The sequence below is a fragment of the Psittacula echo genome (genome assembly GCF_963264785.1).
Source record: "Psittacula echo genome assembly, chromosome: 1".
Classification (NCBI taxonomy): domain Eukaryota; kingdom Metazoa; phylum Chordata; class Aves; order Psittaciformes; family Psittacidae; genus Psittacula; species Psittacula echo.
Genome location: NC_137735.1, coordinates 35,522,478 through 35,575,131, shown reverse-complemented (window position 1 = coordinate 35,575,131; position 52,654 = coordinate 35,522,478). Strand labels below are relative to the sequence as shown.

General features: G+C 41.2%; 1 protein-coding gene across 2 annotated transcripts; it reads right to left on the bottom strand.

Annotated features, from left to right (window-relative positions):
* Positions 1-2,842: 2,842 nt before the first annotated feature.
* On the bottom strand, positions 2,843-30,351 carry ACSL1 (acyl-CoA synthetase long chain family member 1; the record flags this gene model as incomplete). Of its 2 annotated transcripts, XM_080633948.1 has the most annotated exons (20): positions 2,843-2,983; positions 3,173-3,244; positions 3,321-3,422; positions 4,019-4,162; positions 4,518-4,634; positions 7,895-7,983; positions 8,666-8,738; positions 9,732-9,827; positions 10,560-10,694; positions 12,311-12,445; positions 14,700-14,777; positions 15,783-15,856; positions 16,641-16,692; positions 16,845-16,877; positions 19,608-19,786; positions 19,948-20,047; positions 23,083-23,184; positions 24,456-24,520; positions 24,954-25,068; positions 30,157-30,351. In XM_080633948.1, the coding sequence occupies 20 exons, from the start codon at positions 30,349-30,351 to the stop codon at positions 2,843-2,845; spliced, it is 2,097 nt and encodes a 698-aa protein (XP_080490074.1). The 2 variants fall into 2 exon arrangements, with proteins under 2 accessions (XP_080490074.1, XP_080490075.1); XM_080633949.1 differs by lacking the exon at positions 23,083-23,184.
* Positions 30,352-52,654: the final 22,303 nt, after the last annotated feature.

The following is a 52,654-nucleotide window of genomic DNA, read 5'->3' as shown; positions in this document are numbered from 1 at the left end:
CATTCCAGACACCAAGGTTTTATTTTCAAATCACCTAGCAGAACAGTGGGGAGTCAGTGTTCACATGAATTCACCTAACCCACCCTGTAACATGACTGAAACCCCCCACCCAAACCCTGCTTTTTAGGTGACATTACGCAGCCAGGCCAACGCACTGGCCCTCTCCAGCTTCATACCTACCTACAGAAAACAAGGTCAAAACCTTGCAGCAGTTAAGAAACTGATCCAACCCAAAAGACAGTACTTGTTACAATAATGTGCCAAACTCCCTGTCTCGGGCATTTAATTACTCAGCAATTAAATTCTTGCCGACCATTCACCAATTTGACAAGTCTCAGTTTCAAGGGCCCTTTTCATGCCCCAAGCTCTTCATCCACCAAAAATGGTGTTCTAGGATCATCACACCACCAAATAAGCTAAAACACTGTGAAACAGCAGTTGAGGATGGACAGGTTGCACATCCTCTTTAAGCTTTTTAATTTGATGACTACAGCACCCAGCAGCATTTAGTGGCCTGTGTACTTAAGGTAACAAGCCCTAAGTACAGCCAAGCCTCGGCTGTGTGGTAAATGGCTTCTTCAGAAAACAGTCTGTGGTAGGATGTGTCAAGAATAAAACTTGATCCAGCTCCCACGTCCCTGAGGAGAGGTGTGGGAACACATCACGATCTTGGCAAGTGACAAAAATCGGGTTTATATTCCCTTCAGTAGGGAAGAAATATATAAAGGAACATATGAAATTACTCAAAAGGAGAAAGTCTACCATGGCTAGGAACAGAAGTGTGCTTATTATTTCACAATAACACCTGTGTTCACATTGTGCTCTACCCCTTGCTTTAGTGGTGATGCTTCATGTACCCTGGTCTGATAAATCTGCCCATGAAGTCTTTCATAGCATACTCTTGATTAAAGCTAGACACACAATAGAAGGGGGAAGGGGAAGAATGATGACAACACCGGAAGGACAACCACTACCTCCCAAACATAGCCTTAGAGTTTCAGAAAACTCCAGATTTCACTCATGAGTTGTTTTTGATAATAAGAACACTACTTAACCATCAGAAACCATACTGAAGACAAAGGGCTTTTGGTGCTTAGGAATCCTGATGGAGCAAGTTGCATACAACAGAATCCCTTGCTTATAGACACTGGCCAAAAGCCTACACAAATATCAGACCAAAGCAGAAAGTTACTTTCCAGAAGTGTCAACCACCAGTATTTGTCCTCCATTTAGTATGTTTGTAGCAGTGGAGTCCTACAGCTTGTCAGTTATCCAGTGAACCCAGGCTTGCTAGTCAGCAGCATCGTGCCTTGGTAAACAAACACTTCACCAAGTTGAAATGCAGAAATATTTATTTTGGTTTCCTTCATTGGTTTTGAAAATTGTTTTGGTTTTATAAAACATAGAAATAGCCAACACTAAGCAAACATTTGAATTCCAATGTAACAAACTACTGCTCTAACAGTTGACTTTGATTTGTGTACTATAATTGCACACATGTATGAAATTATGCTACAGAGTAGTGCATTACAATCACACACAAATCTTAGTGCAAACCTTGTTGTGCTTGTATTTTAAGTATATCCATGTTTTTTTTGAAAACAGCAATGAATGCTAATGCAGAACCAACTGTTAAGGATAGTAAAAGACTTCTGCTTTAATAAGGCTTATTTCTGCTGATTTCTCAAGCAAAAACTAGTTATTTTGTAGTTTATCTGGGAATTAGGTTTTTATCCCTGAACAAATACCTATCCTGTGCCAACACACAGTTCTGTTGGCATACATAAATACTTCCAATTGCTGCAAAGCATCAGGCAAAAACATTCTACCTGATCTATTTTGCTATTCAGTGAAGAATACTCAGTGGCTCATACATAAAGCACAGAAAACAGAGGTTATGTCAGAAGCTCTTCTGCTTACAGAGGACCTGGCACATTTTTGAAATGCATTTTAAATACACGCTCATTACAGGGAAATGAGTGGCTAGTACAGGTGCAGTTTACCTGACTGTTAGCATAGCCAGCCTCCCGAATGGTTTTGTTTTTAAGCCTCTCGTGTTCTTGCCAGAGTTAGGATCTGCTCATTTACCAGGCTGGCACCATTCTGGAATTTGTGTTCATACAGCAAAGACCACACTTGCTGAATTAACTGCATCCACACTTTCAGTGCAGAGCCATCATACGCAGACGTACTCCGAGGAACTTGCATTTATCAATCTCCTTTGTGTGAAGTTCTGACTTTTACCTTATGAAAATAGACCTCAGAACTGGCTGCAGATGTAGAAGGGAGGGAAAAACCCACTCAGATGTTTTGCCCCAGTTAACATTAGGACTAATGCAAGATGTGATACCAGCTATACAACTGTAAAGGTTTGGGAGTTTGGTGGTTGAGGGTTTTGTCTTTTTCTTTTTGAACAGATTAAGTAATCCTTTTGAGGATGCAAGATACTTAGAGGCATTTTCAAACCTGCCAAATCCTTTGTGGAATTGATAACTGCAAAAAACACTGCAGACAGCAAACATGCTGGCAATAAGAAAACCTTAGCTCCTTGGTGAAGAAGAGTCCCATTTTTGGCCAAGGAAGTCTTAAATAACTTAGATATAGTTACCATTTATAGTTAAGGCTCTTTTGGGAAATTGTACATCACCATAAAAACAGTATGCAACACAACTTGACAGTAAGGCAGTGTTCCATTTCTTCAGTGTTCCTATGGCAAGTACCCATTTTTGTACAAGTTAATGATTGCACAGTTTCCTTCCCTATGTTTGCTGTAGTCAAATTACAGATACAAAGGCCAACAGTAGACATCAGACATGTGCCACTTCCCTCATTCCATTGTCAGTTACATTTTGGCATTTGCATAGAGTTCATTTATCTGTGACTGGAAATATTTTCGCAGTTCTGATCTCTTCGCCTTCAGTGTTGGTGTCAGCAGGCCGTTTTCAATAGAAAACATTTCATTGTGCATGACAATGTCTTTGACCTGGAAAATAAACAGTTACTGGCCAAGCTGCATTCCTTGGAATAGACAAGGCTATTAAAGAATTATCCAGACATCATAAAGCCCAGATGCAAATTAAAAGCAGTTTCTGGGAAGCCAGATTATATTGGTGTTGACAAGTTTAAAGAATTTGGTGTTTGATTGACAGAACCACGCTCACAAGCACCTTACCTGTTCGAATGACTTCAAACCAGATTCTTTCCCAATCCTCACCATGTCTTCCAAAAGATAGTTTTTAAGCTCCTGTGGATACAGGAATACATTGTATAGCTTAAAAAAGTTGGTGCAGAACAGTTAACGGTAGTTAGATATGACTCACCTTGTTTTTGCATAGCTCTTCATATGAGCCTTCAAATCCCTTTTTCTTGGCCCAGTTGCGCAAAGTCTCAGGATCAGGTACTACAATGGCTACTAAGAAGGCCTAAAAAAAAAAAAATTTTTGTCAAGCTTTTCTTCTTTTAAAGTCAACACTTTAGTTCCTAGTCCTTTCATACTAGTCAGCATTAGGTTTGGACAGCATTTCTCATCCTGCTATAAAGTCCGCAGCTTACGGCTATTTGAACATGGGAGTGCAGTTCAGAATTTGTATTGAAGAGAACTACTCTCATTAAGAGCTACAGTTCAGTTTACACTTGTAAAAATGTGGACAACTTGGATTTAGGTGAGTTTTTTGGTGGTGGGGTTCCCCCCCCCGTCATGTTTTTGTGTTGTGGGGTTTTGTTGTTTTTTGTTTGGTTTTTTTTTTTTTTTCCTCCTTCCCCTGCACACTGTTATCAACTTACATACAGTCTTTAATACCCAAATTAATCCAGCTTCACTACTATCTGAATCTGAATCCAGAAACATGCTATATAACTGCTGGAGCCAAAAGTGCAAAAATGTGTCAAAAGAACCAAAATGTGTAATGTCAAAAATTTACGGTTTCAGTCCTGAAGTTTGGGGTGGAGGAGTGAGGAAAAGACGACTCTTCTGCAATTTCTTCTTGCATTTATTTTTAGTTACCTAAATAATACTTACCTGCAAGCTCTCTCCATGGACAAACACCTGAGCAAGTGCTTCACATCTCAGGTACACATTTTCTATTTTCTCTGGTGCTATGTACTCTCCCTGGGCTAGTTTAAATATGTGTTTTTTCCGGTCAATGATCTTCAATGTACCATTCTGTTGACAGAAATAACTTCCACTCAGAAGAGGCACTTCAAGTGAAAACACCAATCTGCACAGCTTAAGCATGCCACACTAGTACAGTAAAAAGAGTGCTAGAGCCAGAGCACTGTCAGACTGATGTTAGAAGTAAACAGGCTCTGCATCAGCTAACCTAAACTAGGGAAAGCCTCAGGATTGGCACTGCTAACATTTTAACCCTCAGGCACACAAATTTATCTAGAACAGTAATTGTCCTCCTCCTAACATTACCTGTCTTTCACCTAATTTACTGTGCCCAATACCAGATATTTTCAGTCAAATTACTGCTCATAACTGCAGAAGTACATTTTAGCTATAGAAGTTAACTTACTGGTAGCCATTTCCCGATATCTCCTGTATGAAGCCAGCCATCTTTGTCCAGAGCTTCTGCTGTTTTTTCTGGATCTTTCAAATAGCCGCTAAATACATTTGGCCCTTTTACACACACCTGAAAACAACCATTTATTAGTGTACATACTATGAAGGGAGATTAGCAAACACTACTTGCAATGAATGCTTTCTCCAGTGGTTCTAAATAACCCCTGCTAAAAAACACAAAGTGAAGTTTATGCATTAGTACAGAAATTTCTGCTCATGGCTTTTGGAGACCTAACATTTTCCATTGGCATAAAGTATAATAAGAAATTGGAAACATCTGTTCTCTTCCAGTCTAGCAGCAGTGTTCCTAGCTGCTGTCTGAATAATCTGAATTTATCAAATGAAATTTTTATTTATCTGAAGAAATTCTGCTGAATCCAGAAATATTACCCCCCAGCCTGGCAGCATGCGTGTTTCAGCTTTGGTAAGCAGCAGTGGTAGTGTGCTAAAACTAGTGATAAAAAAAACTGCATATCAAGCAAATTACATGCTTGCTGTCCCAAAGTAAAGCAGTTAATACTTCAGGGCTTAGAGCACTCAAGACTTGTCTATAATGGGAACCTGCAGTTTCTGTGGCTTGAAGGTTGCCTGGGTTTGCATACCAAATAGAAAACCAAGAGCAACTTCTCTGGAGGCATAGGCATTATTAGGATGAGAAAGTATGCTTACAAGGTATGACAGAGACCAACAAGGTTAAAGGTTTGTAAGTGAAGAGGTTGTCAAGGAATCAAGTTAGACCTTACAAGCTAAATTAAAACAATTAGTAGAGCATTTGTAAGTAAGAACATACAAGTAGAACAACTAATCAGGAACATTGAATAGAGCCTGAAGTATCCAGAGATGATGCCAGATTTAAGTATTTTCTGACTGTAACAGCCAAGGTTGTGTAAGCTTTTTTTTGGTGGAGAGTAGGACACAGGACGGAACCCTTGTTATTTAAGGATCTACAGGATTATAAGAATACCTCCTTAGAAAGGAGGACAGAGATATATGCAAGATTAAGTTTTGCTTCAGTCTTGTTTAAGATGCCCACTGCGCACAACTGTATGGGAATCAAGAGTCCAAAATCCCCAAAAGCTTTACAGAGCAGTCCTTGGAACCAACAAAGGATTCAAACCATCACATCAGCTTGGTATGTGTGGATGCTGGAAGACAGTGAGAAGGGTCTGATCTGAGCAATAATATCAGGGCTCTAGAACAAATCTAAAAGAATGGGTCAGAAAATCCAGTGTTAACTGTATAATAAATATCAATGGGGTGGATAAAATGTAGGCCAACTATTAGTCTAGGGGATTAGTAAAATTATAAAACAGGCAAGGAAGGCTAAAGAATCTTCAGACACTAACATAAATTCTCAGACCAGAAGAAAAAATTACACAGTTCATAGAAGAAATAGACCAATTCTTAATAAAACTCATCCCAACTATTTTCAGTGCTTACCCTCAACATAAAACATAGGCACACTTGTGAGCTACAATACAACAAACAGGTGTTGTCAGTAAGAGGGCAGTCTGAGTGTTAGTGAGGTTCTGATGACCTTGTCAAAACAGCACCAAGCTTGTGACCAAACCAAGGTCATGTTTTACGAACCAAGTCATTTCTACTACAAAACAGAGCTTATCTGGAATGATATGAGTAGAGGAGGTCTTTGTGTCTCAGGCAAGCCAAAGGCTAACTGATCAAATGTTTCCATTTCCATGGCTCCTACAATCACAGGATGGCAGTAGATGACAGCTTTTCCCAGTAGAGACAGCAAATCATTTACCTGTCTGCTGCTAACTGGCACTAAGACCTCATCTGCATGTGAGTATATACAATTCTGTTCACAAATTTATCCTTCCTGAGCATGGATAACTGGTAAAAGTGAAAAGCAAGGCTGACAGAATGGAGAACATTGAAGGCTTACTCTCAGAGAGGAGGACTAGGAGTGCTTAATCCAGCTCAAGAACAGACAAGACAGACAGTGAGGAGAAAGATGTACTTTGGCCAAAGATAATGGGAGCCAATTCTATAGCTACGGGCTTCAGTTCTGTGAAATAAGTTACACTTAATTTGTTAAATACAGAATAGTTCACACTGAGGAAGTTAGGACTGAAAGACTAAGATGGTAGCTGATATATTAAGGTGCTACCATATTTATTCAAGACCAAAGTAACTCCTAACAGCCAACTTGCAAGGTAAGTGCAAAACAAAACATTTTTAGAAGGTTTTGGGTCTTTTTTAAAAAACACGTAACTGTTTCTCATAATAAGAATTTATACTCAGTTCCTCTAGCAGATCAAGTTTTAGAAGCATATTTAAAGTGAAGCAGAAGATGACTAAACATAGGATCATAGAATAGTAAACATGGGGTCATATGAAATACAGGAAAGAATCCTGACATTGCTCTCCACTTGCCAACATTTTCCCACCACCAAGCCCAACTAAATCCTTAAGTATTTCTGGGAATTAAAGCCTAATGACTTGCCTCTAGTCTCATACAAACCACAACCAGAACAAATTAAGATTATAGATTGTTTGTGGTCACAAATTAGTTACTTGCTTAAGCTACTTTTTATTTATTCTTTTCTCACTCCTCAGCGGCCCCCAAGACCTCTCAAAAGCATATAAAAGACACCACAGTTAATATGCTTTCAGGGCTTGGGGAAAATGAATTGCTGCATGGACATCTGTTCAAAGCATACACACAAAGTTCAAGCTGTATGTATTTTACTTGGGGAAAAAATACTGAAAGAGACAGCATATAGAATTACACACAGAAGCTGAGTCCTCAAAGTGCAATTTGAAGACATACATGTTCAATTTGTGCAGGCTGCAGAAAAAAAGTTAAGAATGTGCAGGCAGCTGTCACAAATCATTAGCAGCCTTCATGACATTTTAGCTCCATTTCTCCTAATGGTGTTCAGCCACTTTAGATTTCCTCATCTCACACATCACAAGCTGGGTAACAAGCTACATACATCAGCATGTTCACTTGGCTGGGGGGGGAAGAGGAGGAGGATCCCTAGCATTTTACTGGAGGATAAATGTAGTATGAGATAGGTAGCTTCGCAGCTATCCCACAGCTGGCAGATGGCATGTTAGCCATACAGTCATAAATACATAGTAATCTGTTATCCCACAGTAAGCAGCTTTTTCTTGCAATACATGATTTCCTGTTTTGCTTCTGTGAATTGTTAGCTGACATTGTGTGCAAGCATTTTTGATTTTAGGTAGCAGGCCTTGTTTAGCACTTGTACTAAACTCAGACAGTGAGCTGTTATTTCATGAAGAAAAAACATTTTCCAAGGTTTCGTAAGAGGCTCATATTGACCTTCTGAAATGGCTTACCTCACCCTCTCCTTTGGCAGCCAAGTAGTTCATTTCTTGTACATCAACAAGCTTGATGATGCTGCATGGCATGGGCGCTCCAACATGACCTGTTAGACAAAGTAACATTTCAACTGCTTTTCAAGTCAGGTTCTTAAAACAATAAGCTGGTTACATGCTGAAGTAAAAAAGATGGAAAATTGAATTCTGATAATATACTACACCAATACCAGTACAGTAATAGCTTACTTTTGCTGGAACTGAAAAATTAGACTCTTAGATATCCCTAGAATGTTACAAGTTGCACCATGTACTCAGGATTTCTTTTTCTTATAATCAGGATCCTCACTCTATGAACACACTTAAGTAGCATAAGGCCCACTATAGTTTCAGTTATCAGTCTAATTTCAGTTAGGGAGCTAGAAATGTAGCAGCTGACAAACACAGACTGTTTGTTCCAACACTAAAAATGCCATTTAAATTTCCAGCAGTGTGTTTATATACAGCAGATTCCTGTTCTGTAAAAATGACAAGGGTTGATACTATGACATCCCATCTCCTAAATCCACTTCAACTTAAAAGGACAAAGCCTACTAAAAGTTTGGATTATTGAACCTTCCTAGCCATTTAGGGGTAGAAACTTCAAGGGATCCCATCAAAACTATTTTACTTCACTTTAAGAAAACCAGAATCTTACATTTTATGAGAGCTTTATGCTGAAGACTAATACCATCAGGGACCTTTAATAGCATCCTGAAATTTAAGAGACAGGCAGACTGTTGAAGACCATACCTGCTGTCCAGTCACCCGGCATTGACAGTGAGCATCCAGCTGTGCATTCAGTCTGGCCATAACCTTCATAGAACTAGGACATGAAACCAAAAACATTAAGATTTACTTTTCAACATGCAGTTTATTAAAGTGAAATTAACATTTTGCTTTTCCCTGGATTTAAATTTGAGTTCAGCAAAACCCCCAGCATTTTCTAGAAAGAAATAGCTATTAGAGTTTTATCACAATGCACAATTTTAAGTGCTAGTATTCCACATTCAGTTCCAATAGTTACTCAAAGTTTCACATGCTGTATGACACCTGTAGAGATGAAAACAGAAAACAGAGGGAGCAAGAGGAAAAAACAAAGACTAACAGTACTAGCAATGACTTCATTCACATCATTTAACAACCAGTTTGTCCAAACCAGCCAAAACCAGAATCCCTGTGCCCATCACAGCTCTGCAATTAAACAGAACACAGGCTTCCCTTTTCTGTGCAGAATGTACTGCTACACCTGCACACTACTGATTAACTTCAAGCCACAGAAGCCTCACATTTTAGAGCACTATCAATTCTTTAAATTTGTTTCAACACATTTGTTCCATCCTGTGCCACTGTTACACAGATTTTATCTCAAAAAGCATATACTTTGAAGAGGCTCTGAAGATAAATGCAATGCATGCAGTCTGATTCTCCCCAGTCTCACCTTCAAAGCAAGAAGACTACAATATCATCACATTGATTTGATTCTCTACAGTAGTTACAAATACTTCTGTGAGGCAAGCCCCAGGAATTCAATCCAAGAAAATTAATTATTGCTTACAGCAGCCCTCCCCTCCCCCCCAGTCTTCCCCTTAATACAGTTTAGTTGGTTACTTCAGCTAAACTGTAATAAGCACTTCGGGAAGAAAGCATAAATCTCGGGGGACAGAGAAGCTCTGGAAAGGAGTACACACTGGCACAGCCTCCAACAAGAATGCCAGAAAGTTATCCATATGTTCAGACTACTTGAAATGTTCTATCATCATAGCAGGAATTGGCTATTAAAATACTTAAGATTTAAGATTATGGCCAGGAAACTCACCTGACAGCCAAGAGCTGTTCTCAGGAAGGTCAATACACTTGCAGATACAGGTGCTGCTCCTGTAATCATCAGCTTTACTCTTCCTCCCAAACTTGCCTACAACAGATACAAGATACTGTGGACACCAAAAGCATTTTAGAGTTTTCCAGAGTCTTTTTCCTTCCCACCCTCAGCCACTATTCACCTACAGTGCTACCCACAAGCGTTAAGAGATTAAAGTTTAGTCCCCTATTGCAAGCTGTCTTTCTTGCAGTGTTTTTGACTGCATAAATGGCATCTCAAACATACAGTACCTACAAAGACTATGCTTATGGTGTCACTGCAGTGCAGGCTGTCAAAAGCCTGAAGAGCTTAAGCTGTGGCCTTACATCAACAGCTTTATTTTTAACTACCTTGTATCAGCTTTTACACATCCTGAATGCTATAAAAAGCAGCCACAGGGCATGTAGTACAACCTGAGTTAGGGCCATAGCAAGTGAGTGCCAGATATAATAGCAGGTGTAACTTACTAGTGACCAACAATGAGGAGGCAGTAGGGGCTACAGGTGGCCCTGTCACATTTAGCATTCCTCCTTCAGAAGGACAGCAATTGCTTTCAAAGTGGTAAGAGAGAAGCACCAGACTGTTTTAGAGTATCTCACCTAATACAGTTAGCTGACACTATTAGAACTAAGGGGGTTGAAAAAGTAAAGTTGGAAATAAAACAAACAAACCAGCTTTGCTTATTATTTGGAATAGCCAGTTAGTGATGAAAGTCACACCCAGATTGTAACTATTCATATGAAACTCAACAGCTACAAACTTAAATTCAGAGGCTTTCAAGCATACCTGTATTTTGCGGAAGATGATTTTGTCCCAGAAACTGTTATTTCTAACTATACCACTTTTGAGTTCTGCTTCTTTCCTCTTGGAAGCAAAATCCAGCATCCACCTCTTTATTGTAGTATCTGCCTGTCCAAAAATCTATAAAGAAAGATGATCCGTGGTTAGAAGCCTCACAAACTAGCATTCTCTTCTTCTTACAGAAGCATGCTTAGAGACTCTTAACAATGAAAACCAAGTCAATTAAACAACCTTTATTGAGAGGTATCTTAATTCCAGTAAGAAATACTTGTGGATCTTTATCTTGGCCTCTATCTCAGTTCAGAGATGCTCACCAGTTATTACTTAACCAGTTCTTGTGTCCCAGCAAACTGTGATGCTGTTTCAATATATAGTTTCTTCATTTAAATGAATGACAAAGATGTTTGCCTTTTCTATTCCACAATGATTAAAATTCAAATTGATTATAATCCTCAGCATATTCTAAAAAGCACACCACCACAATGCTTAAAGTAACAAGGGTTTCTGAGGAAATACAGGTCCCATCAGAGATACCAGAGAGGTCTGTCTCACACATACAAACTCACTTTCTAGATCACTTTTCAAAGGCTCCTTCTAGTTGTTCTCAGGAAGCCAAAAAGATTCAACAGGCCACAGATTAGTATATTTACTTGGAAAGAGAAAGACCCAGCAGCTCTTCAGCATTATGGCACCCCCCCACCATGCCAATTTCCCACTTTCTGACTTCACCTGCTATGTTACTGCAAGGCTCGGTGAAGTTGAAACAGTGCCATAGAAGTGTGAAAGCCTCAGGGCACCAGAGCAAGGGGACATCATGAAAGAAGAGTGTCCCAAGCTTTGGCTCTGCTTCTAAAATTCCAGTACAAGAATGCGTGAGCAGAATGAGTGGCTATATTTTAAGCACTACAGGCTGGTCTCAGGATTTCCTCCCCTCCAAATGGATCAAAGTTGCACTATTTATTCCTGTGGCCAAACATAACCTTGTATTACTTGCTGTTCCTCCAGTCTCAGGATTAGAACACTTTCCTGGCTAAGACAGCATAGACAAGCTCTGCAATTTCTTTAGCAGTCACTGGGCTTCTTGTTATATCCTTCAACTGCTCTGACTGTATCCTAAGAACAGTCAGTCACCTATATACAAAAGGATGACTTTAAAATCTGAAGTCCAGGAAAAAACTTGCTTCTGAATTCCCACCTCAGGTGACCCTGAGCAGCCAAACAGCAACCACCAGAGAGCAGAGCTGCTGACACACCCTGTCCCCAGCACCGCTGACTGGCGGCTTTATAGCTCTCCCTGCTAGAGCACAGTGGTTGCTGTGTAGGAAACTTGTATGCGCCTATGCAAAGAGACAAACACCTGACCTTGGTGTGCAAATTCCACTCCATGAGTCAGATCCTAAAAGCATGGCACGCAGATGCTAAGCCTCATGTTCATGTACTAGACTAGACTTAAATAACTTGCTCTGAGTAAAACAGTACATCATTAATGAAGCTAGAGGGAACCAAGTCCCCTAGTCAGACTCTTCAACACTAGTATTTACTGCATGGAAATATTTTAATACAACAGGTATTACAGTACTCCCTGTACTTTCAGCCCTCTTTTAGAAGCAGATACACAAATTGGTTAGCATACCAATTTAACATTCCAGAGCACAGTTACTCCTACCCTGGCAGCACAGACTTCATTAAGTCTCTTAAAGCCCTGCACAGGTCTAGACTCATGCCTATAGACTTACCTTATCAAACATTCTGTTCAACAGCCTTGGTACTACAGGAAATACAGTTGGCTGCAGTGTTTTCAGGTCATCCATAAGTAGCCTGATATCCCCTTGAAAGAATCCTATCCGAGCTCCATGGCACAGAACCACACACTGTTAGAAAAAAGTAAACACTGAAAACACAAGATATATGCAGCTGAAACACATTATACAACACATATGCAGAGCAGACTGCATGGGATCCACCTTAAGTCCTCTCAGCTTCTGGACTAGTTCTGCAGCATTCTGACATTATAGGATGGGACTAGAAAGACTAAGATATGCCTGGTGTACACAGGCTAAAGGCTTTGACAAAATAATATACAGCACAAAAGCCCCTATCTAAAAGGGGCAGTTGGCCAAATAAGGCAATGCCAGACTCAGAGGTAGCAAAAGACCAAAAAGCAGAACTCCTCTTTAAATGTTTAACAAGCTTATTTAAAAATACTAGACCTCTATTTGTTCCCTCCTATGTACTAGGAAACTGCATTTCTGCATTTGAAGTCAGTACATGCTATTTACTGATCCAGCAGGGATTTTTGCCTTATGCTACTTGATTTCCACTCTCTTGCACTCTGGTTTTCCTTCCCATTTCATAGAACTGATGCGAGCAGAGGATTTGCTGTTAGGAGATCGAGATGATATTCAGAAGAGTCTAGCAGACCACTGCTTATTTCTGCATCACTTCAGACCTACACCAAGTAAGGCAGACTTAATCCTGTTGTGTTCTATAGTCTGTTACAAGTCTAGAAGCTCCACCCCCTACACCTATACACCCCATCTCTATTTTGTTTGGGTTTCATTTATTCTTTTAAATCAAACCTCTATTCCTCTTGTGTTTATCTATACCTGTTTTTATTTCTTATGTGTCCTTCATTCCCTGCTACCCATTCTCATCTTTTGTGCACAAGACAGTATCAGTTTTCACCTTCACCCACACTTTGCCACTATCTGCTAAAAAACAGCAAGTGCATCAGTCCAGATGGACTGAGAAGCAACTGCATTTGTTCTATCAAGGCTTCCTAGCTTTCTAAGGAAGCCAAAAATCTGCTAACATCAGGCTTATGACTGGGGCAGAACTTTAAAGATTGCTTCTCATAGAGCCTGTGTTCATACCTATCCAAAACAGTAACAAATCTTTTCTCCTTTCTACCAAAATTGTTCTTGCTTGATCTTCTTATGTAAATACACAAGCAATTGCCTACTTTGTAAAGACCTCAAACAGCAAAAGAATACTGAGATCTAAACACTTTCTTCTCATTTTATCCTTTAGACCACAAGTTCACATCCTATTTCTACTGCACGATCAAGAGCAGAACTGTTATCTACAGCTTGTACCTTCTGGTGCAAGGCAGGCATCAGTAAAACAGACACTGAAGTATAACTGGTATCCGGGTTACCAGCAGAAAGAGGCCAAAAGCCTAAGGGCACCTGTACTCCTCAGTTACACTCTATTCCCAATCTTCACAACTTAAACACTTTTACATGTGCATATGTACACACTCAGTAGAAAGCTCAGGTTTCCTAACTGAAATCGCAGGACAATTTCTGGGTCCATGTACCTTTCCACACTTGCACAGAGGCTGTTTATTTCGCTACATAAACTGGGACACAACTACCTTTAACATACATACTTGCAGTCTAACCTAAGGGAGAGGTGTTAATTCAGCTTCAGTAGGTACAGTAATTAAATACCTGTGTCTCTACCGTATATCAGAAGGAAATTGCATCCTTTCACTAATGCGTGCCACCTAACTATGGGCTCAGAGATCCTTAAGACTGACAGTACTAAGACAAGCTGAGCTCCCTCATCCTCAGAAATTAAGCCTCAAGTTTTGCTAGATGGTAACACAAGCTATCCAAGAGAATTTCAAAGTCTGTCATTAAATAGCATTAAAAGTAATTTTCATTTCCTAGAAGAGAACTCCACTGAAACAAAATTCCTTCTTCTTTATTGAAGTTTCTTGAAAGCAATGGTAAGTTTAATTAACCAATATAAAATTAATTCTGTGTAAGCAAGAAGGATGCCACATTAGAAATAAATTTGTAGTGTCTGTAGACTAAAATGCATGGATTTTTAATAGTGCACTGATTATATTAGAGGGAGTTTTTGAGATTGTCTCATGTTCTAGTAAGCCAGTTTATTAACCCTAGCTCTAAGGTTGATGTTTACATTTCAGCATGAAAACTAGTTGTCTGGTACTTACTGGATATTGTTTACAATATTGCTTTCCTGAACCTTACCTCAAGCTTTCATACACATGAGCAGGTGTCAAAAAGGAATAGCATATAACACTGATTCAAGATACATGCATTCTTTAAGCAAAGTAAGCTTTTCAATAGTTGAGAATGACAGACAAATGCTTACCTCAACAATTCTCTCAAACATATGAGCCAAGGGCAGGAATGATATCAGAACATCATCAGAGGAAGGTAAAAATGTTTTCTGAAAGTGTTAGTAAAATTAAATTTCATTCTCATTGATTCTCTATTCTGCTCAGGTTAAACACAACAATGAAATCTAGTTTTTAAAGGACAGCCCCTGCTTCAAGTTTTGTTTGTAATAAAGCTGCTTTGTTTTTCTTTCATCAAAAATACTACAGCAATAACTTGTAGCATGAGTAAACACACTGCAGAAATGGTAATCTTTTAGACTTGAATACAGTAACCAAATTATTACAATTTACCATTCATATTATAACTAGAAACAAATTCTGGTAGAAACTACAGGAAGTTATACACATTGTGGGGGGGAGATGGGGACAGAAAGATTAAAGTAGTAAAAAATACACACCGCCATCTTATGTCGCCTTGCTAATCCAATTTACCATAGGGTTGATATCAAAAGTACCTTACATGATCTAATTGTGAGACGAGTTGCTTAATTTAAAGACAATTCTATATGTATTGTATTTAAAATAAGTGCAATTGTATTTTTAATTACATCTGTACATGCTAGAATCATCTTAGCTACGCTGCAAATGAACTTTACTAGTCTACTGTAAACTAGAAGTTAACACTGTATCAAGTAAAAATACAGTTATGTTGCTTGCTCATTTATGCAAGGACTTAAGCATTTTGGGCATAAAATACATTATAGCTTCTCCCATTCTTAGTAGAAAAGGTTAGCCCCTACACAAACCCTCCGATACAGAGCTTTCACTATTTACAGACAGTATAAGCCCATGGCAGAACATAGTATAGATCCACATCAGGATCTTTGTAACATTTTGCTTGGATCAGAGCAAATTGTAAATTTGTCAAGTTCTTGATGCTGACAGAAGAAACCAGTAAACACTAAACTTCTGACCTAGCATAGGCAGAGTGCTGTCAAGATACATTTTTACTTGAATTTTACTAAAAAGACCAAAGTTAATGAGGTTTCAATGTTGGTTTTACTCATGAGATTCTTCCCTCCTGCAAATCCATAATGTTAACCTTTGCAGTTTACCTCTGTAGTTTTCAGAAAAGCTGAAGTATTGCTGACTATGTTTTGATGAGTGATCATAGCTCCTTTGGGGTTTCCTAAGGAAGAAGCACATCAGGATGCAACAGTCAAATTTTTAGATCCTTTAGGTTACCAAGCAGAGGTAAAATTAAGAGTGTGTGAATCAGTCCCTTCTTTGATATTAAGATCTTTCCTTCTATATTGATTTAACAAAGGCAGAGAACTTGCTAATACTTTCAAGAATAGCTAGTAACAGTTAAGTTTGCACGAAGCACCTCAAATTTCGTAATAAAATCCTTAAATTGTTGTGCTTCTCTCATTCAAAATCCAACACTTCTGTGAAGATACAGCTATCAAACCCAGACCAATTTCTAGCCTCACATCTGCTGTAAAAATGTAGCTTTTCTTCCCTTTTGCTCCCTGCCAGTCTTTGGTATTAACTCATAAATGTCAAGTGTGTGACACTGCCCTGGTTTCAGCAGGACAGACATCTAGACAGTCTGTTTTAGTCTTACAGCAAGGTTGCTTAGAGCTAAGGAACAAATTCTGCTCATACAGTACAGAAAAAAAAAAAAAGACTACAGAAGAACTGAAGTACGAAGAAGAGCACTTACAATGGAAATACATGTTCAGTTCTTATTTCCAAGCCCCAAAATATAACATCTCCACCCCCAATATTGTAAAACTCTGTATTGATCAATGGGAAAAATCAAAGGGAGCCTTACCATAAAACTTCCCCAGCTACTACTTGCCAAAAAGATGCAGCAGTAGGGGAGAGTCTTGAAAACAAAAGTAGGAGGGCTTCTGAATTAATTTTGCACATACAGGATAATAAATTCTGCATAATGTAATGAGGTGTACCTGTTGTTCCACTGGTGAAACAGATGACTGCTAGATCTTCTGGCTTTGGAGGCTATGAGAGTTAAGAAAGTATTACTATGGTTAAGATGGCAAGGAAAGATTTTCCTGGACAAAACACTGAAATACTAGTGTTACTTATAAGCAATGGGAGATCTGCTAGCTGTCCAGCTATCAGATTATCACTTACACTAATTTCATACTTACTATAGGTTTTTGCCTGTGTGCTCTTCCCAGCTCCTACAAAAAGGAGAGAAAGGGGGGACAGACAGGTTAGACATGAGCATGTAACTTTTGCTTTAAATTTACCAGATTAACATTACCAAACACCATAATATTCCATTACCTAGACTGTCTATTAAGGCATTTTAACTTCCAAACAGTAACAAAGGCTTTAAGGACATTTTAAAGATATATAGAATAACTATCATGTTCTACAAATACAAAAGTGATAACTAATCTCAAATTCATTAGGTTTTTTTTTTTTTCAGCTACTAAACCAGAAGTTAACTCACTACAGGAGCTCAATGTTAAGCAGTGTTGTGACAAGCTACAACGGGCAATCAATCCTATACATCATGCAGAAGACATGTGCCACTACAACTGCTGAATAGATGAAGCAAGATTAATTTCAATAAGCACCTCACACCAATATCACTGCTTCTGAGCAGGAAGACTGGTTTTCCCCATGATTACCACAAGTGGTTTGTACCTCTTTTATACATAAGACAACACAAGATTCTCTCCCCCAGATAATCACCTTCCCTCTTCCCTCCTTATCCAGGTCTGACTTAGTAATGTCATAGTTCTTTAGGCAGAAGGGAATTGATACCATAAAGATCCTTTTATCAAGGATAAAAGGATTAAGAGGGAAGATTTGAATGCTGATATTCCAACATCTGTGACCTTTACAGTTTTAAGTCAAGAATTATTACTGTCATGCTTATTTAAGAATAGAAACAATACTACCTTAAGGATTTAGGCAAATTAAAATGGACTTTTTTTTACAGTATAGCTTTGGAAGCACCATTTGAGGGCAAACATATCAACTTCACCATTGCTTTTACATTCTAAATACACAATAACATGATTCATTCCTTTACTAGCCCTAGATTTCTTTTAGTATGATGTACCTACTTGGGTAACCTTAAGAAATAAGGTATGTCTGGGAAAAGTTAACATTCCCATTCCTGTAAATTTGCACTTTTGAAACAGTACCTTTATAGAAAAATTTGCTACTATGACAATGCTCAAAACAGCATCTTCATTTCAAGTACCAACAGAGTCTCAATACTTCCCTACAGCCTGTTTTGAGTAAGAACTGGTATTTACTGAATATACAGCTAAAATCTCCACACACTTCTTTTGGTCTCCTAGATCAGAACTCCAAGATCTTTTCCTATTGAGAAGCCATTTATTCACAGCTACTCAGCTCTAAGTAACCATAGCATACATACAGATATTAGAAGAACAGGTCACATAACCTATAAAGTACACCTGAGCAATAAGCCTAATCCAGAGATCGAGAAAACAAGTACTTAAAGCTAGAAATAGTCATTCTATTCTAATCTAAGCTTCTAAACAGTTCATGGTTGTCTTTTGGGAGATACTAAAAGCCTCTACCCCTTAAAAAGAGGGAAAAAGCATGAGAAAACTTATTCCTGCTCACAGAAACACTATTAGAAGTGTTTAAGTTTGCCTAACTTTAGAGAAGATTTAGACAAGAGGCTCTTGGAGAAACTATTACTGCATTAATTCAAATATCAAGCATTTTTGTAAAGTAAGAGCTACAAAGTATTACTGGTAGTCACTACTTAAGCATCTAAATTTCTAACTTCAAGGTAACATTCATCCCCAGTTTTGTTTTTCTGTAATTGGAAAATCAAGTGAAAAGCACCTTTCTTTGCAAAAAAACCTGGAGTTAAATCAAGGAAAGAAGCCAATTTTCATGTACCAACTTGCAGTTGGGCCAATCTTTTTCCAAGCTTAACCCAACCCTTCTGCCAGTGAGCTATAAAGTCACTTACTCCACATAATGTTTTTAGCCTCATTTCAACCTGATTTTGCTTGGGCTAGCCAGCTATTGATATAGTTCACTTTCCAAGACATGCTAGCATTTTTTATCATTACCAGAAGGTGGCCCTGTTAACACAGCAGTTAAGACTTGCTGTGGAAACAGGTTCAGTGAAATGAGGTATTTCACACCAGTTACTGACACCTGCACAAGACAAGCTCACTTACTTGGAGATTCTCAAGTCCTAGTGAATCAAGCCTTCCCTAGAAGTCCTAGCTAGAACTAGGTTAAGCCCTGTTTCACAGTCTCACAGTAAAGATGTATTTTATGCATGTTGATCATGGGACAGAGTTCTCCAAATAGCAAGTGAAGTTATGAAATAAACTTGCATAAGATGTGTATGCAGACAAACTAACTACAAGCAAAACCAAGACTTAAACATTACGTGGCTAAGCAAAATGGTTTCTACTTCCCAAACCTGGCAGTCATACCCCTATGTTACCATAAACTTCCCCTGGAACAGTTCACTGCCATTTTCTTCCTCCCCATAAAACATCTTGGAGAATCATTGCACAGGGGAAACTACCATTTTTCACAAGACCAAAACTTACACAGGCTCTTTTATGAAATAGTATTTCTGAAGTATTAGTCACAGTATATAATTATCATGTACCATGGGCAAGTCTCAACACTCAGATCAAATGTTCAGTCTGGACTATGTTAACAAGCTTTCATTCCGCAATCTTGGCATATACACTTTTACATTTTGAGCATTATCAAATACTATTAGCAAGCTGCTTTCTTATATTTTTGTCTAAACTTCAATCCAAGAGATAGTTGAGTATTTTGAAACTAATTCACCACATTCTGTTCACAGTCCTAAAAATCTGTTCAACAGTCATCTTCCTCCACAAGTAAATGGGATGAAAGCAGTAATGTCGGTTAGGCATGCTTACCTCTATTTCTCTCATGCTGAAGACTTCCACCCCACACTTTTTGCCACGTTCCACAAGATCCATGCCAAAAGACTCCATAATAACAATAGTGTTGAGTATTGGAGCTTCACCCTTTTCCACACTGGTTAGCAGAAGTTTGGCCTTGTCAGGTTTGTCACAGAAAACCAATGACAAGTCAGCTGATGAAAGAGAATGACATTATCAGTATGACAATTTTAGGCTAGATCCATACGTACTTCAGAACATGTAATGGAAGACTTCTCTGAAGAAGGCTACGGTTCTGCCCTCAGTCAGTTCTGCAATCAAACATTCAGTTGCTGAAGTACTAAAAATGTCCTACCTTTGTTCACAATGTATGTTATAGCTTCAGTTCCCAGTGTATCATAGAGTGGCACCACCACCATGGAGTATGCATAGCATCCCTGTTCAATGATAACCCACTGCACAAAAAGAAGAGATGCAAGTCATTATGTGTTTGCTTATCATAACAGACCTCCAAGAAAGAGTCATTTGGATTCTATCAAGAAAGTCAGCAGGACAGAGCTCATTTGGACAAGTGGCAGTTTGTATAATTTGTCTACTTTGAAGACCTACTAATTTTTTTTATCTGTGGAATTAAAAATAAATGAGCTATGGGAAAGAATCCAATTCAATAAAATTCAACTCTGCCCCAAGAGATCTGCCTGCTAACAAGTGCAGTGCTCAATAAACATAATGGATACTGCAGCCTTATGGTGTGTTGCAAGCTGACAATGCTTTACAGCAAGCCCGATTTCACCGAAAGTACTGTCACAGCAAGAGAGTCATGCAATTACTTCTTTCTGATAGTAGCTCACTCCCCTATGATGACAACTTTAAACATCACTGAGCTGGTTCTTCCATGTAGTATCTAATACAGCAGCTATGTTAACAAAATTGCTAAATGTCAGTTTTACAAACTGCTTATTAGGTGCAAGTTTCCTGAAGTAAGTTCTCTACTGATTAAGACCACCTTAAATGCAGGGAGTTTTTCTGAAAACATTTGTGTGATAGCCAAGTTGTACACCTCTTGACCAAAAAGACTTCTTAATAAGACTACTTCAAGGCCAGGTAGCAAGTAACTAGACTTCAGTGTAGACATTAGAAATACTGGTAAGTCTAAGCAGGCACATCTATGCTATCCATGAAAGGGTCCACTGAATACCCCACCTGTACATGTAACAAAGGGGCAGCTGTATTGCTGTTCAGCAGCCTGAAGTTTAGTAGGTATCTTAATAGGGTGGGAGTCTACTTTGTTAGACTTAAGAAGCTGCACAGTGATAAAAGCTTTTTGTTGCAGACTTCAACAACTTTTGCACACCATCATTCTCAATACAACAGCCAGCATCTTCATTTTCTGGACTACCAATATATTTTTCTTTCATTTTTCCTTCTAAATTTAAGAGTAGTTCAATACAAATATCAAACCTTAACATTTGAGGTCTCTCTCAAAGCCCAAGCAAGCATCTAGTATTGAATACAGACAACAGCCTGGAAGTTTCAATTTGTTTTCTGACATGGCTCTGACCTTCTGTTAAGGGACCCTTGTATTATTTCCCTGTCCTGTTCTCTCAATCCAAAACACAACTTTCTGTTGTGATCATCTGTTCTCCAGTTACTCAGAGAAAGTAATAGTTTTATTTATAAATCCAAGTTTGTTTCTTTAGTGAACATTTAAGCAAGTAATATACTAGGATTTTCCCCACTAGGGGATTTCCCCAGCAGTTGTTCCATGAACTGACAAATGTGAATCATCACACCCCCCCCCCCCAAAAAAAAAAAAAAATCTCAATCTCACATCTGGATTAGCAACTATATTGCAGATGTTACAACACACATTCAGTGGTTTTCACCAGGAAAAAAAGCCAGATTTAAAAGTGCTGCTTTAAACAAGTCTTTCCAGCTCATTCCTGACCCAACTCAAAGCCTGCTGGAGCAATGCAACTCAAGCACATTTTGTCTCTGTGATCCAAGAGCAGACCACACTACTGTGCTCTCTTTCAGAAAATCCACTGGCCTAGCAGCCAACGACTTTGCACCCAGATGTCTATAGAGAAACAGTGCCAACTGGTACAACACTCCCACAGCTCCCTTTTTCACTTCCAGTTCATAATGTTATAAACACAGGAGACTGAAAAATCAGTCACACCATGTCATTTAACAGCTTCCTAATTGAAGATATCCCAGCCTTTATTACAGAAAAAAAAAAAAAAAAAAAAAGTAGCTGTTAAAACCAGAATTCCAGCAGGAAAATCCAAGCACCAAACAACTGCAAATATAAGAGTCTTGAAACTGTGTTTACTTCATCCATACAAGGCTAGAGTTAGGGCAGTTTGTGTCATAGGTTGGAAGAGGAGGAAGGGGGTCAAGGTCACTTATCACATAACTTGCATTTTAATGACAGGAGGGAAGGCTTAATGGCAAACTTGAAATCAGAAGAGATCCAACAGCAAGCTGTTGTCCAGCACGACCAAGACACTGATACAACTCCTAACCCTGTCAACACTGTAGATGGCTCTGTATAATGGCATCCAGCTGGGAGCATTTAATCAAGAGTGACAGCATAGTTCTGACAAAACTTAAGAAACAGTCCCCTCTCAGTACAGGTTTGTATTAGCTTAATGCAGCAAGTACCAGCTCAGGCCACTAAGCACATAAATTATCTAATAGGACTGAGTTTCTCTAACCTATGTTTAATAAACAACTCCAAATATTTACTGAATAGTCCATAATATTTTTAGAAACGGTAATCTAGAACCACTTCTGGGTTAAAATGCATAGACGCCAGCTAATCAATCTAAATATCCCAAAGTTGTCTCAGGTCTGTAACATCATTTTGCTTTATCAGGTCGTCTTTGATTATGTCTCTCTTTAGTCTTTATGCCCCTTTATTAAACTGTGATTAACTTCCAATTTTGCCTTCCTAAGCAGTTCTGCCTCCTAGAATCTTTGTGCCCAGGGTCTCTGACCATCTCCTATTTGTCCAAATATTTAATCACCAAGTGATTTGAAATGTTTTAACACAACCTTATTACTTCCAACAACTTTCAATTACCTTGCACTCCAGTGTCACTTTTTAAGAGAAAGCAAATGGTGATTACATTCTCTAAGTACCACATTAGCTTCCCATTAAACAGGTTTCCTCTATGAACTGGAAAGAGGAGAATGAGTTCAGTTCTTCTGGATTCCCCGATTCTCTTCCTGATATCCAACCTTCTGCATTCAGCTTTGAGAGCAGAACACCAGGACTCTAATAATTGTGTCAGCTAGCTGGTTTTGTTAGCTAAAGATATCAAAGTTTACGGCTTGTGATTCTACAGTGTCAGCCTTTATAGCCTTGTCCAACACCACGTGGACTCCTAATAGAGAAGCTCAGCACACTGCCAAAAAGCAACAGATAGAGGAGTGCCACACTTCAATAACAGCTATACTACCAATACACACACTGTCAAATTACCTCAGGTCTGTTTTGTGAAAAGATTCCTATGTATTGAACATGAGATGGTTTGAAGCCTCGGTGGAGTAACGCAGAGCCCACGCACTCAGCTCTGTCTAAAGCCTGTAGAGGCAAAAAAGAAAACAAAAAAAAAAATTGAGAACACGCTCATCAGTTTATACCCCTCAACATTATTTTATCTTAGGTCTTACAAAACGAAGGCTAATAACTGGTATGAAACAGACATGAGTTTTTTAGGCTATTCTGGATGTCCTCTGCAACTTTGATAACTGAAACATCGCAGTGTCATTACACTGCACTGACTGTAGCTAACGACACTTGAACTCAATATGCAGCAGAAAAGGCATTTAATCCAGTTGGACTTGAAAGCATTAAGTGTAGGTTTAAATGTTAGGCTCACATACACAGAAAAGGCTGTTTTGTTGCATCTGTATGGAATTGCACAAGTGATCATGGAATGATTCAGGATTATATTTCTGCTCAGTCTAAGGCACTACATATGCCATCCTTCTGCTTCATTCAGTGCTTATGGGAATAGCATTTTCCCCTTCAAAAAGGAAGGGAACAAGGCGGCAAAACACAGCTAGGTCTATAATGGAAGCCTGGGAAAGCAATTTGCTAAATTCTTTCCACATAGCACATGACCTGAATCCATGTTAGTCAAATGATTCAAACAGCAAGTACAGATAGGTTGCGCCTAGCAAGTGTCCAGCAAAATCACCTTGGAAAAAGTGAGGTCTGCTACATACAAAAGGTGTTTAATGACCCTAACAGTATGTAATAGGCAAGGTTTATGCAAATTTGAGTAACAGATTAAATCAGGAACAACCTAGAAGTGCACAGCTGTGAACAAAGATTTGCATAAAGGTATTTTTAGCTATCATTAAGGACCATGCTAGTAGTTAAAAGTGTATCTTTTAGCACCCCATACAAACATCATTCAGCACTATGGAGGCAAGTTGTCAAGAAACACAAGGAACCTTGTAGATAGGACCTTTCCTAGTGTAAAATGAAGGTTTCAGAAGCAAGTACTTAAAGCAGTAGCAGCCTGAGTCCCAGAATACTACTTCAAAGCTGCAGCCTTTTAGAGGCAGTGCCCAAGTCCTAAACAATTCAGCAATGAAATGCTAAAACCTGCCAAGGTAACAAATTCTGAAAAACTTAAACCAAGTAAGTGCAGGAGTTACTCTTCTCCCTTGCACGTATCTGATGCTATTCAAGACACTGTAGCTGAAACTAGAACCTTTCTGCAATATTCTGCTACAGCTTTAAAACATCTATAAATAATTAAGATTTGTTATATCACATTACTGGATGTTGTATCAATGGTCTCTACAAGCAAAAGTGGGTCCAGCACTGTATTAGAGACTTACCTCTTTATAGGAGATCCACTCATATGGCTGGTTTGGTTTTCTAACACCTAGACATGGACCATTATCTAAAAAAAGATAATCAAAAGTTACTCAAAATTTAACCTGACTCCTCTGTCCTGACACCACACTAACTACACTCACGGTGGTAAGCCTCTAGATTCTTCGCAGACACCTTCAGAGACAAACCCAGTTGGCTGGTTCTTTTTTGGGGGGAGCGGAATGGTGGGGTGGGGGGTGTCAGGGAGGGAAGCTGGGGAGGGACATAGAGACAACAAGGCTGGTTTAGGTTAAAGGAACACAGCACTGACTTTATTCACACAACTCTGCTTCACAAAAGGTCAGTTATATTTGCCTTCACAAAAGCTTGCATCCAATACATTTATCATATTGCTAGATAGACATCCCCTATCCCCAAGTGCATTTCAAATGAGCCCAGACCTTTAGTTCTTGACATCTTGTTGAAAAAAAAAAAAAAAGTACCTTTAGCTTAAGACTTACTTGATACTTGCACACCCCTTTGGAAGATATCATAAATTGTTCTCACATCATCATAGTAGTAAACCAACAGTTCATTGCTGCTAAGAAGAGAGGACCTTCGAGCATGTTCACCACCCTAAGGAAACCAATTAGGAAGGTTAGACACACTTATTTATTATAAATGAACAGGAATTTCCTGAAGAAATAAGAACACCTTATCCATTGAATTGTTATGAACCTTGGAAATTCAGCTTCAGAGAACTTCAGTTCTTTTTAGTTCATTGAAGAGACTGGCAAGGTTTCCCAGGACTTTGTTTAAAGAGTCAGACTGCTCCCTGCATTAGTAAAAACACATTAGGCAAAATCTTATTCCTCCTCAGTTACCTATAACAGCACAGAATAAATGAGAGAATGCCCTTTGACAGTCCTTATAGGGCTTTTCTTAAACACTTCACTCTATTATTGCAGTATATATCACAATTAATCCCATCAAGCTTTCTAAATCACTCCAGCTTCAACTCTCTAGATACAGTATTAATGCTGAGATCCTAATCTACTTTTCTGATTAAGATTACAAAACATAATCACACTTCAAACTGTGGTTTCAAAGCCTAAATGATTTTAAGGGTGGACAACACCACCCTGAACAAGTGTTCTCATAAGTAAAATACTCTGTACCAGATAAAAACTGAGCCCTTTAATCCAATTTGAAAGTTCCATCTTACAAAAAAGGCTTACTCCTGATCTTGTCAGAGGCAGTCAAGACAATACCACCTTGAGGATTAAAATTACCATCTTTCAGTAGGTGAGCATTTAACACAGGCTACAATTGGAAGTCAGTACAAACCAGCCTTTTCTAGAGTGATTAAATCATCTCATTTTATACCAATCATGTTTCACAAATTGCAGTTATGCAAGTACTATTGGGCCATGTTTATTAGTCCTGCTATGATGACAGGCACCTGCAAAAGAGTTCTTAGCAGGTAGAACCTAGCTGGTTAAACAGAGGGTCTTGGGTTAACATTGCATAAGATTCTCTATCAGTGGCTGCTGTCAACTCATGACTCTTTTACAAAAGTCAAATCATGAACTAACCAAATCTGTGCCCAAGTTGTTCTTCATCCACAACCTCAAAAACCTGTTCACATGCAATAGGCTTTTCCTGGCCATTAGTATATTTCCTGTTTTCAAAGTACCTTAGAAGACCAAAGTGCATCTGTTCATATAGAAACTAGATAAACACAGGTTCGTCTGCAGAAGATGTCATATTGCCTGTGTCCACAGAAAGGAGCTAGTACATTAAAGGCACAGAGAAGAGAAAAAACAACACTAAAACAAGTCTAACTTGTTTTCACAAAACACTATGTGTAATGCAGTGCTTGCCACTCCTTTTCTCAAGCCAAGTTCAAGTTCTTGTTGACACAGGCTGCTTAGGATTAGCAGTAATGTAAAAACATACTGTTGGCTCCACCGTGCCTGAGGGGCAAGAGACTAAATTTTCATTGTCCTGAGAGAAAGTATACTAGCAAGTGGTGCTTAGGTCACCAACATGCATATTCGGAGCAGCAAGAAGTATAAACTAGAGTTTTCAAACCAGCCATTATAATTTAAAGCATGCCAATCCCTATATAAGCATGCAACAGGTAAGGCTGATCACCTCATATGGAGACAAGCACATGTCTAATCAAGTGATTGAAAGATAAGGAAAGCTAGAGTTCTCGTAATGTATCAGGAAAGTGTAATTAGGTTTAAAAGTTTTCATGAGTTGAATACTTCTCTCCATGTCTTCCATGCTAAAGGAAATAAAAAAAGCGAGTCACAAATGCAAACTCTTACTACTAGAAAATACTGACATCCTAGTGTTTATTCATATTCCTTCCTTCATGCCTTAGCTGAAATTGAGCCAAATAGAAGTATTTGGGGCTTTAAAGCAATATTTAATATTTGACAGCCATACACAGGCACTCAAATTAACAGCCAAAGTTGTGCAGCTACCAGCCACCAGAGGAAAGAGCAATCCACAAGCAGACAGATCCAGATACGCCTACAACTACAGACATTAAGGGTGCACAAGCTTGCAAAATGCAGGACAAATGCCCTATTTCTACCATCACTGTAGCACTGAAATTCTTAATATAGTGCATGACCGAGTACAGCATGAGTCTCAGCAATGCAGCCTTGCACTAGTCAGACTTTATTTAGAATAACTCTTCATTAATCTTGTCTCCCTTCCTACACAGAAGGGATTCAAACAGATCCTGAAAGACTTCCACCTATACTTCTGAGAAGATCCACTGAACAGAGATTAGATTGGGAACTTTGAACACAAGAGGGTTTCTTTCAGTGAAATGTAACCATAGTATGCATACTTTAAAGACTGTACTCCATTAATTGTGGCATCTACTCTAGAAGAGTAGATCTTTCAGTAACTTTTTGTATCAATATTCAACTAAGTGTGCAGTCTTCATGCTCACTCAGTGATTGTTAAAATGGGTCACTGGGTGCCAGCCTACTAAATCTAAACTTTCCAGAGATGGGAAGTGACCTGGAATAGCAGTAAATAGGATCATTTTCCTCCCATAGAAAGTGTTCTGATAATAGATCTGAATAACTTAGAAACCCTAGTCCAGTCACTGATTTCATTTAAACTTTGCTGGGCCAAGGAAATACACCACAAGTAAGAATTAAGCAGAAGCCTATTTATAGTTCAAAATTGTTACCATTAATGAGCAAGTAGGTTAGATATTAAAACAGTAGAGAAAATGAATTGCCTCCTGCCATATCTTTTTTTTTTTTTTTTGGACCACACTGCTTACTCCTTAGACATTTTAATATTGTATTACTTAGCCAGCAAAAAAAATGTTAAGAGAGAATTTGAGAGCAGTATTTGACATTTTTCTTCAATGGAAGAGAATCCGTCTTAACACATGTATAGGAGAATGGAGTAAGCTAAATGCAATTCTAAGCAAAATGTAATGAGAAACTGAATACCAAGCACTGTACTAAACCCTTGTTACTGTTATAGCAGTACTAATTCTAACAGACACTTGAAACTTTCTTCAAAACATACATTCTCATTTGATTAGTTTGGTACAGTTTACAACATTAAAGGCTGTATCTGAACTGTCAATAGACAAAACTGGATCGATCTTGCTCATTTCAACCTGTTCTCAAAGCATGAGCTCTTTATCACCAAGACATGCTAACACACTCAACTGGTTCTCATTTAAGTTTTACTACTGTTCAGTCTTCCTATTAAAATGTGTTTTCTAAAGAGAAAATGAAAAATAATGCTGTTATACCCATCTTGCTCTGATCAGACAGCTGATGTTAATTAGTACAATATGGATCAATGATGCATTAAGCAGTTCAGTGAAGTCTCATACTACCAAACAATGATTTCAATTACAGAATCCAGCAGTGCTGAAGAAGTAAAGGCACTGAACTGAGCACTGAACTGAGAAGGCTGCCAAGATTCTCAAGCAAATAAGCATCTGTCATTGGGTTTATGGCCAGTTAAGAGCCACAGTTTTACCATCTTCCAATGCAACACGCCCCCCTCAAATCTGTTGAGGGCCATACTGACTAGTGAAGACCCCCACTGCTAGAAAAAACTTTCACTGCTAGTTTATTCCAGCCACCAAAGCATGCTGTTCTACAAGACTATTCCACCCACTAAGTGGCTGCTGCTAGGATTGGGAAAGCTCACCAAGAGAAGGAAGAGCTAACTTCTGAATCCTTACTATACACATGTATATAAAACACCTTTTGAAAATAGGCATTCTGGGCAATGATCACATTATCAGAGCACGTTTTACTTTCCCCTTTGTGTACTTCTAATATCAGACCATTATTTGCTATAGTAACATGATATGTTATAGTAAGCTTACTGCATGTCATACAGGGAAGAATAGGAATAAATGGAACTAAGATTTTGAATGGAGAAGCCAACTAATGCTTCATTCTTCAACCACAATATCACAAAACATTGCAAAGAAAATGTCTGATTTGAGACCATGACAGGCATTTGCTTTGCTGAAGTTCATTAAAGTTTACCTACTCCAAATTCCAACCTGCTCTGCCGTATGTGTTTACATGAGTCACATCTACTCTTAAGGACAAAGTCATGTTAATTGCATTTGATACAGGACAACTAGGTACACTCAATCCACACAGAAAAATGTGCTAAAAAGGGAGAGTTTAGTTGTAAGTGTTAAGAAAATCTATTATGGTAGCATCTGACTATCAAGAGTAACACAAGAAACTGTAAGCCTTACAATCCTATGTTTTGTAATTATCTCCCTTGAAGATCACAGCCTTTCAAAGCTGTCTCCTTCCTTCAAAAGGAGAAAACACCTTGTCTACCCTGAAGAAATACAGAGGCACTCTTGAAAGAATAAGCGGTAAAATCTTGACTCTACAGTTAATAGGGGAATTGATATAACTGCTGCTTGGGGAACCCCATCCATGTAATCAGTTGTCTAAATTTGCTTCTAAGCAGCAGTTCCTCCTAGTCAGGCTGTTCCCACATTTTGCTTCACTATTAAAAAAATCCCACCACCTAACAACAACTCTGCCTGCCTCTAAAAAGCATAAGACAAAAGCTAAGCTAGCACATCCAGAATTTAGCAAGTGGTTGCTTTAATTTCGATTTAATCTATAGCTGGGATCAATCTGCAGGACTAATACATTTCCACAGATCACGTGAAGACAATGAGTACTCTCTTCATGCTTGTAACCCTATATAAAGTCTCATCTGACAGCTATTATAATCTAAATATAACAGAAAAGTATTAGCCTAATCAGTATACTCTCACCCCAAGACGTAATTTAATAGTTCATTACCTAAACACAGGGCCAGGAGTTGAAAACTACACTGTACTGATGTTAACATGCACAAGTTTCCTGCCACCAGTCAGATCAGAAGCTCCATTTTTGCAGCATAGAATCTTCTTCTCCCATGCTAGTTACTACCACGACAACCTCAACAACCCTCAAACTAGTTCTCAAATTCAGAAAGCCAAAAAACTGAGTTCAAGCCACATTTCAAATAACAAACCCCCAAACCAAACATGCCCTGAAATATATTCCCCACACACTACAGTTTTAGAAACATTCGTCTATAAATCAGTGTTCGGTCCCTCTCAATGCCACCTTTAGGCTTCAAAATGAACAGCATTCAGTAAACAATAGTGAACAACAGCATCTACCAAGCGTCACTTACCTCTACTTCCACAGATTGCATTGCTAAATCACATGGTGGTTTTAGTGCTTTCGGTCTTGTTGCATACCAGTAGGTTGTGAGAGCTGCGAAAGCACCGAAGCCCATAAGCGTGTTTGTCGGAAGGGTGCGCACATACTGCCTGACGTCCCCAAGTTCTGGCATTCGTAGGTGTCTAAACAACTCATGTGCTTGCATTGCAATTCAGTGCAGTTGTCGTGATGCTGGAATCTGGTGATATGAAAGAAAGTTACACAAAAAGATTTGAAATCCCCTTTCAGTTAACCGTTGTTGTGGGAGAGTGATGTATGCATTGTCCTACTGGCTTCCCACTATCAAAATTATCTGCCACTCAGCAGGCAATACCTTTAGACTGCTGTACTGCAATTAAATAAACAAGGGACTAGTGGTTCACACTCCAGAAAAACAGGTGAGGCTGACAGGAGGCAATTTCTTTAAGGTTTTAATACTGCTTTTAACAGACACTGCATTTCAAAATAGAAAGAGGCAAATGTTTTATTAAAGGACAGCATTTCACAAATGCAAACTAGTTATTTGTAGAGTAGCTGTATCAGGAGACTGTTTAAACAGTGTCAAACAGGGAAGTCTGGGGGAGAGAGGTCAGGGCTGTAAGATGTTAACTTGCTTGCATTAACATAACAGAGAGCATCCTAATCCTATAGTAGCATAGCAGGAGCAGGATTTTTCATCTCTTAAATCCAGGAAAATAAACTCTATTTACTCTCCCTTCAGTCATGTACAGAAAGCTCACTGCAGAAAGCTGCTTTCAAAGCCAACATCCTCCCATAACTCCTCTTGTGCTAGCAAGCTTCCTATTTCTCCCAGCACCATGCCAGCAAATTATCTGTGGTCATGAGGCATGCTAAAGCAGCATCTAAGGAGGCCCAAGGCAGCAGCACACAGCAGTATAATCAAGTGCAGGAAGCACATTTGATTTGTCTTGTTCACACAGAAGGAAGAGTTGACAGAGGCTGCTCCCTGCCAGTGCTTTCTGACATGGATATTCCAGAGCAAGAACCAGCCACAGAGGGGGTGGGGTGGGAAGAGGATTGCCATCAGCTCAGCTGGTGCACTCCTCTACAGCCAAGGTCTCCCGGGACGTTCGTCACATGTCAAACCCACCAGCTCCTGCCCAGTAGGTGAGAGGTAAGCAGCAGGCAGCCAGCCTGCTCCGGGCCAATGGCAACCCGCACCCAGGCACCCCACCGCCTGCTGAAGGGCGCCTGCTTGCCCTCCCGGCTGGCAGCACTGCTCACAGTCGCTGTCACCAGCCTAGCCTCCGGCCACACAGGGACAGATGACAAAGGCTGCTGTCAGGGTGGGGTGGGGGGAAGCAACACTTTTCTCTTGATTGAAGAGCAAGAGTTCTTTGCTTAGATGATTTAGGTACAGCCATGTCCTATGGACGATAAAATTGAACAAAGGTCCTACAGAACGTCAAAATAAGTGTTTAAATAGCTAGAACATACCACGTAACCATACACTGCTGCAGGATGGCAGCGCAGGAGATGCTGCAATCCAAACAGGCAGACTTCTATGCTTATTAGTTTTAAAACCAACCATACGAGGCTAAGATTTCAGATTGCTAAAGGAAAATCTCTAGTTTACAGTCCATCCTTGAAATCTTTACTGCTGCAATCAGTTATCCAATCAGGCAGCAGAAGAGTTGTCTAGTTCACAAAATGTCTAACCAGTATTTGGACAAGGATTTGCTACAGACAGCAAAAAAAAAAAAAAAAAAAAAAAAGCCATAAAATTAGTTCAAAGGGCTCATGGTTTCACAATGTTAGCAGAAGGACAGGCTGAAGTACAGTCACGGATGGGGGCAGTGTCAGGATGGAATCAAGTTCCACCTCCAGAATGGTCCCAGGCCCATTGGAGGCTTCCCAGCCTTCAGGCACTGTCCTCTCTCTCCCTGCTCCCTTTTCTTTTACAGCATAGCCTTAGGGTGTAGGCCTGTATCACCTAGATATGTAGTGCAGGGCCACTACAGAAATGCCCTTTGGTTATTTGCACTGTGATACACAGCAGCCTATACTCAAAATCTACACATCAGGCTGTAGTAACGGAACAGTAGAAAAGAACTGAAATATTAACTAGGAACACCTTTGTCTTCCCCCCCAGCAAACAGCAAAAAAAAATGAATCAGTTACTTTAGTATTATCATGCTATTGCTTTTTAAGCATCAAATCATGCTTATTAGCATTGCAGATATGAAAACTACCTCTTAATATACACCGATGAACAGTAAGAATAAAGAGTAATTCCAATAAAGAAGTCTTGGTTTATAGGTTAATTCTGCATATATCATAGACACAATGTTATGAAACTAGGAATAAAATGGGGCTATAAACATAGGTAAGGGTTAAGATCAATCCTCCTCAAGCCCCACAATAAGCACCTTTGACTTTTAAAACAACAGATACTTGCTTTCCTGTCCGCATTAGTCATGACTTGTCCTGCACAGCGACTATTGATTTAGAAATGCAATGTAATTAGAGAGTTACTCTTTCAAAAGGCTGTGGTGCCATCACAGCTAACAGGAACTGAAATAAACATGACCATTTCATTCACAGAACAGTCCCATTGTAGTCAAGGAGCTGCTACAATTTCAGCTGCACACCACCACTTTTCATTTCCTTGACCACTTGTTTGTAGAGCAGCCTGTATCACAAACCTTTCTTGAGCAGGTATACCGCAAGTTATCAGTTATATAATGATACATTTTACTGCTTAGGTTTATATTAAGGGATGACTTTATTACACTTTCTGCCTCATCAGCACAAAAAAAAACCCCAAGATTAAGACAGCTTTCTGCAAGACTAAGCAATTCCTAGCTTTAACACTATCTGCTAAGTCATATCAACTCTTGTGTTCTGTATTTAAGATAAAGCCAGATGCAACAGAGTGAATTTATCTGCACTCTTAACATATGGATCCAAGTGCGCCCCATCAAAGAAAGGGGGCATTGATGCTTCTGAGTCTTCTTTGATCCACCTCAAAAGGTTACTTGGCTCATACTCTAATTGCATGAGACATTCAGGATCTTTGCTGAGACCAAGAAGAGCGGTTTAGAGCCTTTAGACTGAAATACAAAGATCTTCCCAGTGGAGTGAGGATCTGGCTTATAGTCCTTTTCCCCAAGGAAAGGCCCAGCAAAGCCTGCTCACTCAGGACAAGCAGAAAAGCCATGGTCACTTCACAAACTCAGGTCCTGCAATTGCTTCTCATCCAGACAGATCTCAACCACAAAGAACAGACACTCAAACTCAGCCCTAGTGAGAGAAAGGACATAGCAAGCGATTGGAAGTTACAGCTGGAGAACCCAAGGAAGAAGACCCCCAGTAAGAGAAGTACCAGCCTGTGATACTTAGGTTGATACACACAGCAAAAAACTTTCAGCAGAAGAGACAATGTTTGAGGTCAAAACCACTTTTTCCTCAATGCAACCAGTAGGCCTTGGCTTGTCTTCAAATTCAGAAAAAATACAGAAAAGGATATGCAAAAGTGGGTTTAATAACAGGGGAAAACCGCTTCAGAGACAGCTACCTGTCCTGGCCACCACCACAGAAACAGTTCCCAAAATCCAACCCATGAAAGCATCCATCTGAACTCATCACATCAGTTTGGTTAAGGAGCTCTGCACATCTCATGCAAAGCCAGCTCTTTGCTCAAACACATGCACACACAACCCACAGCACCCAAGACTCATTCCTTACAGCAGAGCCAGTATCTCAAGGCAATGAATCAAGCTGGCAGGACTCTGCTGTTCTTTGCTGCTCCTACTCTCAGCATACAATGGGCTATTTACAGCAGGCAGCAGCCTGCCTATTGTCTATCCATAACCAGACATCGTTCGAGCACAACAGAAGAGAACGGGAGAGCAGCCGTCACCCTTTGCATTGCAAATTAAAAACAACCCCACGAACCAATGGCTTTTCTTCCTCTCCATCATGATATTTAGATGAACAGCACACCAGTGCAGCAGTGGCCTGCTATAAAGGAAGGTCCACCACGTGGCGTAAAATATGTGGCTGTGTTATTTTCATAGCTTCTTGAAGGCAGGAGAAAGCTCCAAGACAAGTTGACCCATATACCTTTGAGCTATCCTCACAGCTACCTGCCATTGCAGATTGTTGTTTTCTTACTGTCACAGGTTATCCTGCAGAGCTCCCATGGATCTGTTTTACTTAAGTCTTTCACCACTCATTTTTTGAAAGTGGAAGTAGAGAATCATATTCTAGCTTCTTTATTGAGCATAAAAGAGAGTGAAACAAACAGCTTTGGCTACTAACAAGAGAACTCCTTTTGTCCAAATAAAATACATAATCCTAATCTCAGAGTACATGTATAATCATCTTAAATTCGAATCAGTACAACCTGTCCCAGATACATGCTCCCATAACCCTTTTTGTGCTGGCCAGGCACTCATCTGGTAGTGCACTCACACTGGGGAAGTAATCTGGCAAATACTGTTTTCCTAGGTTAGTTCTGATGCTAGTTTTCAGCTAGGTCGACTTTTGTCTAGACAAAGTAACCATTAGCTCCCAGAAGGAAACAAGACTACACAGGAAAGAGAGGGACTGTTGTAATACTACACCTTAAACATGCAACTCCAAACACAGCATGCAAGTCCTCCCAGGATTTCCCCCCTGTCCTGCAGTCAGGGCAGTAACTTGACTGAGGTCCTGCAACCGCCTGTAACAGAAACAAACTGTAACCACAGAAGGGAAGGAGGGAAACCACAACCAACCTCAAGGTACAGCAAAGGAGAATCCTCAGTTTAAGGCTTATATAATATTAATGCAACAGCAAGATGTCTCCTGTGGCGCAGCCCGTCATGTCGTGTATGCTGTGACAGTCTCTCTTTAGCCACAAAGGACTTTCCTGAACAAACCTACTAACACTGAACTGTCTAATCCACTACTCTTCCACTGCCAGCATCACCCTCCTCCTCCAGCCACCTTCCAACCTCCTTCTGCTCCTCCACTGCTCCCTTCCCCCCTCCCCTCCCCCTCAACTAAAATACCTAAATATCTTACCCAGAATCACTTAGATCACCCAACCAGGTTTTGGAGATATAAACCCTCCTTTTAAAACAGTAGCTGACAAATACACTTTCCAGCAACAGTAAAGAGGGAGGAGCTAAAAAGCTGTTAGTGAGGAACGTATCCTATGCACAGATTGGAACAAGCAGGTCCTTAATATTCACCACCCTCCCCACCTCCAACCCCACTTAGGCTCCCCACTCTGGCTTTGAGTAATCATAGGGCATCACACAACAGTTCAGATCGCCTCTGCTGGTTCAGTTTCTGTTCCTGCATTTGGGACAAGGCAGGACTAGAGGGAAGCAGCCTACAAGCTGGATTCAGCCCCATCAACTGGGCCATGGTGATTTACTTTATAAGCTGCAGCTGAAGGTAAGACTCTTGCTGCAGCCTTTAAGAAGCACTACATACAATACTGATGCATCAAGGCTCTGTGCCCAGCAACAAAAAAAGTCACAGCCCTGTCCTCAGACATTTGCCTGCAATCCTATGGAACAACACCTGGATCCTTGCCTCTTAATGATGTCCAACAAGTAATCTCAGTGCACACCAGTGAGGCCACTGGAGTTTATTCAAGTTCAGGAGCTGAACCACATGACAAGAAGCTGCTCAGTGCCTTTTGTGCAGCTATAGCTGTCAAACAGCACTTGGTAACCCTGTAAATTAAGGAAAACCAATAGTTCCCACTAAAACCTTTAAGGCAGTGATTGATTTAAGCTCCTTCGATCCATGCTTATACACACATTGACATGTCAGTCTTACTGGCTTCTCACCTTCAGAAACTACAGAAGATACTTACAAACATCTATCTTGCAGCTAAAATTACTTTCCACTAGAATTCCATCCCTAGAACTCCGATTTGCGAGTACATCATGGCATTACTCTAATTTAACCTCAATCCAAATACAGTGTAGATGAAAATCACCCTACAGAAGCAAATTTCTACAAACCAGCAGCTTTCCTGTGGCATTAACAGCTGGAACAGATCCTGCAAACTTATTCATTCTACTCCTCCCAGGAAAAGGCTACTTTTCAGATAGCCCAGTATGCTACATCAGGTTAACACATGCTCCAAGTACTCACCGGAGACTCTGCAAGAATGAGTTTCTTGCTCACAATTCAGTCACCTCAAGTCTAGCAGAAGGCAACCTGGGTCAGGCACAGTAAGCCATATTGCATCACACCAGATAGTGTTTATATTCAGAAAGATGTTTTAAAAAAGCATAACCCTTAACATTGAGGCTGGCCAGATCAGCAAGTACTTAAGAGAAGCAACTGGCTCACTGAGTGACCTCCTAACACCAGCATCACAAGAATAAGTATGCCAAACCCAACAACCTCTTGACCTCGGGTATTAAGGTATCCCTTGTATTTCCTCTGAGTAAGTGATAGCAAGCATTTTCATCTAGCTTTCCTAGGAAACTAATCCATTCTCACCAGCCTATTAATGCAGCCCAACTGCAGAGGCCAAGTTTTCAAAACAAGGCACACACAGTATCAAACTAAAAAGCTTAAGAGTTTTGGGTTTAAGATAGTAATTCATACAAAAAAGACAGAAGTCCTTTTCTGAAAGTGGGACATCATGCACTTCTGCTCTAAACCTTAAGGAGTCCAACTACAAAAACAAAACCCAGTTTTCCTCTAACTCTCTATAAAACCATGCAAGCTCTTTTCAGTTGGTTTTGGGCAAACTTCCAGTACTACAAAGATTCAAATCCTAACCCCAAGGGAATACTTTACTATCATATTTTACTCTGCAGATTAATAGCTCCCAACATGAAAGGCAGCAAGGAAGAGCAGAAGCCTTGTGTTATCAAGTGTCCTTGTTCCAGGAGTCAGGAGGGATCTGCAGAAATGCAAGCCCCCCATCTGCAGCCAGGGTTCAGCCTACTGCCTGTAAAAGGTCAGTGCTGTACAGCACTGCTCCCCTCAGACACACGTATTGCGAGCCTGCATGCAATGAACAAACAATGTCCCCTCCTTTTTATGAGGATTTCCAGAGAGTTACCACTGGTTATATTTAACATATTACAAGATTTAACATATCAGAACTTGTAATTTAGCACAGCAGGGAAGTAGGATATAGGAGGCAGTCTATTCATTGGACTGCCAGAAGCCTAATTTATCAGGCAACATATTCCCTGGGGCCAGAATATCTCTCTCCCTCTCTGCTGCACATTTGACAAATCTTGTCATTAGCCTTTCTGAGTCCACCCATTTCATTTAACTGTATTACCAAGACTTAGAAAAACAAAACAAAAGACAACTCCTATCTGCTATTGCTTACAATAGTCACAGGGTTGTTTTCTTGGAGAGAAAGAGAAGAAGCCATTTGACTCTTCCCCACTGGGGATTGATACACTGAAGACAAAGAAGGTATAACCCACCTCTATCTCCTTCAGAAAATCACATGGGGTATTCATTTTTAGTAGAGCAATGAGGTAGCAACCAGCTACAGAGACTCTATTCACCAAAAGAGTCACCCTGATAACTATTTCAAAGTTGTCTTTCCTTTCATTTTGAACTACTGGCTTTGCTTTTCCACTGATACCAACCTTGTACGTGCCCTTGAAGCAAAAAGTTACTTGGGGATTTGCTTCTAAAGCACTTACTTCAAACCTCATCTTGGCCAATTTGTAGATGTAAAACGGCATCCACCAAATTTAGAAGGTGCCTTTTAAATTCATTATAATCATGCAGCCGTCAGAATAGGCTAAAACTATTGGCTCAAGACCTTGATTACATTACACACAACAGGTACTTGCAACTGCAGGCTTTAGGTTTTCCTCATCAGCCATCCTCAGACTTATTCCAACACAAGCAAGATAGATATCCTTGGAATCAGGCAGTCACAGCATGGTTTCATGAGGAATTCTATATTTCAGTTTTTGCGTTACTAAAACTGCTATTGTTGTGAGACAGGTATTTTTCAGTAAACTGAATGCTTTCTTACACTCAGAATTTCTTAATCTAAGAAATCAGATCCAAATCTCTTGAGCTGAGAAATCTCAGCTTCTGAGTTTGACAGCACATTCCAAAGCAGAGAGGCAAATACAAATACTCCTAAACAGGCTCAGGAAGCTGCATGGCTCCCTGCAAAGCAACATGGATGAAAGAAAAAGTCTGTCAACACCACATGAAATAGCTCTGTGGTCCAGGTACAAGCATATAACCATAGGATTTTTGATAGCAGTTTCTTCAGATGTCACTCTTTCCTATCACAGGACATGTCCATCATATTGCAGTCACTAACCCAAGCAAGGCATATGCTTACATGGATTATTTGGTCCAAGAGGGTGTCTATAACACCCCAAACAACTCACAGACGTGCCCTTTAGAAATTCAGAGGCTTCAAGTGTTGCAATTCCTATTCAACAAGAACGAGAAATGTATGCAACCAGGCTAAATCCCTGCACTGTAGCACTGCAAGTCCTACCTAACAGCACAGGAGGCCTGCAAAGTCAAACTCACCGAACCTTCCATTTTAGGCCAGTGTGCCTCACGCTACATTTCCATACATGTTGTCAGCTGCTCAGATAGAAAAAAGCAATCTAAAAAAAACCCAAACCCTAAAACCGTCAAAAAAAGCTGCTTCAAGTACATGCTGCACTCATGCCAGTAACAGCGACCTAGTTGTAGGCAAGGTCCAGCAACTACACATAACCCGCTGAGGCTGGCGGGCAGCAGGGTGCTCCCCAGCCCGCTCCCCACTGCGCGTCTGGGCAGCAGGCAGCGCGGGGGGCTGCTTTTCCGGGAGCAGGGCCTGGCCGGAGAGACCACCTTGAGGCCCGAGCCCGTGCCGTGGGGAAGGCAGCGCTGGCGCCGAACAATGTCAGCCGGAGGGGCCGCAACGCCGGGGGGAGGCCGGGGGCAGCCGGCTGCGCTCTCCTGGAGGCTTTTGTGCAAGGGGAAGCCAAGGAGGCTCCGCGGGACGCTGACCCCGCCGCGGGGCGGAAGAGAAATCCCCACAGCGGCAGCCTGAGGGGATCGGCGCCAACACTGCCCCGCCGGCACCCACCGCCCCTCGCTCGGCCCCGCAGGTGACAGCACCAGCGCAGGCAGCCCTAGCCCCGCGGTGAAGGGCCGGGTAGCGGCGGTGGCTGCGGCAGGCCCCGGCAGAGCCAGCCCACCTCAGCGGCGGCTGAGCAGGTTGCGGCGAGCGCGTCCCTGACAGCCCCCGGCCCTGCGCCGACTCCTCAGCGCCGCCGGGCCCGCGGCCTCATCCTCGCCCTATACTTCCGTGCACCGGTGGCGGCGGCACCCCCGAGCCCCGCTCACCTCCCACCGGCGGCGGCTACAACGACGACCACGGCTGTACGCGGCTCCCCCGGCGCCGCCCTATTTAAGCCGAGCACGGCGGGAGCGGCGTGTCCGTGTGCTGAACCCACCTCCTCTGCCCGCCCGCTCGCGCCGCCCGGCGGGCGCTGGGGCCCGGGCCTGCCCCGCCCCCGCGCCTCCTGCCCCGCCCCTTGCCCTGCCTCTTCCCCGTCCCCGCCGAGCCGGCCTCTGGCCTGCTGAGGTCCCGAGGCCGGTGCTGTGCCGCGGGCGGCACCGCTGCGGTGTGTCGGTCTGTCCGTGCCGCAGTAACCCATACAGAACCGCGAGGAGGGCGGTGGAAACAGCGTACGTGCGGGCACAAACGCTGGGGGAAGCTTAGGGGAGAGTCTGGGCGCTGCTGGGGGCGCCGCTTCACACCTTACAGGTCTGGGCTGACAGCTGGCCGGGGAAGCTGTTCTTACGGCTTCGCAACAGACATCTGCATCCCGTATACCTAGGCCACAAGGACCTGTGCTTCAGTATAAAAGTGTTGGAAGGGGACAGTGACCTTGTTGAAGCCTAAGGGGTCATCTGTTCACCTTGTTCATGAGGGGGCTGGAGGTTTGAGGTGCTCCCTGGTAAAGCAGGGGCAGTTGGGGCTTCATCAGCCACCTCTGATGGGTAGCTGGTTTTAGTTTGGCCGGGTGCTTCTGTAGCCCATTCGACCTGTAAATCATCAACCACATCTCAAAGTCCCACTGTGTTGCACACTCTGCATTGCCATGGTTTTCTTGTTTTTTGTGGACATTATTTGGATGTATTTAAGTGTGTGGGAGGATGCAGCCATACACATTCATATACATAGATATCTATAATATTTTGTAAATTACTGGAGCTGCTTTTATTTTACATGAAGGGAACTACCATTCCCTGATGCTTTAGTTTATACTGGAGCATGTATACCAGGCATACGACTTCCTGCAAAGTAGAGTTTTTAACAAAAGAACGGGTTATAGTCACTTTATAGCACAAAGGAGGAGAGCACTTGTGAAGCTGCTGACAGTCTCAACTGAACTTGGGTTCACACTGTGGAGTGGCTCCAAAATGCAAAATAAAATCCTTTCTTGGGAAAGGAAGTGGAAGCAGAGAATCCAGGAGTGCATCTGACTGGCTGCAGCTGCTAACGGACATGGCATCACTAGAGCCTGTCTGGGTAAAGCCCCAGAGCACTGTCAGCATAGACTTTAGCTGCTCTGCCATGGTTGGGCTCTGCTGGTTTGTTCTTATTGCACCGTACTTCATGCTCATGTAGGCACAGCCAGTCTCTGCCAAGTGGTTTTTACACTATGTCCTGGGTTTTGAAGAAATCAAGTGATGTAGAAATACACTGTCTCAGGCACTGGTGACTTCATGTTTTGTGTCAAATGCATCTAGGTTCCATCTGCCAAACAGCAAAATCTATTATGATTTTATCTACTATGCTAATTATTCCGTCATTATCACATCTTTCTCCACATCTGGGTTTCTAAAGACATAGGCCACATGTTTTAGCCTTCTCTCAGGGAAACTTTGGTGAACTGATTTTCTCTTTTCTCACTAGAAAGAGGGTTTCTAAAAGGTCTGTCACTTGTACCTACCTTTTCATGAATCCTGTCATCAACATGAGACTGTGAAAGTTCCAGTGACGCAATATTTAAATAGGCATCTCACTAATGCCAGGGATCACCTCTCTACTCCTACTTGACACTCACAAGATTATATATCCACAGACTACATTACTCTTTGAAGTTGGCTTTTTTCCCAGCTGATCAGAAAAGAGAGGGACCTTCTCTCAACCAACCAATGTAGAAAAACATACATAGGCAACAGGGAAGTAGGATTGGAATGTAAACAAAACTTACTATGACAATATTGGTCTTACTTAGGGAGCTAAAGAAGCTGGGGCTCCTGTGGATCAGTGGGAGCTAGGACCCTTTATCAACTACACACACATTACTTATATTTGAGATCTCACCAACTATCAGCAGACAGGGCATACAGGCTCTAAACCCATTTCGTCAGGGAAATCTGCTGTCATTAAGTACGTCAGATAAACCAAGTAAATAAAGGCATCCAAAAGGAGATTCCGCCTTTCTTGTTTGAAAAGAATTCCCTGTATTCCAGTCTATGCTCCTTGTTTCTTTGTCCTGGCATCATTGAGAAGAATCTGCCTCCATCTTCTTTCCCCCCTCAAAATGGATGTTTATACACATCAAGACCCCTCCACCCCAAAGCTTTCCTTTCTTGAGGCTGAACAATCCTATCTTGCTCAGCTTTGCCTTGTATGACAAAAGCTCCAGTCCATTTACCATATTCATGGCCCTTCACTGAACTCTCTACAGTATGTCCATGTCTCTTTCATACTGGGGAGCCCAGATTGGACGTAGCATTCCAGGTGTGGCCTCCCCAGTGCTGAGGAAGGGGAAAGGATCATCTTTGCTTGACTGTCTGCACATGAGGACGGACCACTACGGAGCTTGGAGAAGGTGATCCTCAAAACATCAACCAGCTTTCTTGGACCCCTCTTCTCTCCAAGACCATTACCTTAACAGGCTAAGCATCCTCTAAATAGATTACCAAAACAGAGGACTTCCTTTCAGCAATGTATGGATATTATAGCCTTTTTAGCACTAGTATTTCCATTTCCCAATATTATTGATACCAAAGTACTATTCTTATATACCTGGATTTGCTGTCATTAACAAAATAAATTAAGCATCTGCCAGAAACAATATCTCAGCTGTGTTCTTTTTATTTTGATTTACAGGACATGCACATCACTCTACTGAATTGGGTTATCCCAAGTGTATCATTTTTATACAAAACAGATTGCCCAGCCTTCTACCATACTGTATCTGCATCTGCTAACACTTGTGTGGAATCTCAAGAGAAAAAAACCAAAGAAATGTTATGTAAATAAGCACTTCAAAATGTCTAGCATACATTGCAATTAAAAAACATGAGCTACTGGGTCCGTGGAGTTACTTATGTCTTGTCAACCCCCTTCCTCATGGGAAATGAAATAATGTTCATTTTACATTTGTAACTGTTTCACACACTTGAGAAAGGGAATGTAAGTCCTGATAGGAAATGCCAGGGAGCAGGAAGACTCCGCAGCAGGGAGTGAGCAGGGAACTGAGGGCAACTCCAGCAAAGGCAATGCTCTCCCCCAGGCGTGCCAGGTGACACCAAGTGCTTTTACCAACAGCCGTAGGCAAGCTGAGGTGACAGCTCAGGGCTGGGGCCCATGTGGAGATCCAGTGGGCAACAGCAGGAGCCAGCACCAGGGCTGGAGACAAGGCTGGGACACATGTCTAGGGCCCATCCAACAGACAGGGCTGGATTTCCTTCCACGTTCCATCCAGGAAAAACAAAACAGGAATCTGGGAGAGAAGGGGCAGGGCTGGGTACGGCATAGCTTAAGTGGATCCCCTGGACCACTGGGCAGGGGCATGGGTGGGGGTCCCACACAAGGCTGCTTCAGAGCCATTAAGGTCTACAGGTGTCCCCAGGGCCCTGGCAGCAACACCAATGTGCCCCAATCTCATATTCCATAAATATATGGCACGTGTCTGGCTGCATGTCACCTGGGGTATTCATAAAATCATAAAGTAGTTTAGGTTGGAAGGTACCTTTAAAGGTCATCTAGTCCACCCCCCTTGCCATGGGCAGGGACATCTTCAACGAGATCGAGTTGCTCAGAGCCCCGTCCAGCCTGGCCTTGAATGTTTCCAGGGATGGGACATTTACCACCTCTCTGGGCAACCTGTGCCAGTGTTTCACCAGCCTCATTGTAAACGCTTACTTCCTTGTATCTAGTCTAAAACTCCCCTCTTTTAGTTTAAAACCATTACCCCTTGTCACACTTCTTTTGATGCAGCCCAGGACAAGGTTGGCCTTCTGGTTGTGAGCGCACATATTCCTGCCACACATTGAAAGACAGTGACATGGGGACTTGAGTTTCTTTGAGACGATACAACAGCTAGAGCTGGAACAAAACAGTAGTGTGTGAAGAAGAGACTAGAATAAGATATCTTAGGCTTGCAAAGGATGAACTCATTGTTGAAGACAACTGAATCTGGTTATTTTTATGCCATTTTTTTCCAGCTCTATGTCATTATACAGGTGCATTTTCATCTAAGAAACAACACATCATATTGGGCACAATATCCCAAAAAATAAGAGATGTGTAGAAATACGAAACTCTCTCCTAGGTCAGAGAAAAAAATATATTTGGATGGATTCCTGAAGACCACAGTCATCTGTCTTCCTTACACACAAAAAACAGAAACTCAAACAGGCTGATGTCATGAATGAGCTGTATTGGCAGGGCTCTGAATAAAGGTCTGCGCAGAGCCAGCCTAAACCATGGCTTGGTCACACTTATTATGGTCACACTTAAATAGTTCTCCAACTTAGACAGAAATAAGGAGGTCATGAATGTATAAAAGTTCCATGAAATACATGAGATACCTAACCAGCAAAATAAAATGCTTACAAAATCATCTGTTTGAAAACACAGGAAAGAAAAAAGTGCAAAACTTCTATTGCATACCGGAAAAGAGACATGATAGATACCCATACACACATAGGTACACAAATATACAGAGATGTTTTTCAGAAAAAATAGAAACAAAACTACAAAGCCAACTTAAGAAACAACTACATGTTTTTAAACATAATGATTTTGTTGGGTTTTGAAGATTTTGTGGGTTTTTTTAAACACAGGAAGGATTTTTCAGCTGTTCCTGCTATTCGTTCCACTTTCTGTTACTGTCTGTTTATCAAATATTTCTCCTTCTCCTGCTCCCCAGCCCCTTGAGGATAAATACGCAGTTTATTGTTTGGGATTTTCTGATGGCCAGCAGCTGTATGAACTGACAAAGTCCCCATTTAGTTTATACTCAGTACATAGGAACCGCCCTTCCCACAGCACTGGGGTGTGAGTTTGAACCCCAGAAGATAGGAAGTAGACAGAGAAGTCCTATGGAAATAGTGTTCTGTCCAGTAAAATGAAAATGACCTGGCTGTAACTGATTCAGATTGCTTATGTCAGGCTAACAAAAGTGTTATTTCCTCAAATGACAAGGTACCTATATAATGATACAGGACTGGAAAAGCCAGCATAAATCAGCAACAGGTTAAATAGCGTTTAAGGCAGTTCATTTGTCACCAGTCATTTTTCTTTCTCTGAACTTTGGTTCATAGGCTCCATTTCCCCTGCTCTCTCCTCTAAGCTATACGTGTTTACTAGCAAGTTTACTACTTGCTTCATCCAAACAATCAACATGAAGTGTTTCAAATTTGAGAGTTACTTCAGTAGAACCACAGACACAAGAAGGTTATTCTACTGGTTGTGTCTGCCAGAGGAATACAAACATGACAACTTCACTTTTCCTCTTGTCAAATATTTTCCCCAATCACTGTTCCTCTGTGTGTTTATCTTTTTGAGGGTCAAAAGCATTACACAGAAAAGACGAAGTTTACATGCTCTGCTTCTGACATCTACTTGAGACAGAAGCTGCAATGTCTAAAGCTTACTACAGAAACACATGAACTGACAATAATGTTCCATCTGCTTAATTGAATACTAAGTAAAATATTACACAGAAATCATTAAAGCAAGAAATCTCAGAAGTTAAATATTTATTATGTTTAAACTCCAACTAAAAACCAAAGTACCTGTGTCAAAAAAATAAAATACCATCCCTTCTGCTGGAACATTCTGCTGGAACACAGTCTTTTCTGGCTGACAAAAGGAGTAAGTGGTTGTATTTGGTAGAATTTACAGCTCACTAGCACACCTTCAACACAAAACCGAATGGCAGAGCACCAAGTAGTGCCAGACTGCATTACACTGAATGTCCCTCACCAGCAGTGACCTCCAAATGCGCAGCATGTTTTCACATCTACACATCCACTTCTTGCAACTATTTCTAAGAAGTATCGGTGCACAAGCACAATTTCAGCCCCTGGAGCAGGCCAGATGCCATGGCAAGGAACATCTGCTTTTAAGGGCTCGCCTCCCCAAACCTGCAGCTAAAAAGCATGTTCCACCACTGCAAGGATTCATTCAGGCTCCTCCATCTCAGTATTAGTGCCTACAGGGGTCAGAAAGGGAACACAGAAAGGATTAATGAGAACCAAAGCCTTTCCAAAAGGCAAAGAGGTTATACATAGTGATCTTGATGCCCTGATTTTAAATTAGTGCCTAGTTTAAAAAAGCCTTAACAAACCTTATTTCTTCTGAAACACATCTGCATACTGGAACATGTACATCAAGTCTGTCATTTGAATTTTCATATAACACTGATGTCACAATGCTTAAACCATGTGTGTAAAAGGAGCTCAGCTTTTGAAAGGGTGGCCCCACATCTCTACTGCTGTAGCCTATCACATACCAAACAAGGTTGAGCCTGCAGATGCCAGTCCAAGATGATGTGTGAGCAGGCCTTGGAGGTTACCAGCTACTCAGCTTCAACAGAGGGAGAAGATCCACAGGAGCCACCCATGTAAGTCACCTAGCACCAAAAGATGCTGAAGCAGAGTCTGGTGGACAAATTTTATGATTCCCACGCATGGCAAGCCCTGCTCCAGTGCTTGGCTCCTGTGGGAAAGGGGGACTAAGTGCAGGGAGCTCAGGCTGGCAGCTGAGCTAGGAGTAGCTCAGGCTTTAGTTAACGCTCCTTCTTGGCTACAAAACTGAGATTGCACGCTCCTTCATGCTTTGGTGCAAGGCTGTGTTTAGACAGGGCAAGAGCTAGAGCCAGCACACAGGTTAACATTATTGGGAAGACAAGCCCTGGGAATATTTTTAATAAAAGGCTTGTAGGACGTGGATAAGATCAGCATGGCCAGCATACACCCCATTAAAGTATTCCACAACAAGGTACGTCAGAAAACTACATCTTCATTTGGGATAAAAGCCAACCCGCGGATTAAAAGAAAGACTTGTCAAGGCCCTTCATCATAAATCATCCGTATTGTCTCTGGAAATGGGTGGAAACAATTCCACCCTCCACACTGCCATGGATGGGGTGATTCACCAAGATGTTGCTGCACAGGAAAACAAATAGGTCTGGCTTGTGAATAACAAACCTTCCTATGCAAACTTGTATTTATAGGAAATAAATGTGAAAACAGGCTTATTTATGCCTGTCCTTGGTAAAACAGTGTCGATAAGTGGAAAATGAGCATCATCTGACCCTGTCTGTTTTATCAGGAACTACCACTGATCAAATTACGTGTTGAGCATATATCCAGTTGTCTACACAAAATAGCTACAAGGTATTGGCACCATTTCCCTGCCTGCAAGCACTGACCAGCATGCACCCTGCCATCGTGCATAGACCCAAGCAAGCTTTAGAGTTGGGACACTGAGTAGTTCTTGGAAATGGAGTTTCCCTACCCCATTCCTGAACAGCACAAGCTGGTCAAGCCATCGCTTCTGATCTGGTGCTTGCCCAGCCTGTCCAACTGCCATACTCATGACACCTACCATCCCTACTGCCCACTGTGGAGACCTCATTTATCATAACTCAAATCTTCCCTGGCTCAAGCCATGGCCTGCCATCAGTGCCACCCTGCACTGCCTCACACAGCACTGCAGCCCAGCTGGAGCAGAGGGATCCCTGGCACGGGATGCTGGACCCTTTGCCCCATGCAGGAGCTTATTTGTCCTTGCAGACTGCTCTCCCCTAGCCAGTGTTCAAGCTGTTGCCCAGAGGCACATGTGAAGGTTGCTTGAGGTTGCTTCCTTTCTCCTACCCTGCACAAGGCAGGAGGTGGCATATCTACTGAGGAGTGACTCAACGAAAAGGTGGTGTGCAACTTCTTGCCTTGTGGGAGGGGCTCATGAACATGCCTAGGGATAATGGTCCAAGTTTATTCTCTACTTTCTTTTCTTATATATTAAGATGCAAACCTCCTAGAGTCAGCTACATCCAACACTGTTGGAAGCGATGGGTAGGCGTCTGTCTTTGGAAGGATATCTTTTACTATGCATCCTGGTAATGAAATTCCAATTTCTAATATAGAGATGGGCCTGGAGGAATATTTGAGTACTACCTCATGTAACAAACTGCTTGATAATTTTAAACATTATTATTTGAAGTGCTTGTCTTTATTTTTATATAACATTCATAGACACCCACATATTGGTACTTTAGAAAACTGATTTCCCAAAATCTCTGTCTAGAAATATCTATCATCAGCAACAAACTTTTACTAGACCCAAACCCCTCTAATTTTCTGTATCTCAAAAATAACTACATTAAGTTCCTTCTTTATATTTTCTTCTATGAAACAGTAGAACAGTGGCAGATCCTATTCCAAGGTTGTTTAACCTCTGTGTGATAATAAAACTTTATATGACTACATCTCTTACGCATTTCTGAGGCTTCAATCTCTACCAGATTAAGAGATCTGAGTCTCTTAATCACTACCAGAAATGTGGAATCCATAAAGTACATGAAGTATGATGGCACTTACAGCATGTTACAGAACACAGAGACAGGTTTCCACTGGCTGCAAGTGCTGTGCAGTCTGTCAGCAGACCAGGCAGACAAACACCGGCCTGTTCTGACCTGAGCAAGATGTGAGCAACACATGAGCACCTCAAAATCCTAACCAGGCTCTCACCATAGTATGTTTCTCATTGCCTTTATAATACCCAATTTTGTTGTAAGCATCAATAAGGATGATGGACCTTGCCTCTTTCAAACTCAAGATATCAACTCAGGAAACAGAACTAGAGCCTCCAGAATGGGCTAGTGAGTCCCAGATGCCAGCAAACAACCCAGCACAATCATTGCTTCTCAGTGGCTAGGACCTGTTCTCAACAAAAGCATATAGCACCTTCAAAACCAAGTGAGCAGCCTGAATTTTGATACAGAGGCAAAACACCCCAGTGGTTGGATCACTATTTACATAATTACTTTTTTCCACAGGGCAAAAAGCATGGCAGCTGTCCTGGTTTCGGCTGAGATGGAGTTGATTTTCTTCCTAGTAGCTGGTGCAGTGCTGTATTTCAGCTTCAGCCTAGGAACAGTACTGATAACGCACCGATGTTCTAGTTGTTGCTGAGCAGTGCTTACTCTCATCAAAGACTTTCAGTCTCTCATGCTCTGCCAGTAAGGAGGGGCACAAGAAGCTGGGAAGAAACAGAGACGGGACGCTTGACCTGAACTAGCTAAAGGGGTATTCCATACCACAGCACGTCGTGCCCAGTACATAGACTGGGAGGAGTTACCTGGAAGTGATCGATCGCTGCTCAGGTCAGACTGGGTATTTGTCAGCGAGTGGTGAGCAATTGTACTGTGCATCACTTGTCTGTCTTGGGTGTTATTCTTCTCTCTATTCTTGTTATCTCCCTCTCCATTTTCATTAGTGTTAGTGTTATTTATTTAAATTATTGAACTGTTCTCATCTCAACCCATGGGTTTTACCTTTTTTTTTTATTCTTCTGCCCATCTCACTAGTGGGGAGGGAGTGAGCAGATGCATGGTACCTAGTCGCCAGCTGGGTTAAACAATGACAGCAACATATATATATTCTCCCTACCTGTAGAGAGAAGCAGAGTTAGGAGCTAAGAAATCAATAGATTGACACAACTGGTAAAAAGAACAATGTTTTTTAAGTTTAGACTTGAAGTTTAATGTTAAATAAAAATTATTTAAATTGATGTGCTGATTTTGGCCAGGATTAAGCCAAATTTCAGTTTAGACTAGCTAAACTAAAAGCAATTATTTTACTTCAAGAGATTTAAATATTTTACAGTCTCTTTTCCTATTTGAGCACTCATTCATTATTTGTATTTTGAAGTCAATCAATACTACAAAGACATTTAAAGAGAAATCACACGGCAAATCAATTTAAAAGGGCAACTTTAAGCCATGCTCCCTGCAATAGCAGACAGCACTGCCTGGGGTATCTGGTCATGGTGGATACTCTTGCAAGGCCAGCAGACGGGGGCTCTCAGCATCGGTGACAATGTGTAAAGCTCTGGCGTTGGGCACAGGGATGTTGTGTACTCTAAACCAGACTGCTCTGCCAGGGTGCTTCCCTGTCCTCCTGGGCTGGGCTGGCTTCCCCTGGAGGGGCTGCTTCTGTGTAAAAAGGGCAACGGGTGGCAATGCTCGCTCCAAAGCCATGAAGGAGTCCTTGGCCAGGGAGTGAAAACCGCGCTCGCTTTCCCATCTCACCTGCGTGCAGCAGGTACTGCGGTAGCTACACATGCAGTTTCCATTACTCAAGGACTTGCTGACAGAGCTTCAAGACCCCACACATTTAGGGCAGGTTTTTTCTGAAGTGACCATGAAGGAGGAGGATGCAGTGGGATTAGTGTGGAACACTGAGTCCATTTCTTTAAAAGAAAGCAAAATTAAAATAGACTTCCTGCTAAAACTGCGAAGGGTTGAAACACGCAATTTGGCACAAATCATTGAGGAATGCAACATATCAGTTTGTCTTGACTGAGTTAATGACAAGCTGAAAATTATCTCATAAACCCAGACAAATAAGGTTTTGCTTACTTGTTTTTGTGTTTAGATTATTAACTGCCCGTTTACAGTGTTAAATGCAGGTGCTGCGCTTTTCACTAAACCCATGGTGTTTCAAGAATAAAACAAAAAACTTCACAATTGCTTAGCAAATCTCAAATGTGGTAAAAAGTTCAGCATCCTATACAGCTGTGTGGCACTTGGTTGCCAGCTGGGCTTAAACCATGACATTCCCTTCAGGGTTTTTGATATTAAAAAGTTACAAATGTGCAGCTTGTGTAGGCTCTTTTCACATGACAAGAGCACAAATGCAGACTTCCCTCTGCTCTCTTTAACTAACACACCTTAACAGGCAATATAAAGCACAGGTAATCTTTAGGTAACAGTTTAGAGATTAGCTGGGAACAAGAAATTTAAAATTAGCTGTTAACAAAAAATAAAGGGGAAAAAAATAATCCAAAAGCTAGTAACCTTTCCAGAAAGTGTGATAATATTTTTCCCCTCATTGGAAATTGCTTTATCCTCCCTCTATAATGGCAGGGCTCTGCTCTGCCTTCACCTGGGCTATGATCTCCTCAGCTGGGGCTGCAGGGCACCCTGGGGATAAGCATGCATGACCCCCATGTCCTGTACCCTCTTTGGAGAGAAAGTAATGTTCCACCAGGTGCATCCTGTAGCACATCCCTCTTACTAAGCACAGACTCAACTTGAACCGCCGGTGGTATGTGCTGAATCTTTGTAAAACTGCGAGTTCAATCATTTTCCTTCAGTACACTCAATATTCTCTTTTTGCCTTCAAAGGGTTGTCAAATGCAACTTCCTCTCGACCGTTATCTACCCCACTAAGCACAGGGAAAAAAAAACCTTTTCAAAGCCCAGGCCGTAAACCCTGGAGCAGCCAGTTACAAACTGTGCTGAGTTATCAGAGATCTTGCTTTCACTGGGATGAAAGGACCTTTATCACATTCCCAGAAAGCGGTGTAGGGCATGGCTTTGCCCTGTGCAGAATCATAGAATCATAGAATAGTTAGGGTTGGAAAGGACCTTGAGATCATCTAGTTCCAACCCCCCTGCCATGGGCAGGGACACCTCACACTAAACCATGTCACCCAAGGCCTCATCCAACCTGGCCTTGAACACCATCAAGGATGGAGCATTCACAACTTCCCTGGGCAACCCATTCCAGTGCCTCACCACCCTCTCAGTAAAGAATTTCTTCCTTAGATCCAATCTAAACTTCCCCTGTTTAAGTTTGAACCCGTTACCCCTTGTCCTGTCACTGCAGTCCCTGATGAATAGTCCATCCCCAGCATCCTTGTCGGCCCCCTTCAGATACTGGAAGGCTGCTATGAGGTCTCCAAGCAGCCTTCTCTTCTCCAGGCTGAACAGCCCCAACTTTCTCAGCCTGTCCTCATACGGGAGGTGCTCCAGTCCCCTGATCATCCTCGTGGCCCTCCTCTGGACTTGTTCCAACAGTTCCATGTCCTTTTTATGTTGAGGACACCAGAACTGCACACAATACTCCAAGTGAGGTCTCACGAGAGCAGAGTAGAGGGGCAGGATCACCTCCTTAAAGGTGAGAAGGAGATTTCCCTGTCATGAGAAGGAGGTCCAAGCTCGCCTAGAATGCCACAGAAATGTGTCAGCATCCAGCAGCATCACGCAGCCATTCAGAACGCAAAGTAAAAGCTGCATCATCCTAAACTGCAGGAAAATCTACCCAACCAAAGCATGGCAGCAGGTGTTTCCTGAAATTTGTTATCGCCTACTGTAACATAGGGTGCAAACCACGAGGACATTTCTGACAGGTTAATTTGACAAGAACAGTGAAATGGAAATACAAAGCAGGGGGAGTGGGAACGCAGAGATCCTCTTCAACATTTTCAACCAACCCAAACAGGCCATATACAGCAATAATCTCCTCCTTATCACTATAGTAACTAATAAGCCAGCACTCCATTTTTAGCAGTCCTTTAGTGTGATTACACATGCACACAAGCCACATGTGAACACTGAGGCCAGCTAATAGCCTCCTTCAGCTTCTTCTGGAGTTGATGAAAAACTTTCCCTTAGGTTCAACAGAATATAGATCAGGATATTAATAATTCACAGCAGGTACAGTGTACTGCCTGGAAGATCTATTGCTGCTTAGTGAGTCTTTATCTACAGTAGGATGGCACTGGTTTTCCACACTTGTATCTAACCTTTGTACCATCATATTTTAAATGCACATAGAACTTTAGAATGAGCATGTCTTAAAAGGAAAGTTCTCCAGCAAGTAAAAAATTCCCTTCAGCATCCATAAGTGATTCCCACAGACTTTTACAGTACCAAAGCAAATGGGTTTGACCAAAGTGTCTCTGACAATTTTAAAACTTCAAGAATCCAAATTCATCATGATATAAAAAATATTTCTCAAGAAAGAACCATTACTGAGCTTTTACACTGATAGAGTAATACAAAACACAATACAAAAAAGCCAATACAAAAGGCCTCCTCACCAAATTGGACTTGCAAAGCACTTCTGGTTAGAGAAAGAGCAGACTAAATTTGGGAAGCAGGACTCTAAATATGTATTTTTTGGAGGGAGGGTCTTGGTTTTTACTTATTTGAGTCCACAGCTGTAAAAGTAATTTG